The sequence below is a fragment of the Sprattus sprattus genome (assembly GCF_963457725.1).
Source record: "Sprattus sprattus genome assembly, chromosome: 18".
NCBI classification, from domain to species: Eukaryota; Metazoa; Chordata; class Actinopteri; order Clupeiformes; family Clupeidae; genus Sprattus; species Sprattus sprattus.
In genome coordinates, this window is record NC_137916.1 from 17,586,395 (window position 1) to 17,638,014 (window position 51,620).

The 51,620-nt window shown below is 43.9% G+C and overlaps 3 protein-coding genes across 3 annotated transcripts; 1 reads left to right on the forward strand and 2 right to left on the reverse strand.

The window, feature by feature from the left end:
* Positions 1-7,438: 7,438 nt before the first annotated feature.
* casc3 (casc3 exon junction complex subunit) lies at positions 7,439-18,521 on the reverse strand (the record flags this gene model as incomplete). The annotated part of the gene is made up of 13 exons (XM_080857139.1): positions 7,439-7,568; positions 7,781-7,903; positions 8,182-8,390; positions 9,117-9,224; positions 9,782-9,890; positions 10,055-10,116; positions 11,176-12,194; positions 12,464-12,640; positions 13,651-13,799; positions 14,381-14,710; positions 16,848-16,903; positions 17,160-17,184; positions 18,336-18,521. The coding sequence occupies 13 exons, from the start codon at positions 18,519-18,521 to the stop codon at positions 7,527-7,529; spliced, it is 2,595 nt and encodes an 864-aa protein (XP_080713265.1). The 3' UTR covers positions 7,439-7,526.
* A 3,345-nt stretch (positions 18,522-21,866) lies between these two features.
* msl1a (MSL complex subunit 1a) lies at positions 21,867-27,980 on the reverse strand. Its single transcript, XM_080856778.1, has 9 exons — positions 27,948-27,980; positions 26,311-27,073; positions 25,803-26,011; positions 25,021-25,337; positions 24,157-24,221; positions 23,312-23,379; positions 23,027-23,151; positions 22,844-22,916; positions 21,867-22,655 (listed from the first exon to the last, which is right to left on the reverse strand). Exons 2-9 carry the CDS (start codon positions 26,965-26,967, stop codon positions 22,550-22,552), a joined length of 1,620 nt encoding a protein of 539 aa, XP_080712904.1. The 5' UTR covers positions 26,968-27,073; positions 27,948-27,980; the 3' UTR covers positions 21,867-22,549.
* Positions 27,981-37,263: 9,283 nt separating this feature from the next.
* nr1d1 (nuclear receptor subfamily 1, group d, member 1) lies at positions 37,264-44,959 on the forward strand. Its single transcript, XM_080857180.1, has 8 exons — positions 37,264-37,635; positions 40,953-41,270; positions 41,456-41,544; positions 41,877-42,021; positions 42,190-42,899; positions 43,110-43,295; positions 43,414-43,624; positions 43,881-44,959. Exons 1-8 carry the CDS (start codon positions 37,581-37,583, stop codon positions 44,075-44,077), a joined length of 1,911 nt encoding a protein of 636 aa, XP_080713306.1. The 5' UTR covers positions 37,264-37,580; the 3' UTR covers positions 44,078-44,959.
* The last annotated feature ends 6,661 nt before the right edge of the window (positions 44,960-51,620 follow it).

Below are 51,620 nucleotides of genomic sequence, written 5' to 3' on the forward strand. Positions count from 1 at the left end.
TGCTTGTGGGTGAGGGGTACGTGTGATGGGGTGTAAGTGTGTAAGGTGGGGGGGGGGGGGGGGGGGGGAGGGATGACATCATTCTTGGCAAGGCGGAGGGCCTTTGTTTGGTGTCCAGTGGTCTGTGACGCGGGCGGCAGGGGTGGCCTTCTCTCGCACTGGCACACTCCCCTGACACAGAACAAAAAGGACACACTTTAAATATGCAGCAGCCGCCAACGCACCTCATCAAAGATGCATCAGAAAGGCCCTGCTACGGCCACCTGGCAACCTGATTGGTCACAGGGCCACAGGGGGGTTGGAGAAGCATTCTGGGGACTCTCCATCATAAACAGGAAGCTGCCAACATGACACACAAGACACACACACTCACACTCCACCATTAAACATGTGGAATTCATTTGGCTATATTACAAAAAAAGTTTGTATGTTTCTAAACAGGAAATGCTCAATACCAGCACAATCACATCCATGACTAAGCTGACCCCAAGTGATCATAATAACCAGTGGTATAGGGAGGCAAGGCTGCAATATACATCTTGGAGGAGTTAATTGCAAACCAAGTAAAGCAAGCAGATGGACATTATTATACAAAATATTGCATTTAAGTAATGATGAATATGCTTATTAAAAGAGTTTGCTCTAAACTTCACACCTATAGGGTACTGGAGCATATATTTTTTTCACAACATGATTCCTTGGAGGCATCCAGGGCTCTCTTGTGTGTCCCAGAGATTGGTGGGGCCCATGGCCTGGCAGGGCTGGTACAGTGGCACAAAGACCGCCTTACTTTATTTGCAGCATAACCCCTGAGCCGCACACAAAGGACAGCGGGGGGGGGGGGGGGGGGGGGGGGGTCCATACATTAATGATGGGGGGAAGAGTGGAGGAGAGAAAAGGAATGGGGGGAGAGAAAAGAGGTGGGGTGGGGGGACAAAGGGTGACTAAGGGTGTTCACTAGGACCCCCAACAAAAGAGAGGGAGGGGCTAGAGGGTCTGGGAGGGGGGAAGGAACCATGAGAAAGAGATGAAAAAAGAGAAAGGATAGCAGACGCTGGAGAGAAAAAGGGGACAAGAAGGCAAGGATACAGGCACAGGGCTTGATGCCATGGAAACGGAGAGTGGTGTGGGCCAAGAACATGGCACTGGCACCTTTTTTCCTTCTTCCTTTTTCCCTCTGACTATAAACGAGGTGTGAAAACAGCACATGGCTGTCAAAGTGCCAAGAACATAAGTGTGTGTTATTTTCTTTCTTTAAGTAGGACTGATTACATAACGTGCGGCCCACAAGCCCGGCCCCCTTATTAAGTGTGTGTGGACGAGCCCACCTGTCAGTCACGAGACACACGTGTTCACCTTGTGATGTGATGAGAGAGCAGCTGCACTTGTGAAGAATAACACAGAGCATAGATCAGTCTCCAAAGCCCCTGCAACGGAGCAGGCACACAACACCAGAACATCTCTCAGGCAGCTGTAGGCCAGACCATCTATGAATATCCATGAGAGAGGCGGGGCTCCCCAAGGAGCTAGTTTGTTTAAAGACTAGCCCTGATTGGGGGAGCAGAACATTCCATGAGAGGGGACAGACAGAATCAATGGGAGAGTGGAGTTTTATGCGGAAGATTCCGGAACATGTGTCCTGTCAGTCAAGACGAATGTCTCCAACCTGCTGCCTGCTGAGGAGAGATTATGAATAACAACTGGGAGGCCCTGCAGTGGAAGCTGAAAAGACTGTTTTTGAGTATACAAAGACAGGATAAATATAGCCTCAGAGCAGCACTGAACACTTGTAGACTTAAAGTGTAGATCAGTGGTGGGTGGAAGAGTTAGAGTGAGTTTCACCATAGACAGCTTTCATACATGTTTTGAATTGTTGTGTTGACCATGGAAGACTCCCATACCCATTTTTTCATGTCTGTCTGAGAGATTGAACAAAAAGCTGACTAGAAATTAGCAAGTTTAAAAGTCAGAACTATTAATTAATAAACTATTAAAAATACTAACTAGCCTATATCAATAAACAATGGTCAATATCTTCAACGTTACCCAGTATGAGCTCTCCCTCAGCATGTGTAACCTAAGGCTGAACTGTTTGCCTCCATCCTGTTCATTGACCTCCACGCCTGTGCTATCAACGCTGGCTCTCTTCCCTAAAGGCCTGGGAGCCTGAAGCAGGAGCCTCCTGTTAGAGCTAACATTAGCTTTAGCATTAGCCAGCTCTGCCCGACGTGGCTCCTGGCTGCAGTGATCCTCAGAGGATGACACCACAGCAGCGCTGGCTGTCCCGCTTGGCAAGATGGGCCACAGCAGAAGGCAAATCTCTCCTGCTGGCAATGTCAGTGCTGGCATGTGACACGAGAGAGAACAGAGAGAGAGAAAGAGAGAGAGAGGAGGACAGATACAGAGAGAGATAGGACAGATACAGAGAGAAAGAGAGTGAGAATAAAAAAAGAGAAGAGAGTGATAAATGAGGGGTGGGGAAGGGCACATAGAAAGAGAAGACAGAAAGGGGTTGGAGATGGAAGAAGTGGGGGCAGCTGGGTACAACTTTGGTGCATTTTTAAAGTCAGATTTCCATGCCACTTTAACAATGACCTGCACACCGTCAGACCTGGTAGATCATCAGAAACTGGGCTTATGAATGGGCATCCCATGTAGGAGGCTCCATTTTGTGGGCTGTGGTCACCCTGCATGTTTTGAGGCCAACTCACCATAGAGCCACAGTGCTGGAATGACCCGCTTTAGCAGTCAAAAATACCCCAGTAGCATAAATATCCCAGTGACTGTGGCCCGTCTGCGCAGGAAGGAGAGAAAGAATAACCGAGAGAGTGTAAACACAATTTTTCAAATGTCAGAACGTAGCTTCAAACCCCTCTGCAAGTAAAAAAGCGGTTACAAAACAGATACAAGGGAGGATTGTTTGGGTGATATAGCACTTTTTCATACTAGAATCATTCTCATCTCATATTCACTTTGTTATACGAGTACCTGTTAATGAAGGGGTTGCTAAACACATGTCCGTGTATATATGTATATATTTATATGTGTCACTTTGGGTGATGGCTCATTCTGACATGATCATGACTGCTAGGGGAGTCTTTTATTCAGTCATCAAAAAAGAACTAAAACCCAAGACTGCATAAAAGACTGAACTTCTGCTGGTCTTTCCCACTTACAGAATTACCATGCGTTGATTAGAACCGATCTTATAGAAATAAATACATTGTCACTGGCCCTTCTAACCTGGCAATCTGTAGATGTGATTTCAGTTAGGCCAGCTTTCCGAACCGCAAAAAGAATCATATCTAGGGTTTATTTGCTCACTAATCCATATCCTGCTGAATATATTCCTTCCACGGATAACTTTATTGTGCCATCACCTTATTGTAAAAATGTAATATTAAAGCATTGTAAAATATACAGTCTACAGTTGCAATCAAAATTATTCAACCCCCATTGTCCTTTTAGGTTTATTGGCAAAATATACAATTTCTCAGCTGTTGCAATGAAAAAAATTGCACAAGAATTGTTTAGGTAGTTTAATGAAACTAATATTAAAAGGGTTTTATCCAAATTCAAAACGAAATGCTACTTTTAATGACTTTAATGAATTTACTGCAGTGTCAAAATTATTCAACCCCTTGATGACAAGCCTCTTCAGTACTTAGTAGAGCACCCTTTTGCTGTTATGACCTGGTGCAAACGTGATGCATAGCCAGACACCAACTTCTGACAGCGTTCCTGAGGAATCTTAGCCCATTCCTCATGGGCAATGGCCTCCAGTTCAGTAATATTCTTTGGTGTGCGTATTGCAACCGCCTCTTTCAAATCCCACCATAGATTTTCGATGGGGTTCAGGTCAGGCGACTGTGACGGCCACTCTAGAATCTTCCATTACTTCTTCTGAAACCAGGCCTTGGTGGACTTTAAGGTATGGTTGGGATTATTGTCCTGTTGGAAGGTCCAATGACGCCCAAGCTTCATCACAGACAGCATGATGTTTTTTCCTTAGATTTCCTGATACTTGACTGAATCCATCCTTCCCTCCACACGTTGCAGGTTTCCAGTGCCAGAGGCAGCAAAGCAGTCCCAGAGCATCACTGAGCCACCGCCATGCTTCACTGTAGGCAGGGTGTTCTTTTCTGCATATGTGTCATTGTTCTTCCTCCAGTCATACCACTGATCCATAGGCCCGAAAAGTTCCAGTTTTGTCTCATCGCTCCACAGAACAGAATTCCCAAACTTTGGTGGCTTATTTATATGGTTTTCAGCAAATTGGAGCCGCCTTTTCTTGTTCTTTTGGGTCAGTAGTGGTGTGTGTCTTGGAGTCCGGGCATGGAACCCTTCAGTGTTTATTATGCGCCTTTCTGTGCAATCTGAAACCTCAGTGCCTGCTGCCACCAAGTCTTGCTGCAGGTGTTTTGCAGTCACCCGAGGGTTTTTGACCACTTGCCTCCTCAGGAATCTGGTGGTAGCCACTGAGAGCTTCCTCTTTCTGCCATGTCCAGGTAGTGTAGCCACTGTTCCTTCAACTTTGAACTTGTGAAAAGGACAATGATCCCAAGCATTCCTTAAAGTCCACCCAGGTTTGGTTTCAGGAGAAGTAATGGAAGATTCTAGAGTGGCCATCACAGTCACCTGAACTGAACCCCATTTAAAATATCTGGTGGGATTTGAAAGAGGCGGTTGCAATACGCACACAAAAGAATATTACTGATGGAGACCATTGCCCATGAGGAATGGGCTAAGAATCCTCAGGAACGTTGTCAGAAGATGGTGTCTGGCTATCCATCACATTTGCAGCAGGTCATAACAGCAAAAGGGTGCTCTACTAAGTGCTGGAGATGCTTGTCATGAAGGGGTTGAATAATTTTGACACTGCATTAAATTCATTAAAAGTAGCATTTTGTGTTGAATTAGGATAAAACCCCTTTAATATTAGTTTCATTAAACTACTTTAACAATAATTGTGTAATTTGTTTATTGCAAACAGCTGAGAAATTGTATATTTTGCCAATAAACCTAAAAGGGCAATGGGGGTTGAATAATTTTGAGTGCAACTGTATACAGAGCGGATCTGACTACAGGTGATCCATTCAACTGACCAACTTAACACAAACTTGATGACGTGTGGGTGACAGGACAACTTATCGGGAGACACATCAGGTCCCCCCAGGACAGGAGGACACATCGGACAAGAGACAAACATGACAACCAAACAGTTTCAGACTCCAATTCTTTTTTTAATAGTCCTCCTGACAAATTTCTCCACAAAACGAAACGGAAAACAAAATAAAATAAAAATTGTATATTCGATCACTGACAAAACAAGCACACGGCCTCACAGTGTTGGCAGGTCTATTCGAAACAAAACCGAAGATATGTTTAACCGATTCCATCATTAAGGCATAAAACGCAATACATTTTAAATTACTCTTAAAAATTAATCATCAGTCATATCTAATCAACACTGAGAACGAACAATGCGACTATTTTTGTTTATATACTGTTAGGCTCTCTGTGGAACATAAAATGGAGGAAAGTCATTTAATTTAATTCATTTTGTTTACTTAAGAAAGAAAATAACATCAGCATCCTGTGCTCCCCTGTAGGGGGTAGAATATAACAGCTTTCAGCCCCTGACACCCCTCTACAATTGCTTTCACAATGAAATATATTTTTATCCTCATGCATGTCTGTACAGCATTACTGAAAGGCAAAGTTACAATTCAAAAGCAACCCCCACCCCCCTGGGAAACAAGTGGCTTATAGATGAGCCTCTGTTCCTATCTTTAACCGTAATAGTAGCGGGACTGCCATCGTTGTCTCTGGCCACTACAGGGTCATTAGTTGTTTTCCTTAAATCCTTTCATTTTTTCCACATCTTTACAAATATAGGACCAACGAAAAATGAACAGGCCGGGGCTTCCCTGCCGATTTAGCTCAAGCTGACAGTACTCCTCGGGTAACTAGAAACAAATAAAAAAATGACTCATCAAAAGTATTACAGCTCAATAAACCACAGGCTTCAATATACACTTGTCTATACACACACTTACATTAAAAACGTTATCACCAAGCAGTTGCACTGTCAAGTACTTCAGTTTCAGCTAAAGGTTAATGGGTTTTACTCTGATAATACAGTATTTTCAACTCCACACAGCACAAGGCGGAAGTTAGCAAAAGGGAAAAGGAAAAAGGAGAGAACACAGAGAAAAGCGCCTCCTCACTAGTGAAAAAAAAAAAAAAAAAAAAACGGATTGCCCTCTGCTACATGCTCCTGCTAGCACCAGCGCCTTACATAAAACCATACTGTGGGTGGATTGGTCAAGTACTTCAGAAGAGCATTTCACTCTAAAGTCCATTCAAAGTAGGGATGACTGAAAGGGATGTGTACATAAAGCACCAGTAACCGCAGGGGAAACGGCTAAATTATCGCAAGAGAAAATTGGTTGAACTCAGTTCTAAACGTGATCCTTTCATTCTCTGAAACACCATGTCGGCAAGTGACTACACTACTTTCTCCTTCAATACACTTTAAGTCCTCCATCTGAATTCAGTTCGATTCAAATAGACTCGACCTAACCACAAACGGGGACTAACCACCTCTCTAAAACCCTTAACAGTCAAACACTGACGGTGTGAAGTGTGGCAAAAGGCGTTTGTAGTTATGCTCTAGTGTTACACAGGACTCAACTGTCCACTGAATCCTTGTCTACTCAAAACATGCACCCCTCTTAGGCCCAGATGGCATGGTAAGAGGACTGACCAGCCAATGAGACAGCTGCCTCAAGCCATTTGTCAAACAGGTATACAGTAAACATTTGCCTCGTTGTTCCGATCTTCCGCCCTCATCCTGTTGCTGAGATATTGTGACCTGGAAGAGAATTCCAGAACAAATACCACTGAGCCTACTAACAACCAAGAGAGACTGGGAAGTGTTCTTTAAACGGCTACAGACAGCAAACAACCCGGTTCACAAACGGAGTCTAACGGATAAGATCCATGCGATGGTTAAGGGGGAGGGGGGGCTGTGGCAGCTGTGGCAGTCTAATTTACAGTATGTCTCCATTAGGCCACTTTCAACTCCCTCCAACCCCAGCCCTGCTCCCCTTGAGTTGATGGCAGTCCTCCTAATCCTGAAACACTTTTAATGCCAGCGAGTCTCCTCCTCCAACAGGCAGAGAGAGAGAGCGAAAGAGAGAGAGAACAAGATCAGATCAGATGAGAGAGCGCCAGGAAAGAGAGGATTTTAGACCATGAGCACAGTAGGGTGGTGGGGAATTGAACTGATGGGGTGAGCGAACACTCAATGTACAACACAAAAATGTTAGAAAAGAAAAACATAAAAAGAGAAGGAACGAAATTAGCAACATATTACTAACAATGAAAATTAAACAAAAACAAAAAAGGAGAATGAATCTGTGTCCATCCACAAGTGGTGCTGGTCCTCGAAAGACAACCTTGTGCCCAGCCTGGCCCAACATCGCCGCACTGGGGGCTAAGAGCGCACCTCCTCACTCTGTTTACCACCCCGGTCCTGCAGAGGGCGACAGCGCGCACATAAACTAAGACGGGTTAGGTCATTGAACAATAAACAGAGGTATATAAATCCTAAAATAGGAACACACCATCACACACAGGTTAGCTTGATACAGGTTAACTAACAGACATCAAAATAAATTCTGAACCCACGACAATGTTTAGTTTGGTTGTTCAGACCAGTGTGTGTGTGAGTGTGTCAGCATGACTCAATCCGGCCGGGTTCAGCAAACCTTACCTCTGGCGGGGGCGGCTTGACTGTGACGGGCTGGGAGGAGCGTCTGGGGGGTGAGGGTTTGGGCTGGGCGTGCTGCTGCATCGTGTCGTAATAAGTGACTCCCCCGTAGACCTGTGACTGGGCCTGCAAATGCCAAACAGGGTTAACAGCGCATCAGGCTAACATTAGAAACAGAGATAAACTGAGGTCTCTGTTCACACTGAAGATCGGAAGAAAGTGCTCACATTGTTCATTAGAGGTGATTTGTTTTAGCCATTGTAAATGTTTTAACTAAATGTTTTCAATTGCTTAATCAATCAGTGACTATGCAGTGTGAAAAGAGTTGAAGGGAGAGTGAAAATAACTTATTTTCAAAATGGTATGTAGAAACAGGAGAGGAGAGTGAGAGGCTGAGGGGGCACCTGTGGGTTGTGGGGGTACATAGGGGGCAGCGCAGCACCCGTGGAGTAGGGAAAGTTGGTGTTGCTGAAGGTCATGACCCCAGGGGGCGGGTAGAAGGGTGCAGCCAGGAGCTGCTGGGGGGGTGGTTGCCCCGGCGACATGGAAACAGGCGGAGCGGCGTAGAGGGCGGGGTTCGGCATGGGTCCACCTGACTGGTGAGGATGGAGACCTGCAGAAGACAAACAGAACAAAGGAGGTGTGAGAGAAAGTAAAGAGTAATGGTGGGAGAAAGATGGGGGGGGGGGGGGGGACGATGCTGAACGACGCTGCACTAAAATGGTTCCACTCATTCCCTCTCATATTTGACATGGAACGAGTGTGATAAAGGGTGAGAGACAGTGAAAATGAAGCATCTGCTAATTCCCTGCAGTGCCCAGATACCCTCCCAGCAGCTGGTGGCAAACAAGAGCGGAGCAGAGCAAAGCTAAGGGACACATGTAAATGCCATCAGGACAAAACAGAGATACAAGGATGAGAAAACACACTGATTGGGTGAAAAGTAGGGCATTATTTTTTTTACTGCACAAAAGCAATTATTTCTCATTTCAAAGGCTCATCACTATTTGAGTCACGTCCAAACACACATCAAACCCAATCGGGACGCATCAAAACACTGTAGCAGTAAGTGGTAGTGAGAGCCACCAAAAGAGCATATATAAAAAAAAAAAAAAAACTTCCATACCACTAAATGTCTCACAAAAATTACAAATACTCCCACAACCACTCGGAGAACAAGAGGGTCAGGAAACATACACTGAACCGATAACGGAGTGAAGGATTAGGGATCTAAATACATAAATAACTAAATAAAAAACAGAAGAGCATTCTCGTCACGTTATGTCTCTGTGAACAGTGTCCCTGCTGTGACGTGATGGGACATGGCACCGGCACTGACCTGGATGGCCCGGGTGTGGGAGGTGCATCTCCGGCTGGACCAGCATGCCCTGGGGCGGGAGAGGAGCGGGGCTGTCGCCGTGGGCATAGATTGGTCCCTGGTAAGACACTGGAGGGGGCAGAGAGGGGACAGAACAGAGGAGCAGAGAGGCGGGGGGGTTACAGGTGGAGTCTCTCACAGACGCATTCTATAACCCCAGAAGAGTGGTTCAGCTCGTGCCTACAGGAGAATCCACTGAGGTGCCTTCAAGCATTATTCACCTAGATGAACCTTTTTATAGGTAAAGGTTAGACATGTGCCTTCCAAACTGTACAGAAGGATATTTCTATTTGCTACCTGCTGGCATTTATCAAACCAGTCTGCTCATTCAGTACGCCAAGAAGCCAAAGTGGTCCAAACATAGTTTGCTTATTGTTTATTTTGGCGGAAATTCAGCACAGACAGCCAATAAGGCAAGAAAAGTGCTTACGCTGCACTGCAACTGCCAGTGCAACACTTTAAAGTTTAAACTTCCTGTTGACTGTTTCTGAGGCAAGTGTAAAGCACTGCTTGCTGTGTGCACCATCTCACACCCGCACGCACGCGCACGCACACACACCACACACACACACACACACAGTATGTGGTGTGTGCCCCCTGCTGGTGGCTGAGGGAAGTGCACTCACTAGGTTCGAAGTAGTGGCCCTCCATCACTCCTATGTGCAATGGGGCAGGCTCAGGCACAGGCCGCTGCCGCTGGGATGAGTAGCGCTTCGCCCGACCACCGCCAACACCCTGAGAGAGAGAGGGAAAGAGAGAGAGAAAGAAAGAAGAAAATGGTGGGGGGTTATTAGGAAGTGTAGAAAACAGAAATTGAGATGTGGAAAAACAAGGGATGGGGGGACACTGAAAAAGGGATGGGGGGACACTGAAAAAGCAGGTCCTATAATAAAGCTCACCATCTCCTCCATGTTGGCATACGGAGGTGGAGCTCCACCCATGTGCATAGAATTGGGAATACCTGGAGAGGGAGAGGGGGAGAAAATTCAGAGATGAGTGGATGCTCGCAGACGCCCAGTTATTTTAGAAGATTAGTCAAACATTGCCTAAAGACTCAACTCAAAATGTAACACTACATAATACTAAAACATCATTGGCTGGATGAGTCCAAGTGACAGCTGCAGGAGAGATGGAGACGGTGTGGAAAACCAAGTTCGGGAGAGTAAAGAGACACACATCAAAGAAAAATAAAGTGTGTGAAGTATTTGGGGGAGGTTGTAGGCGAACATGACATCATTGCCAGGGATAATTATCAAGGAAGTTCACACCTTATAAAAGTATAATAATATAATATAAAAAGTAGCCCAGTAAAATATTCCTAACATTGTCGCAACAGCGGATTAAAAGATGGTAATAAGCTATATATCCGCCTCAATTTTTGCACTGTGGTGTTGGGAGGGGAAGGGGATTTTTCCCCCTTATTGTCAAAGGGGGGGCCTGCCATGAGAGGTCTGGCAACCACTGAACTAATGTATAAGGCTTGAATCACTTGTGAGTTGACCAGCGCATCACTGACACACACAAACCATCCAAGTCATGTTTCTAAGCGATGGATGTTCCATCATTTCTGCATGCCTGTCACTTCAGTGCAGTATCCTGTTCACTCAGCTTCTAGACATGGGCCGGATGTCATTTAAAGACAAATGACAAATTTGGGTTGCAACAGGGCTGACACACAGACAAGCAGATTTTCTATATGCCAAGTATTGGGTATGTTTTTAACCAACAGTCAAGTGCCAGTAGCCAGTCATGAAGTTTTAATTTACATGCAGAGTGGAAGGCCATCTCCCATTCTTCCTCAAGATATCAGTACAGGACTGAAGTGTTTAAAAGTCTCAAATGAGTCAACTTTTTTTTTTTTTTCATTTAAATATTATATAAAGCACTTTGCATTGAGAACGGTGGAAGAGAATAAGAGGATTTTAGATAAACAAGAACACATTTCATGCTAAATAATTTAGAGTTAGACAGCCACAAGCCAAGCCAAACCAACAGACACAAACACAGGTTCTGCTCTCACCCCTCAGGTCTGCGCGCAGGTATGATGGTGGGCTCTGAGCCCAGTTCTGTCCAGCAAGGCTGAGCCTGGCGAGGTCCTGGTCCAGGCCCGTGAGGGTGGCCGGGGCTCCGCTCTCCCCCTGACTGCCCTGCCACTGCTCCCCCTTTATCCCGCCGCTATCAACACCAATGCCGCCGCTGCCTCCCCCACCTCCTCCAGTAGGGGGCGTAGTTGTCTGCAGGGGCGAGGGCTCCTCCAGAGACGCCTGTTTGCCAATGTCTGAGGGCCGGGGTCGAGTCCTGCGGGCGGCCGAGTAAGACTTCCTCTCCACCGGCCGCTCCGGGGGCGGCGAGGCTTCCCGGCCCACCGAGGATGCCGGGAAATCACCTCTGCCACTGCTGCTATTCTGCTGCTGAAGAGAGGGAGGAGAAGGATCCTGCTGTCGCCGCGAAAACTGTAACGATGGGGCGGTCGCCGCGGCGGTGGCCGCCACAGCGATGTCCCTCTCCGTCTTGCTGTACTGGCTGTAGCTGGAGCTGGTGAAAGTGGTCGTCTTGGTGATGGCGGGGCCCTCGTCGTACAGGTCGTCGTCCAGCTCGCCAGACTCACCCAGGTGCTGCACGTCCTCCACCACCACAGAGGGGCTCCGCTCTGACTGGAACCCAGGCCCAGGGCCTCTGACCCCCCTGAGCCGCGGGCCACGCTCCCCTTCCACGTGCTGTGGTCGCTGAGACCGGGGGGCAGGGACGTCGGTGCCAGACCTGGGACCCCTCTCCCCTCTCCCCTCACCCCTGTGCATGTTAGGCTGCGGGCGGCTGCCCTGGAAGCCCCGGTTGGGCGGGGCCTGGTAGGAGGAGACTCTGGGGGCAGAGGGGCGTGGAGCGAAGGGAGCAGGGTTGCTGGAGGTGTGCGGAGGGCCGGTTGATTGGGGACCCGACAAAGGGGGGACGCTGCGGGCACCTTGCCAGGAGGAGCGAGGGGCAGGTTTCTCGTTTGTTAGGTCACGGTAACGCTTGTCACGGGACGGGGGCGAGCTGTGCCTGAAAAATAATATCACACGTCTATATCACGACCCGGACAAACGGCAACACAGACCATTAACAGATTCAGCGCAAGTATCCCACATGCACACTCCTCAGATACATCAGACACATAGACCAACACAAATAAGGCCACTTCCTAATCCTCATTTCACAAACATAAATGGAGAGATGAGGACTGTTTTCACCAGGATCTGACTACACGTTTGTTTTACTGACAAGTGAGCTAAGGATGTTTTGTTTGTGTGCATGGGTGCGTGCCTGTCTACCTGGGCTTGCGCGGGCGGTACTGTCGTCCCTCGCTGGGTCCCGTGCCGTTGCGGATATCGTAACCGTATAAGTCGATCAGCTCCTCGCGGGACTTGGGCGCCTGCTCCTCCTCTCGAAACCTATCGTGCACCCAGCGACCCTCGTCCTTCCACAACTTCCTGTTACGGCCCTTTGGCCTGGGGCGAGATTAGACGAATAATCTTTACTGAAGGTGGACAATATCCATCAATACACACCTCGCATTTTGGGGGTAAAAAATAACTATTGCACTGCTAATTCACACATTAGCATAAATCTACTAAAACTGACCATCAGCTTCAACTCTTTTCAGTAACAAACCAGAAAGCAACACAAAGTCATATCGAGAGAGACTGTGTGTCTTCATTAAAGGATTCCCCCATTTCAGTGGTTCTCAACTGGTCTGGCCTTGGGACCCACAATTTCCAATAGGCATTTAGTTCAGTTCAAACCATAAAATAAACAAAAAGATAAACGCAATCTTAGGCTAATGTCCTATGAATGCAAGGATAAAACTAGTCCATAGTTTTTTCTTTACCATACTGTAGTCATTTTGGGACTATTTGATTAAAACGGCACATTACATACTTCATTAAATGTATTTGTTATACATGTTGTTTTCTTTCTCATAGCTAATCTCAGTCACATGCTAATTGCAAAATAAAAGAAATGTAATGATATGCAAATACAGTAATTAAGGAAACATTTTACTTTTCTACACAAAGACAATACAAAGATTCAACTAGCCCACCAGTGGCATCCCTGTAGAAAGCTATCAAGTTGAAGCTCTTCCTGCTCACATTACCAGCTGACACTTCAGAGTCTCATAAAATGGGCTATGCATGCAAACTGCAAAGACTCAGCTTTTCCATTTCAAATGAAAACTACTGTTTGTTTATATATTTTTTTCTACACAAGTCTTTATGGTTCTGAAGGAACAAACAGTTTGCAACCCATTCAGAAGGATCCTGTGACCCACTTTTAGGTGGTGACCCACCAGCTAAGAAACACTGTCACATTTCCCCATCTCCCTTTTCAATTCTCACTCACTACCTCTTTCCCCTCTACCACGCTTTCTCCCTTTCTCTCCATCACTACTGCCACCACCAACCAAACTCTTCCTTCCTTCCTTCCATCGATTGATCCACCATCCCTCCTCTTTCCATACCTTTCTTCCTCCTGTGTCTGGCCTCTCACGTCGTGCTCAAAGAACAGGCCCTTGCGGGGGATGTAAGCGGGGTTCTTGCGATCCTCATCGTCGTCCAACTTCTCGCCAGTTTTGACACCACCCTTGTTCTCAGGGTCATCTGTGCTCTCCTGTAGAGGCCCACAAACACACACACCTTCAGCCAAGGTTTACCTCAAAACATACACACCCCAAAAGCAACAAGTCAGATTCTCACTGCAACATCCATATTATGCACAATACAGGTCTCCCCCTCAGTCTCTCAGAGAGAGAGAGAGAGATAGATAGAGAGAGAGAACTTTGTGTTCCAGTCAGTCCTTTTCTGAGTCATGTGAAGTTATTTTTATTTCAACCTATCCCTGCCATCTGATCTTGTGTTTGTGCTCTCCTACAAAATAACTGTTAGGTTATTATCGGGTTCAAGTCCACAGAGAACATCTTGAGAAATTGCATGCTTGAATTTCATTTGCATATTTTTCAATGTACATTACTATTCTTATACTAATATATGCTTAATAAACAGCCCTTAAGTGGTATATTATTAGTTGTGTATTATTAGGGTGATGTTTAGATGACCTGGATGGTTGTATATTATAAGGTCCAGTGAGATGTATTGAAGACCTGGATGGTTGTATATTATTAGGTCCGGTGAGATGTATTGATGACCTGGATGGTTGTATGTGGTAATCTGTATTTTTCTCTCATATCATACCTGTCCATCTCCACTTTGCCTCTCTCCAGCGAGGTTGCTCTTGTCCTCCGTCTTGGCGTCCTTCTCTCCTACCTCGCCTTCTTCCACCTCTTCCTCTTCATCTTCCACCTCCTCCTCTATCACCTCTTCCACCTCTCCCACCTCTCCAGCCTCTTCCACCTCTACCGCCTCTCCCAACTCTCCTGCCTCTCCCACCTCTACCTCCACCTCCACCTCCACCTCCAGCTGCAGCTCCACGGCAGGGACGTTGGGTTCGGTGGGGGGAACATCAGCGGGCCGAGATGCCTCTTCCTCGCTTAACTGCTCCCGCTCATCCTCCTCCTCTCCTCCCTACGACCAGAGGAAGCAATTAGACAGGAGAACCCACCTCTGGGAGCTTCATGTCATAGAAACAACAATATTCTTTGAAATCTGAACATTTTAAAAGGGCCCCTTCTGCATGCATGTGACACAGTATCTTAACTGCTTCCATTACTTAAATTTCCACCAGGCAAGGAGGAAGACACAATGGATATCTGAGAAGCAATCTTGTCATGGGTGATTGGACAAATCACTAGACCATTCAACCATATGGGTTACCATATTGCAAAAAGTTGTAACAAAACAGTGAAAACAATAACCTGGCTAGGGTGTGCATCACTCCGAAAACCATGGACACCATCAACATCATGTCTAAGAACAGACATATACTGTGCAACTTACCAGATAGAGACTGGGATTGATGGTTCAAGCTTTCGTTTTAAATCAGACATCTGGCCAATCACAACAGAACGGCATTCCTTATATATCAGCCAAGCTGCCCTTCCTAACAAAGACTAAATGCCTTGGTCCAGACCAATCAAATCAAACAGGTCTTAAAACACACTAATCACAGTATGCAAAGAAATGCAGCTTGTAAAGCCACCTCCTTAGTTATTGGATCACCCTGTGCAGGAAACTCATGTGTGGGGTTTACTCAGCTTCTGAAGAAAGCCAACTCTTAAAAGTCTCTTTCCAATACAGCACTTACTGTAATTCAGCCTAGTTTAACAAGAAAGCCAGTTCTCCGAATGAGTTCCAACAGATATCTTGCCCTGTCATCTAGCATTACCTCTAATGTAGCCTGAAAACAGACAAGATGCAGTTTGAGGACAAATGCTTGAAACAATCAGGTTCACTCCACAAAAGCCAGTCTTGTCCCTATCATGTTCAATGCCAAAATAGTCCAACTGGCTGTGGGGTTGTGAGGCAGCCAGTTCATCCCAGCTGGTGTGTGTGTTGAGTGTTAGGAAGGTGGGTGGGGGGTGTATGGAATCTGCCTGAGCGGAAGCATGCTGATCTTGATGTGCCGTGAGAACAAAAAAGGCCTGGGCAGCCTCTGAAACAGGCCCAACGCTGCTGGGAAGGAGGCAAGTGGAAATGTACCCGGCGAACTGAATGCAGCCGCCACAGACGGACAAGGACGGGTTGCTAGGACACCATTCGTAAAAAGTCTGCCTCTTGGCAGCAGAGCACGAACACGAGGTGGGGAGAAGGGGGGGTGGGAGGGAAGGGAAATAGGGATGAGACAGATGGGAGACAAGAAGTAAAGATGGAGAGGTAAACAGACAGACAGAGAGAGACAGAAGGACAGAGAGAGAGAGAGAGAGAGAGAGAGAGAGAGAGAGAGAAAGCCATCTGGATGTGCCAGGGTATTACACAAGCTGTGGTCCCGTGTGGGCTGAGGAATTATGTAAGCAATTACCAACCAAAACTCTCCTGAAGCCCTTCTCATCACAGCATTCAAACACCCGAATACCAGCAGACCCTTGACCAGATGCAGCCGACTGGACAGCCGAAGACACTGCCACATCGGTCCCAAAGTCAGCTGCTGTCAAGTCACAGCATTTGAGGACACCAAGCAGCATTGGACTCTACCACACTCTCAAAGTCACAGCGCGGCAGGCAAGCCCCTCGTGCTTTGGCCCATATAGCCTCTAATAGCATCCTGTCCTTGTGTGCCTCTCCTCTCTTGGCAAAAGAACATCTACACTGGACACAACAAGGCCAGCTTACTGGTGATCTAGAAGCAGGCTGATTCCATATATTATGCCTTTGATCACTCTTTTACTGTCCATGCAGTCATTCTACGGAAAACAAAAAGCCTTTTGCTCTTCAGACATGTACAAAAAGCTGTTACCGGCTGTGACCAGTGCCAGCATACCTCCATTTCTACACTTAACAACAAGAACACAAAGAGCAGGACACTCGGTCAAATTTTAAAGCAACTGACTGATGCAAAAGTCCGGTACAGAGACTGCTTGCCCTGTGCCATTTCACTACCTGCTGAGGGTCACAGAAAAGACGGAGAAGTCTCTGTGATGACTAAGAGCAATGCACTACCACAATGTACGAAAGTTTGAGATGATGGGGACGACTGTGCATTAAACAACTATTTAAGATGCTTTAACCCCCAGCTATTGCATCTAAAGTTGCCGTGGCAACTCACCTCTGAATGCGAGCCATTCTCCTCAGGATCTGCACTCTCATAGTCCGACAATACAGCTGCAAGGAAAGAGAGAAAAGTGATCAAAAAGTGAACAGTGCATACCAAGCTCTGCCTTCCATTTTGTATGAAACCTTCAGGCACTTCCCATTATGTCTCTTGCACGGTCTAGTGATGACTGCTTGTAACCGCAATACATTATTTGCTTATGCACAAAAAGCAAATTTGGTTCATGCAACACTTGTGAACAAGGCTTTACAACTACAAAGCAATGACAAAGATTATACAAATAGTAAAAATAAAGTTAAACCTTACCCTCGCCTACCCCATCTTCACTCTCCTATGGGAAAAAAAGAAAGCATTGCAAAAGTTAGCTTAGTTACTGGCCATCATGAAAGAGTTGAGGGCACTAGCATCTAGACCGCTGGTAGACCTTTACAACTTACTGTTGAAAGAGTCCAATAGATATTCGCTATGAAACGCTTAGATACAGACGATTTTACTCTTAAGGGAGCTGGAATAGCGACCACAGGAAATGAACCAACCAACCACCACTGGTACTGTGCCCGCAGAATGGGCCCTCGAGCTGAACGCATTTTGGCGCTCTGGTCCACGCGCATCTGTTTTTGCGCTCATCGTCACAGGGACTAAACCCTGTGGTTTAGCTCCTCAATCACAGTCATACATTCGAAGTGAATCTTTTAAATGTCTTTGTATGCACACAGTAAGCGATATTAAAAAAACCGACAGCACTAACAAATGGTGTTAAATTCGCATCCTTCATGCTAAAAAAGACTAGCCATGACCAGCTGAAAGCGCTGAGCTGCCGCTAACGTGAATGTCAAAACCAATCCTGTGATCTACCACGGATAAAAGATAGTCTGTTTTATAACAGCCATCGGATTTATTTATTCTTTTGCCCAGATCGTGCACATTAAAGACCAACGTTATCCCCATTGAAATGAACCTGACACCTCTTTAATAATAATGGCTAACGTTATTACTGAAAGGGCAAACATGCCTTGTTGAGAAATTACGGAGTTGCCTAGATTAACGTTACTTACAACCACTAACTGTTTCTTCTCTGCTGCACAAGCTACAGCAAGCTACTAAAACAACTCAAGTTACAAGTCAGCTATCTAATAAATAATACCGGTAAGGTCAGTGTGAGACCTGGCTACAGGCTAATCACTAGTTAACTAGCCAGCTCTCACACTGACCAACAGACATTTTTTTTTATCGTTTACCAACTTGGCTAGTTAGCTAGTCAGCTAACATTTAAGTAGTGTCAGTGTCAATATTTTGTGATTGCCACAGAACCGATGAACGACAGAAGTTGTCGGGCCGTTTATACCTGTGTTGATGGAAACATAACTTAAACAACCTGGACAGTTACTACCAAACTTGTACATGAAACCAAAAGTAATTTCTTCACTACGCTAGGTTAGCCAGTTAAGATCGCTCCCACCAAGTCGGAGGGGGGGCACTCACACACTCCGATTCGTCATCCCTCTTCACCACAACTCGAACAGTTGGCAACTCCACGGGCTCGGGGTCCCTTACACGAGCCTTTCCCCCTGGAGAAGATGGCCTCTCGGTGTCCGAACCAGAGGCAGATTCGTCCTCTTCCTCACTGTCCTGAGAAGCGCGCCTCCTTCGTCGTCGCCGGTCCGCCATCTTAGCACTGAAGGAAAGCAAACCGGAACCTTGCAAGGAATTGTGGGCGTTTTGTTCTGCGTCACATCCTCGTAACGAAAAGAACGCTTGCATCCATGCGTCAGGTGTCGTTTATTATGGTCAGGTGGGTAGGCGACGAACTATGGAATCAAAAAGGGTGGACGTTTAGATGCAGATGAACATAATGTCAGTCATTCCAGTGATGGCAATTATCTCATTTTAGTGTAGTTCCTTTCACTGTCAACGATAATTCACGCTTAATATAGCCTTAATGTGAAGCATCTGAATTTGCAATTTACTACTATTATCTTATGTAGGCCATTGCTCTAGCTGTAAACATCTGTTTTTATTTATACACAGGAAAATATATAAAATTCCTTGTTTGTATTGGTTGGGGACTTCCCACGGTGGCCAACGCTCTCACTGTCGAGTAGGCTACTCGTACCCAACATCCTAGCCTAAGTAGGGTGCACTACTACAACCCTCATTCTGATACTTTAAAATACCTCACAACAACAAAGACACTATAATAGCCTCCTACTCCCACAATAGTTATGCCACATCCAAATGCACTATGCTAATGTGGTCTGGTGCAGATTAATTGCTTTCAAAATACTGCTGACTTTAGCATCAATCCAAATTATTATAAGTATTTGGACCCGATACCAGCTCACGATATCAACTGCTCATCGATAGCTTATAATTGTACACAATAAAGCTTTCTATTTCATATCTATGGCAAGAACAGATTTAGACCCGATTGTAGTCTTTGCTATGATACATGAGGAAGGGGATGCATATTCTTGAGAGGCCTGTGTAGTTTTGGGGATGTGAACCCATGGCAATGGAGTTGCCGGACAGGAACAGGATATCTGCTGATAACCAGCACAGTACTGAGCCTATCACTCATAAGAAATTAGACACTGACCAGCATGACCAGAAAACACCTGCTTGTGGAAAAAAAACTTGCAGATTTGCTTAAGACAGGAGGCTGAATCTGGTCCAGAATTTCCTGTCAGCTTGGTTGCCTACAATTCTAGAGCTTAATGAATTATATTCATACATGCATTCAGAATATGCCGTAATTATCTGAGGAAAAGTGTTGCCTCAACACAAGGAAACACAATATTAATGCTATAAAGAGTCTGTGTGCTGCTCCTTAAGTGCCGGCTATTCTTGCATGAGCTATTTACATGTTTACATTGTTATGTTGTCTCCATGCTCTGCCGTTGCTGGGTATAAAGCAAAACTAATGGCGGTGGTTTAATTGGCTGTGGACAACTTCAACCTGTTTCGTGAGCAAACAAGATTTTCTCTTGTTTGTCACCAGGTGGCAGCACTGCCCCATCATACTCTTTGCTAGTGCTTGCAAATATAATGACTCCTAAGTTCTAAAGTTGTCCTTTGGATTTCTCTCTCCCCACCAATTCTATGTTTCTTTTATCTCTTAATTGACTATTTGAATTCAGATAATGCAGAGAAACTGAAAGCATACATTTAGGATTTTTCAACCAAAGGAGGACTGTCCTTTCCTAGCACACACGCACACACACAAATAAAAACTAATTTAAACGTATGCATAGTCACATAAAAGCATAGACAGGGTTGTATGTGTGCACACAGCAGTGTTCTTAAACACGTGTAATGCTCTTGTCTCAGCATCTCATTTGTTTGTAATGAGATATCTACATACGAGCCTGATGAGTGCATCACACCGTCTTTTCCACGTTCTGTTCCCAGTTTCCCTGGCATAACTGCTGGCTATACCAGGCCCCAGTGTATTGAATGGCGTCTACTTCATGCAAAAGGTAGATATGGTGAGGGATTTCATTGAGAGGATACCAAGGTCTTACTTTGCTGTTAAGACAAATACCATGGATATTCTCAGATGTTGGTCAGCCAGGGGAGAAGTCAATCTGTACCTGATCCGAGAAACGGACTACTAAACAAGGATACACAAACACACTGCCACAAAATGGAATATGACCTACCTTCCTATGCACTGGCAAGTGAATACTCAAACCAGGTTTTATTGCTCTTAGCTTGACTGTTCTCTCCCTTGTACGTCGCTTTGGACAAAAGCGTCTGCTAAATGACTAAATGTAAGGGTAAATGTAAATAACCACAGCTATCAATTGTCCCATAAAAAAGGGTTGCAACAGTATGAGATATTCTTAGTTGGATAACTGGTAGGATATCACAGTGTATGGTATTTCACAATTACTTATATTATTTTTTATACTATACTATATCATTAGATTATTTTTACTTGTGCATTAATGTACAAGCAGAATCTTACTGTTGATTGAGGTGGAGCTCTTTTGATCAATTTTGTATCCAACTGCAACTAATGATAATTTTCATCAGGGATTAATCTGCTTATTATTTTTCAATTAATTGATTGATTGTTTGGTTTGTAAAAATCATGAAAAGGAGCGAGAAATGTTGCTCTCAACAGTTATCAAAATAGTTGTCAGTTTACTGGAGGTTCCCTATAGCGAAGCCAGACTGATCCTGCCTGTACCTTTAACTCATACACACACACTCACTTAAGCCAGCCCCCTGAGGTGGTAAAGTTAGTGTGTTTCTTTATGGGGTCAGATCAGGGTCAGTGTGTGTCTGAGGCTACCAAACCGATGTAGCCGGGATGTGGAAAATTACTGCGATAGCGCATCTTATGGTTTAACGTTTAAATGTTTACACGTTTTTTTCCGTCAGGGGTTAAAGTTATAAATGGGACACATACCTCTGCACGGAGGGATGAAGTTCCCAAAGATGGGCTTACATGTTTGGTGCGTCTCCTCCTTCTATAGCCACTTTACTCAGAAGGGACATGCTGAATTTGACAGAGTAATCGATTTCAATCACGGACTTTAACACCTCATTAGTTTGATTCTTTTCTAACAAAATGTAATAGTCTTGATCAGTAAGGCTGATTCTAGAGCACCAAATTCTCCTCTCCATAATACAAGTTATGCGCCTTTCTGCTGACAATGTGGAACTGGGCCTTTAAACCAAACAGTGTTTTCCCCTGTACTCTGGTTCTGAAGATGTGAAGACCTGATCTAAGAACAGCCAACACCTAAGAAGTAAAGTGATCTTAGATAATTGTATTGTGTCTATACGTTACAACGCTTGCTATTTCGCAAATAATCATACATTCTAAAGTTTTAATGTATGCAGTTGATATAAATATGCACCTGTGATGAAACTCGCTGTGGGTCTCGAGCAAATAGTGTGCCACAAAGTACAGCAAAACATCGATTTAAGTTGTTAACAAGTTTAATTTTTTTGGAACATCTTCTCAAGAAAGCTCTCACATATTTTCATAACATAACATTTCTTTTTCTTTTTTTACAACAAATGATTATAAATCTTTTTGTACATTTGAACAGAACCTTCCTCAGAACTAAAGTAAAGAATAATGACATATTTAACACTTAATATATCTTAATATACCACAATTATATAACATTTCTTTTTAACTGTAACCTACCCTGTCCTCTGTTTTCAATTATGTTTTCCCTCCTGACAGGGATGAGGCAAAGGGGAAGGTTTGGCATATAGATGACAAAAAAGCTTGATAAACTGCCAACAAAGAACTGAACAATACATTCTGCGCTGTTTTAAGAAAATCAAAAATATGAACAGAAAAAAAAAATTCCCTATTCAATAACAGTTCAGCAAGTATGGGTAGTTTATCTGTTTTCATGAGTGCTTCCAGTTAAGCTGCATTAAGGGCAGATTTACAGGGCTGAAATGTCATAAATGAGCTGAAGGACATATAGGAAGGGGGCGGAATGCACTGTCCTCCACTACATGTTGCTCTGTTGGCAAGAACCGCATTCCATACAAGCTGGAGAACCCACGTCTTCTCTTCTGAGTGTCCACTGCAAGTCATGCTCTTGTGACACCCCCCCCCCCCCAGCTAAATTTTCTAAGCCTATTATGAGCTCTCTGTATCTGGGATGGGAGAAACCAGCACTCTGATTCTCATCTGATTGGCTCAGAGTGCTGTGGAGGGGGGCTCACTTCCGGCACGTTCTATGGGGCGTTTTCTTCTTCTTCTTGGCGGATACTTCTGGGCGACTGCGGACACGTTCACATTCATCCAGCCAGGGGAGTTCAAAGTTCCTGGGGAGACAGAAAAAAATAGCACTTAAGTTTCACAGGTGCAACACGTTCAGAAGAACTCCTCTAGACATACTACGATGCTGTAGTTATGAAGGAATTCAATCATCCTGTTGGAAGTGCTTCGAATGCATACCGTTTCAGGGCTAGAAAATAGTACAAAAATAAATGTTTACCATGATTTCACTTACTGTTGTTTGATGTTTGGCAGAGGTCTACCAAATGCCACCACTGGCAGGAAAGGTGTGATTGTGATGGATTCAACTGAAAGGCAAGAAAAACAAAGTGAGCAGAAAGAAGAGAAACTAAGAATTTCTTTCTTTTCCCAAAACAAATGCCTCTACTAAGTACAATAGTCGCCTGTAGTGCCCTACCATCCTCAGCTTCGGGGTAAAAGGACTGGAGGTGGGACTCAGGCTCTGGAATGGCCATCTTCTTGTTCATGCGCTGCTGTAGCCGCTGGAAGATGCGCTGCTCACGGATCCGCTGGACGTCCCATCTGTCAGGGGTGAGGGAATAAAGTGGGAAGGGTTTAGGAGGTTGTAGGACCTGACGCTAAAGGACATGAAACTCACAGAGCTGGACAGAGACACCACTGTCCAGTCAAACTGTCCCATGATGAACATGCCCCAAAGCCCAAGCAAAAACTCCTCAATCACCTCTTTCTCCTCTTCTCATCCAGCTCCAACTTCTTGTGCCGCTTCCGGAATACCCTGTCCTCCAGGCTCTTAGGGAGACAGAGGACAGGAATTAAAGACCATGAGGTGTGACAGGGGGACACTGTTCTTAGAAATGGATTTCGGTGACTGTGTGAGAAAATATCCAAAACGTTTCATCCAGGGGGTGATATGAACCTTCACCTACAACTGACAATAAATCATTGTCTATGTGTGGTAGAGCACTGGTGCATTACATTTAGCACATGCTTTTATCCACAGCGACATACAAGGGGAGAACAATCAAGCTACGAGCAATAGAGGCCTAGTGTAACAATAAATACCACTTTACAAATTTTACAAAATTTAAAAAGTGCAGGAATGTAACTACTGTAAATGCGAGTTAAGCACTAGTAAAAGTGCAAGTTAGGAAGGGAGGTGCTCTCTGAAGAGTTGGGTCTTCAAGAGCTTCTTAAAGGTAGAGAGGGACGCCGCTGCTCTGGTAGTGCTAGGCAGCAGTGGTACGCATTAGAACCATGAAAGAGTTGCAACACTGCAATTTACTTAAATGGAACAAGTTGATTTCAATATCTTGATAAATTGCCTTTATTGCACTTCATGAAATACTGAACTGCTCTGAAAGTGAACCTGCAGAGCCCCCTACATTCTTTTGATTTCAAATAATGGCAATTTCTCACTAAGTGCTTTGGATGGGATGACTTGTTTCGAACCAATGGCCGTAAAAAGTGTGAATCATTTTGAACCACATGTTCAGCAAATATGACTTCCATTGGGGCAGCTCTCTTACTGGTGGACCCCCCAGCTCCTGTTGTGGCTCTTTAACGTACCTCTGTGACGTTAGCCGCTTCTTTCTCTCCAAGGGTAGCCACCGTGTTCTCTCTCCAAGAGGGCACTGCAGACACAGGGTAGACAGCAGAAGGCCGGTCAGTCAGATAGAATGATGCAGGGCATTCAAGGTATGACATGCACCGGGTTTTTGATGATTTAGTACGGAAATGTCCAGAGAAACTACCACCTCTATACTGCTCGTGTCAACAAGCAACAGCTATTGGCCTGTTTACCCAGTTGTGCATGGTAGAAAGGGAACACTGAATGGTTTACAGAATGATCCATGTCCATTCAGCCGTTACATAATGATTAAGATTAGGGACCATGTTAGGACTAATTTGATTTGATGCTATTTCTGTTTTCACTTTGTACTACTGAATGTTTGCATTGTCTTACAAGTAACCCACAGACATGTGGGCCAGAGAGTAGGAACTCAGCACTGGGTCATCATTATTTCCTCAGAAAACAAGCTGTTGCAGCTATTAACATGTCATACTTGAGTTTGCCTTCAGGACTCTTCTGACTTGGCTGAATTTGACTGGACTATACCTCTGCCCAGATATACTAGGACATGGTCCTGACTTGTATTTTGATCCAAATCAGGAATGTTAAAACAGTGTAAGGTTAACGGTGAACCTAAATAACCAAAGGCTGCAGGTTAGATTAGGCTTTTTTTTAGGTCTGAACTATGACCATTTCCAGCTAAATACACAAACAAAACAAAATGTCCAGTGATGACTCTCCTGACCAAAACAAGTGTGGTGAGATTCAGGGGAAAGCCTTAGCAGGCTAATGAGGCCTTGTGTAAGTTGTTAATGTGTAGGTGAGCAGTTAGGTTAGCAGGAGGTGTGATTGACACCCACCGTCCACCGTGTCCTCTTGGTTGGGAGAGGGGTCATGCCAGGGCGAGCTGGACACGGGTGGCGGGTGCCAGCAACACAGGTACATGTCAGTGGAGGCCAGGTAAGGGAGCTCTTGCATCTGTTGCGCCAACGCCACATCCCCCACAGAGCTGGGCGAGCACTGCAGGCTGGAGGCCCCCCGCCCCTCTTTCTTTTCCTCGTTGTACTCTTCCCCCCCATCTTCCTCCTCCTTGAAGACAATGACCTTTTGCAAAGGTGAGCGGGGGCCTCCGCCACGCCGAAACCGGCCAACTCGGGGCTCCTGACTGAGGAAGCGTCTACAGGAAGTTGGGGGTGAACAACGAACATCATCCCATAATTGGTTTGCTTTTACTTTTTAATATTAAGACTATACAGTCTGATTTAGGTCTCTGAACTCTCTGAACCTTGAGAGTGTTTCAGATTGGTTTAATCAACACTTAATAAACAAAATAAAACAAAAAAGACAAAAGGAGTACAAAGTGGAGTTTTGTTTTATTGTGCCCCACATATGCCACACATGTGAGTAGAGCAGAATTATATCACCAGCCTAGACACAAATTCATGTAGTGAATATAATCACAGCAAAAATGTATCTGGGGTCAATAAGTGGACGGATCTACTAACAGAATGGTACTAACAGAAGCTATACCGATATCTTAATCCTGTTCTATGGTCATGTTGCACTGTACTGAATAACATAGTATTTGTACAATAACCCTAGAACTTCCAAATTTACATGTGAAGTTGAGGGCAACCTTTACCTTTTGTGGCCCTTGCCCCCCCTGCCGAAATATGGCTGCTTGGGGGTGTGTAGCCGGTTCTGGGACAGCCCTGGCCCCTCGGGTGTCTCTGACGGGGGTTCCGGCTCTTTCCGGCGTGTGAATGTAGTCGGGGCCTGGGGGTTGCGTGGCTTGTCCTTCTTCACTGTATGCTGCAGCCTCTGCTCCATTCGCTCGATACGTGCCATCAACTGCAGCATATTAGAGCATGGATGATGCATTGAATTATAACAAAGAACAATATGAATATGTAGCATATGTCTAAGAATTATATAACATTCAGGGATTCTTGGAATTATATATTATGGGGTTATACTCATGTAGCACTAAAAGGTAAACATGGGCAAAATTGCTTCATTATATTCCAGGATATAGGCCTATCATGAAATAACATGTATGTGTACTGTTTGATTTAAGCTTGAATAACTGACTAAGATGCGGATCTGTACTGCATCTCACGGTTTGCAGCAACCCCACTGAGCAAACACACCGTCTCCTTCTCTGCCTTGAGCCCGTTGATCTCGTGGTTCTTGGACTGCAGCTGCTGTTGCTGCTGTTCAATGAGCTCCAGTTGCAGCAGCAAGATCTGCCGGATGCAGTTGGTCTGCGCGGTGTTGTGATTCGGCCCCTTGCGGATGTTCCTCCGCTTGCCCTCGGGACAGGGCTCGGGGGAGGGTAGCGGCAACCCTCCCAGGAGCGCCCCCAAACCTGCACCGCCGCTGACATCTTCAGCGTCCCGCGGCTGCTTGTTGGCATTCGCCACCACAGGGTCCATCTTACCCATACTCTTGTTGGCGTGTCCAAATAGTGACTTGCTTTGCACTAGGATTCCTTCGCCCCCCATCTGCTTGAAGGGGGTCGTCAGTGCCCCGAAGCTCCCCAAAAGCCCTAGGTGCCCCTCCCCAAAAACAAGGGATTGCCCTGGCCTGCACCCAAACGTCCGGGTGGGGCCCCTGGCCTTGTTGCGGAGAACAGGCCCGCTGGTGTGCTGAAAGGTGCCAATCAGGTTGGGGAGTGTGTGGATAAAGTGGCGGGTGTCTTCCTCCTGCCCTGCAAGGAAATCATGGACAGCTGCTTCAGTTAGACCAAGGTCAAGCGCTCCTGCATCTAGATGAAGCCCTCCACTTGTTAACAGAGTGGATCTCATAGTCAACACGATACACCTGCTCACCACCAGCACCCTAGCTGAACTTGAGAGGCGGACAGAAATTCACTGGAAGCACACTCACCCCCTCCGGGGTCCCTTTCCATACCTGTAGAGAAGTTCAAATGTAGTTTTATTTTCAATTATCAGTATTTCACTGCAACAACAAAAAACACTACAACAATATGTTTTTGGTCAGTCTATGGTTTTGACCCAGGAGTCTGGCCCAGTCGAAACGCGTCGCTTTGATGACACTTGTATTTCGGAGGAAACGTCATGACGCTTTAGATAGGGGCGGGTTGGCAGAAATCATAAATCAAACGCACTTCACGTTGGTATTGATGAAGTGATCTCTTACCACTGTTGTTGACGACATACTACGTTACGTTAGCTACCACCAAATTCAGGAAGTCCGATTAGAAAGCTGGACGACTGAATTGTAGACATACAGTCATACAATGATAAAAGTCATACAGTACTAGCCTTACAAATCTTGCTGAGACAAAGCTTCCTTCATGATCTATCTAACGTTTACTTAATTTTTAAGATGCACACGACGCTTTTAATTCAACCACTGCAGCATTACAGATTGACCTCTTCTGGCCGGTTGCTTCTCGTGCAAATGTAATGGCATACAACGCTATTGCAGCAAAGTGACTATAACGTTGATTGGAGATGCAGTTAAACAGCATAGCTTGCATGCCAAAAACGACAATTCTGCTAGCTCTACTAAGACACCTCCAGTTGCACCCTGCTTGCTAGCTAGCCCTATGTCCTCCATTTTATATCTACAGCAAAACAATGACAGTCTCTTGTACTAGCAGTGCTTCTTTTGCACTCATAAGGACTCATAGTGGCGCCATTTTAGAATCTGCAATATACTTTGTCAAGGCAAGTAAAGGTAATTACTCAGTTCTATAAAATATCAAACTATTAAGTTTGAACTTCCTATTTAAATCCCCCCTGTCCCCGCCCGAACTCACCTTTCTCTATCATGCCCTAGTTTTGGATTTTCTTTAAAACACACTGTACTGCGCATGCGTTGACTGACTTCCATTTGAAGACGTTTATCGGATGATCTCAGACCTTCAATGCCATAACAGACTCGACACAATTGTCGGTTGCTCCTGCTTCATCACATATTATGTAAAGTGGCTAAACTCATTTGTATTATAGCACCTATTTAAATGACTTACTCTGTTGTGCAATATCTTTGTATAATGCACTGTTTGCGCTGTCACTATTAACCTGCCTCATCCAAGTGCCTTTTCTATAGAGAGTCTATAGAGGACGCTACCTCATCATATTGATTTTTTTTTATTTTGTTTTCTATTGCAGCTGGTCTCTGAGATTTACAAAACAAGGTCTCATTATATGCCTACAATGGCCAATAAAGTGCCTTAGGTCTCTTACGCAAATGGTTGTAACATAGCACATTGAAATTGTTTGGTCAAAAAAGTAACGTTTTAGTGTCAAACGTTTAATACGACATGTTGTTGGCCAATAGATGAGCTGTCCGAGACGCAATCAGGCACATCGCGAGTGGGCGAGAGTCGCCACTTGCGCGTCACGCGATCTGGCACGCGAGACTCGCCACTTTGTGAATGAAGCGCGCTTCACTTAGGACGCGATATGGCACTCCGCGCCGCATTGCATAGAAGACACTCGCGATGTGCCTGATTGCGTCTTTGGCCTTACCCGAATAGATAGGTCAATGATACAAAAGTCAGAGCACAGCCCTTGTCCATCCCTCTACTTTAAAGCAGTTGGCCACTAAGGAGTTTAAGCTAACTAGGCCTAAACTTAAAAGGCATACAAAATCAATTGCACAAAAAGGTTGTTAACATGTGTCTAGTGACTGTAACGATTTAGCATGCTTTCCTTTTATTTTCGCACTGTGTTCTGCCCCCAACAATGCAATCCTGGATGGCTAGTGGGAACGACACGTGTGTTTATCTGTCCTTCACATGACCATATCACAATAAAATTAATTTGAAGAAAATACCCAAACTAGTTGCCTATAAAACATACCTCAGAAAGTGATACATTCTTGCAGTGTTGTTGAAAAGGGTGTCCCAACCAGTCCAAAAGGCAATACTTGCCTTCATAAGGCGACAGACAATATAGGCTACAGCCAAATGTGTTACATGTGACAACAATCGTCTGTTGAATAATCAATTAATTGCAGCGTTGTAGCTAGGCCAGAGGAAACAATGTAAGGCTGGAACGGCAAAGAAACATCAATTTTAAGCATCTGCGAAAAATCTGTGAGATGCAGTATCATAAAGTTGACACTAGGGTGCGGGCTTGGTTTAAAATAGGTCTCCCATTATGCGCACTTTGGAAGCATATCCCTTGAAAGCCCATTCTCATTGTAAACTGGCTTGGGCGTATGTCCTTTTTAAGGGCATTTTATTCTTTTCCCATTTCTTTTTTTGTGGCCAGACAAATTTAACAGGCAATTGTACTACATGAGTTAGACAAGGCTATAAAAGTCCACACATATAGTACATTAATAATTAAGTTCTGAGTTTACAATAATACATTATATTGTAGGCCTTACATGAGTGTAGGCTAAGCTATTCCTTCTGGATCATATACTGTAGCAAAGCTACTGGTGGCCATGTAGTAAGTAGTTTGATGCTTACCTAATTAAAGGTATTTATAGGTTATTTAGGGCAGGCTCAAACTAATGTAATAGCCTGAGTATATTATTATTATTATTAGAAGTAGTAGAATAGTAGTGGAAGTAGACTATTATATAATCAAGTATTATTATAATCATTATATTGCCTAATAGTAGGCTAATGCTATTGAGTGGCCTTTGTATGGATGTTGAGATTAGGCAGAATGTTTAGAAGGCAGATTAGTTCAATATCTTACATCTGTATTTAAGAACAGGCCAGCGTTTGTTTGACAGTTATTTCAAATTGTGTATCATCACTAGAAATGTTCCTTGTTGGCTCACTCGTTTTGCCATGGCTGGATCATCAGTAAAAAAAAACAACGCCGAGGATTAGTACATTGCGCCGGGCTCACATGTCACAGCCGCTCCTTGAGGTGTTTATACTGGCAAATGACCCCAGTTACCCGCTGACTTGCTTTTTTCCACGAAATAGAGCGCAAGCTTTACGCCCACTCAACTGTTCCATATCCATAGTGCTGCCGTCGTAAGAGCGCCCCCTCACGTGGACCGGCCGGGTGACAGCACAGACTCGCTGCAGTGCTTGGTGACGACACTCCCCTCTCACGCTCCTAGGCGCGTAGTGCGCTGTCCTCAGTACCGGCAAGCTCACATGGAACACGTGGACCTTGTGACAGCTGCCGTCAAATATGAAAGAAAGGGGCGTCACCATAAATATTAAGTACAGAGAAGTTCGTGCAGTCTGTTTTGTTTATAGTTTGATTGCGGCAAATAGGCTAGCCTAAATTAGCCTAATGCAACCTAGCCTATTGCTAGACTGTTTTCCTGTTTTCGCAAGACAAACAGTGGTTGCAGGAAACATAGTCATTGTTGCGTTTTTAATTTAATTGTATGTAAAAGATCATATTCAGCTTTGTTGGTTTTCATAATCAGAATAAAGTAGGCTATGCCTTAAGGCTATGTGTCGACATTTCTATTATCGATATTCTATTAGGCTATGCCATTCTTGCCTATATCATTACGAAAATTCAGATAATTGAGAAACAGACCCTGACCTATCTTAGACAAGGACTGTCAAGCCCCTGAAAAACCCAGTGAAATCGTTATGTGCCCCAATGGCTGTATCGCTTCTGCAGGCAGAGGAGCGCTCCATCCTTTTTTGCCGGTGAGTCACGCGGACAGTAGGTTAGGAGGCGGCTCAGCTATGCGACGTGACCTACATTCTCGGAGCTCTGCACCCCACCCTTTTCTGTTACACTGCTACTTTCGAATGAATGAGACTGAAAAGTGTGTGTGATGCCAAGTTATGTGGATCACTTTAGTCAGTGAGATTTGAATTATTTGCTTCCAGCAACACACATGGTGTGTGCAGCGTTTATGAAAAAAGCCAAGAGTTTAGAAGAGTTGCTCACTGCCGAGAGACCAGTATACAAAGTGGCGTCAACATGTTCGGCAAAAGTGAGCGCACCGCAACCTTAAAATTAATGAACGAGCATTTGTACCAAGTGAAAACCCGCTTCTCTGTGGTTATTTAAGTATAGGCCTACTAAAGGAGCCACTTTAGAGAGTCACTGCGAAGCTACAATAACCAGCTCCGACAGTAGCTTACTGAGGCACGCCGCACGCGGCGGTAATGCGCGATCACGACGCTTTGGTTTACTCACGAGGACAGACACGCGAACCGGTGTCTCGTCTGATAGCGCTCAGGAGTAGCACGGGGAACGATCTGGCATATCTCCGGTCATGATGCCCCCGGCACGAGATCTGTGCGTGTGTTTATGTTTTCCATTTAGTTTGAGCCACATCACATTTAACTCATTTCTCTGTGACTTATTCTTTAATGCACATGATTGTCAGAAGCATTGTCTGGATTTTATTGCTGCGTTATTAGCTCACTGCTTTTTTAACACCTGTTTCCGTTCATATTATTATCCCTCACTGATGAAAGTAAGCCTGATGATTGTCATATCACAGCTCCTTATGCAAAAGATACACTGAAAAATAAGCAATGGGCAACCAAAATATATATCCTATTCGTGTTGTCGTTTACGCTATTTAGTAATATTCAGCCTTATGTGATCTAATTGTCCACAGTTTGCAACAAACCACAACGGTCCATTGCATATGTTTACTTGGCTGTTGCAAACGTGACTTTAACAGGGTTACTGTTTATGATATGGTAGGCTATGTGCTTTAAATAGCCACACGTGCAACATGTTGATTTTACAGTTATTGTTTTGCCACGCTCTGCTGACAGAATGCTATGAAAGTAACATATCAGATGCAAGGAAATTGCTTTCGTTGTTTCCGGGCTGCGGGGAACACCCATGGGGATGATTATCTTGAAGTATACCGAACGCAACACGCGCCACGCCGCCGGGGCGTGCCGTTTAAACGTGAGGGAAAACGCTACTCACTTATCCCATTATCATTATCCCATGGCCTTGATCCAACAGTCAACAATTCGTGCAGGGTAAGGCATCCGTATCTCAAACGTGCCAGACTTGCCAAACGTGCCAAACATGCCAACATTATGTTGAGAATCATGGTTATAAAACAGACATGAGGTTTGCAGTAACAGGTGTATGGCCCGTGTCCATAAGTGGGTGTCTTGTAAGGTCAAGCAGAAAGGCCTGTTCCTAGGGATAAGACTTGTTTTCGAGAAACAGGCCTACAGGTGTGGCCAATGGGGAATGCTAAGCAGTCATGAGGGGGTCTTGGGATAGAAGATGATGACAAGCCAAGGACAGGAAAGGCCTGCAAACAGCTGTAAATGCTTTTTGCAACATTTGCAAGGACACCAAATATGTTCTTATGAGGGACCATTCCCCTAAAATGTTTTCCTGCAACAAGTGAACAAGAATATTTTGATTGGCTAAGCGTTGATAAAATGTGTGGAGATTTGAGAGAATATTCTGATTGGCTCAGTTTAGATAAGTTTTAGGCTTCTGATTAGCATAAGTGACGAATTATGTCTTTAAAAGGTTAATGCACTGGGTTTTTTAGTCAGAGCTGCTCCATGGACCACCACTCTCAATTTGAATGAAATGTCTGCATGATTAAATAAAACTTCAGTTTATCGCACTCAGGCTTCTGACTCTGATTGAATATTAACTCTAAGATTTGAAGAGGTTGTTTTTCCCTATGAGGGGCTGTTTGGGGCATGGACGAATAACATGGCAGCGCCCGAAACATCACCAACTCTGTAAAATATTTCACCGTAATTTTACAGTAAATTACTGGTTCCTAATTGCATTCATTTCACGGTAATTTTACAGTAATTTATTGTAAATATTTCACAGTAATGTACTGTACATGTTTTACAGTAATGAACTGTAAAAATTTCACAGTAAAATGCAATGCAACTACAGCAGTATATTGTAATTTCACAGTTTAATGCCATTGGATTACTGTGATTTGGCAGTATGTAGCTGTGGAATTACATCGTCTTGCTGTATATAATTTACAGTATTTTTACTGTAAAAGTTATGCAACTAGTACATTATACTGTACATTTACAATTTAAGTACTGCACATTTGACTTGTTAACTGTGATTTTACCACACAAATGTGCTTTGGATTTGCTAAATTAAAAGTCAAAGCAAGAACAAAGACAATACTAATTTTAACTTTTTAAATTCATTACTCAATACCCAAATACATACAAATTCATGAAGGTTTAAAACACGTCATATTTATTATTCAATACCTAAATACATGACAATAAAAAGGGTTTTTAAAACACGCCAAAATCAATACCCAATTACATAACAATTACTGAAGGTTTGAAACATGTCAAATTCATTACTCAATACCCTAACCCTAGAACTCAAAACCCAAATACAAATAGCAAAAGTTAAAAACACGTCAAATTCATTAATCAATATCCTAATACACAATGAAAAAAGTTTAAAACACGTCAAATTACACACAACACTCCAGAACGTAGACTCTCCTAAATAACTCTGTCTGTCTTCAGACCCTATAAAATATAGACAAAACTTCGGAACATATACAATATAAACAAAAATTAAATGCAATTACAAAAAAAAATGCAAAAACAATTACAAATTTACAATGACCACTCGAAGTCGACAAGCTTTCTCTGGAGTTTGCTGACATTTGCATTTATCCCTCCACGCCTCTTCTTCGAGCCTTGCTCTGGGTTGATGCCCAAGAAGCACCTGTAAACAATAAGCAAAGACAACTTTCAGTTTTACAGATTTAATATGGCGTTATTTATCCAAGGCACATGCACATGCACCAAATAAGTTAGTATTGAAAGCCAAGCAAGATTGATATAAGCAACGCAAATCAGGAGGCTAAAATTAGCTCCTTTGAAATGACATAGCCTAGTTGCTGCATCTGGAGGCTAACGTTTACTTTAACTTTCACGCTAATTTGTGTATTCTCAGTCGAATAACACAATCTATACCTGGACACGTGGAGAATATTAATTGAGAACACATAATTTGAGCTTTCCAAAACAACTATACATTACTTGTCTGTGAGGAAAATCTTGGCGGGGAAAATGGCTTTAAAATGACTTAGCTGGAGGCTAACGTTAGCTTACTATAACTGTCAAGCTTATTTGTGTATTCTCAGTCAAATTACACACTCTATACCTGGACATGTGGACAACATTAAATGAGAACACATCATTTGAGCTTTCCAAAACAACTACACATCCAAAACAACTATACATTACTTGTCTGTGAGGAAAATCTTCGCGGGGAAAAATGGTTTAAAATGACTTAGCTGGTTGCTGCAGCTGGAGGCTAACGTTAGCTTCCTTTAACTTTCACGCTAATTCGAGTATTCTCCGTCAAAAAAACTAACACACTATGACTAAAATTGACATGTGGAGACCATTAACGTTAAATGGAAACTCACAATTAGAATTTTACAAAGATAAGTTTCTTCTCTGTGAGGCAAAGCTTCACGGAGAAAACAGCTTTTGGAATTTCTTAAGAAGTGGTTCATTAAGTGACCTGACCTTGATCCAAAAGATCGTTCATTTACTAACCCAGACAACGAACATTATTAAAACGTTATTATTATAGAGTTGTGACAAGCTCTCTGTCAACCTTACCTTTATCTTCTAGCTCATGTGCTGTATCCACCTTCGCGCTCTTCTATCATACGCTGCCTGTGTCTGTAGTCACCGTGGATCCAACTGTCTCTTCTTGAACCCACAATACAGCGTAGTTCAAGTGCAATTCAAATTTACAGTAATGTATTGGGTTATCTCAAAGGATGATTTGAATAGAGTATTTTACTGTGAAATAACCCTATACAATGCTGTGAAATCCCGGTATCGTTTTTTTCACAGTAACTTACTGTGTCTACATTGATTTCACAGTAAAGTCTACATTACAACATGACATTGTGATTATTACAGGTAAAGCCTGTAAAGTAACATTACGATGATTTATTGTGAAATATATCAGTAAAATATTGTAAAACTCTGGTAACATTTTACACTACACAATTTTGTACTTTGCGCTGTGAGAAATGGTTGTAATCTTTCGCATACAATCATGTGCACAAGCTTTTTGATACAACAGTAACCATGCATCGTAAATGCACAATAAAAAAGGAAGCACAAGCCAGTTCTGTTTGATTATTTATCTGTGCCTTCCATGATTCTCATGTGCACGCTTGACTGGTGTGTGTTCTGATCTACAAAACCATGGGCTCTATTTCGAACACTTGAGGGCGTAGACTAGAGCCATAACATATGTACAATAGCTCCCCGTATTTAATCAAAGACTCAATAACGCTTTATTTATGTGCTTGTGCAGCCCATCCTCCACCACGCCCATTCTGTATCTAGGACACCTGCAAACCAAGAGGCTATTTTGGAAACAAAATGAGAAAGGTGATTCTATGTAGCATGCGGAAAAAAGTGAGTTAGCAGAACATTCTTAACACAAACGTTTTTTAGTGGCAAAGAAAAACTTCTGTGGCATTCATATCTCTCAACCATGTTTTGGTGTGGTGCAACAGAAGATGTTTAGTGTCTGCCCTATATCACATTTCACTGCTGTATGATTTTCATGCATGTCCTATCAATCTGCCCGTATGATGCCCGCTGTTCTGAAAACCATGGAAGAACACACAAAAACGAACACATCATAACACAAACCATCAGATAACAGGACTTTGTCAGGTGATAAACACTAAATTGTTTCGTCTGAAATTACTTCCCTATCACATGGCATGACACAATAAAAGGCTATGCAACATGTGGACAGAAACATGTGTTTGGACAGAAAGCGTATCAAAATGGATGTCCTCCAGAGGCATTGCAATATGCCAATGTCCAATTATGTTTTTTTTTTTTTACAATGGATTAATTGGGTCTGCTAGAAGTGACTGAACTGATCTCATCGCTAATGTCTCCAATATGTACAACGCTACAGACTATGAGAGTTCTATCTATCATATTCACCTTCTATCATTACATCAGATCATTAGGCTACATCCCTACTATTGCATAAAATAGGAAGCCAATTTTTAAACACAATTTTAGACATCTCTTTTTTTTTAGTGGTAGTGTTCTCCAGACATCTCTAGACATTCTGTTATGTCTTTTCCTTAACATCTATTTATTTATTTTATTTAACTCATAATTGACAATTTAGGTTATCAACAACAGACTAGTAGGCCTATTTAATACTATACTCCAACCAACAGCCTCTTATTCACACACAAGCCAGAAACAGATAAACAGATCACCAGACTTTTGTCCTGGATATTTATGGTGAAACCACTGTCGGTGAGTTAATAAGGTTTGAGTGAGAGAAAAATCAGAACATCTTGGCCTTCTGAAATGCAGTGGAATAGTCTACTCCCCCACCCATTCTCATATGCCTAATAATAACTCGCAAAGTAACTTTTTTCTGATACTGCATGTTCTGCTTTGACAGCAGGCCACTGGGGCATGTGTAGGCTATTAATTGATGTCAAGGTTAAGCGAAAATGGACACGTTCCCTTGGAAAGATGCCAAATAAATAAAATAATAAGGGCGTGAATTTAGTTTAATCCAATCTAAGAAAACTTTACAGATTTCGATCTGGAAATGGTTAGGCACTTGTGTAGCCTAGGTGATGATTAGCCTCTTCGCAATTTAGATGTAGGCTACTGCGGCCATGGAACCGTATAACGGACAGTGGAGGAACAAGTAGGCTACAGCCTTGGCGTCATACCTTATGTACATCAACATAACACAACCCTGCATATACCAGCAAACCCAAATAACAGATCTCTTTAACCACCTAAATTCTTAAATGTAGATTGGTTCGTCCATTGTACTGTAGGCTACAATTAGCCTACATATCAAGTTCGAAGTAATCGATTTAGCCGCCAATGACAGTGCGAAAACACTACAAATCCCACAGTCTCCGCAGTACACGTGCGCGGTTTTTTTAAAAGAACATTTAAATGTCTTCACAAGGAAAGTGTGTCACTGGGGCACGAGGCACTCCCCGAGGGTCACATGGTCCCGTTTTGAGCAACGTGCAGCAAGCGGCTGCGGCTGCGCATGCGCTGAAGTCCTCCCGTTCCTGGTGATGGAGCTAGCGGAGCAAAACCAGGCCGACTTCACACTGCAGATCAGAAGGACACAGAGAGATAGAGTGACAGCCGAGGCGTATCGCAGTCTACGGTTTTCTTACCCTTCACTTTGCTTCTGGTCACCTATGGAATGAATCACGTTTCGAGACTTTATCAACAGATGTTCGTTGCGTTCTCTAGCGAATTTTCAATATTTCGTGCAATTGTTTAATTTGAGGGACGTTATTACTCTTGAATAGAATAACACCCACCCACTTTAGAATGTCACGGTTATAGAAGAAAGCAGACATCGGTGTAATAGAGCATAGTTGTAAAGAGAGCATTCGGAAGCAAGAGCACTGCCTCTTTCCTTGTTCTTTCCAGTGACGGCTACTTCGTTCTTTCATTATCTGTATGACTCTCTTGGAACTAACGATGACCACGGCAATGGACACGAACAACAATACAGGTAAATTATGCAGTATGGTTAATACTGTGTGAATTTCAGCCTATGTTTGTAATATACTGTCTAGATACTTTCATGTGCACACCTGGTGTCTTCTGGTGTCTCCATCATGTTGTCCCGGAGGATCATTAATGTAGACTGTGACTGTTGTGGAGTAGGCTAGGCTATGAGATGGGGGTTCAGGTCGTGCAACATTGTTCAGTAGGACTTAGCACACTTAAAAGTGCGTCAACACACCGCAGTCATCGCGGAAAATGAAATAAGGTTTGTAGTGGTCCATGGGTCCCACTCACCTCATTAGCCCCGGCGCAAGTTATTGCGTTTCATATGTAGGCCTAGTACATCTCTGGATGTGTTTTTTTTTCCTGGTATCTGACTGTAATCACTCACATTGAATTGTGTGTGTGTTTTTTTTTCCATTTTGTTAAATGGTCCATTATATACTTTTGTCACATTTACTCCAAATGCTACACAAAACTAAATCCAGTCGAAAATGTGTTGTGTATGACCAAGAAAGTGCTAATGTCCATAAATGATGAGAAATAGGCCTACATGTTATAGCCTATTTGATGTGATGTGTTGTCAAAGGCAGCACATGTAAGTACAAAAAGTAGCTACAAAAAGTATGGGGAAACTGGGTCAGGACAGGAAAGTCAGGTGTACGGACACCCCCTGTGATGCGAGCGGAGGCACACATCCTTGCTTGGTTCACACATGGCCCGCAGAGCCTAGCCATGTGCGTTTTGTTTTTATTCGAGGTCTCAGTCTAGCCATTGGTAAATGCGCGCCGTGATTACATAATCAACCTTTCCCGTTCGTGTCCGTGACGCCGCCTCAAGAGCCATGTGCGCGAGGCGATTGGATGGCTTGTGGCTGAGTAGCCTTGCCACGGGCACAGACATGTTGAAACCTGCGCTCGGCTCTAAAGTGAGACATGAAATTGATCCACGGGAACGTAGCCTAACTGTTTTCCCCCTCAATAGTTTTAAGCTTCCTCTTTGGCTGTGAAGTAAATGTAACCAGTCTAATTGAACGCTTACCAGTCGTTTTGTAATAATAACCTTGTGATTGATACTGATATATCATTAATAATTATGGCCTATTTAAAACTTAACCATATTCACATATGAGATGAGAAATAGGCTTCATCAGGAACAATATAACACACCATAAATGTATTAATTAGGCAGCTTACAGAAAATGAATGAGTAGCGAATATTGGGTATCAAATTGCGACTACAAAAAAACTGTAGTGTAAAACGTATTTTTCCAAAGGGGATATTGCTAACTGTATTCGAGGTGTGGCGGATGTGGAACGTGCATCTGGGCTAGGAGGAGAATGGGCGTCCTGTGGGCGGGTCTTATGCATCCAGTCTCGTTGACGAGCCTTATGTCCATAGCGCACGTGGAGTGGGGGCGTGATTCGATGTAAAGCACAGAAGTTGGAAAACACGGTCTCTCACCAAACCGACACGGGTTTCCGACTTTGTTTTTCTCAGAACAATCAGTCAGTGGGAACGACAGGAGCAATGGCCTGGTTATCTATTTTAATAGGCGAGTGTTAGTATGGGAAAAAGTACAAATGTGCTGCTGCCTGCAGCACAAACAAGTCAATCTGAGAATATTTCTGTCATTTAAAAAAATTAAAGATTATTGTAAAGAAATTGCCTAATGGATATAAATAAAATATAATGGAATTTACAAACCCCTTTTGGGCATTGAAGTGTTCCTCACTGTAGTAGAAAGGGTTGTATATTGTGGATCATGCAAAAAGGATAATACATCTTTAATAAAAATGTCATTAGTGAGAGTACGTGTCCTTGTTTGCTAGCAAGAGAACATGCAGGGTGAAGGGGATGGACAGAGGGAGGAGTATTTCCATACAGCAGGCAGAGGAGGTGATTTCACGTGTTGCTGTTGAGGTTACACCTGACACAGTGACCCTATGACCTTTTGTGCCATGTAGTTATGTAATCCCTCCAGGGCTGCCTGGTTCTAGAATTTGGAATAGAACAGACAAAACATGCCCTATGCACTGGAAGTGATTGCGGGATGCTTGCCAGCATTTCATGAAGATAAGTACTTAAATGTCAGCAAGCTTGCACAGACTAGCTCCTAATATGATCTTAACAAACTCTACCGACCCCTTCATGAATTCAATTACTTCATTGTAAAAATATAAATTGTCCCTTCATATATATAAATGGTGTCGTGTCAAAACAGAGCTGGTAGAAACACTTTAAGCATTTGGAGCCAATGGTCAATACTAGCAGTACTTGAGTAGCAAAACAGTGTCAAAACAGTGTTTTTTTAAGTCTTTAGTGTTAGACTGTGAGCCTACTCCCCCCCCCACCACCACCACCACCACCAAGGGCAGGGCGTCCTGGTGTGCAGCAGACACGGGCTGGTGCAGGTGTCCTGCTGCCGTGGTAACGTGATCTGAGAGCGAGAGAGAGAGAGAGAGAGAGAGAGAGCAGATGTGGAGAATGCATGCCATACCAAGAGCCAGCATCAGTCAGGGGGATTAGGGCACAGGGAGAGGGAGGGACAAAAGGAGGGAGAGAAGAAGGAAGAGTTAAGAAGTATAAACAACTGATTAGAAAAAGAGGGGGGAGACCGGGCGTGGAAAGACCGCAATGAAACGGACGGGGGTGGGAGGCTGGAGGCCATCCAGTGGCAGGGAGCGAGGAGAGGACCTTTGTTGTCACCAAGGGGGACAAAGGCAGGTGACGCGGCCATGTGTGTGATGAGTGTGCACTGATGTACGAACACACGTGTTCAAGCCCACACAGCACACAGACACCGCTAAGCTTTCTGCCAGGGTAGGCAGGGGCCACCCAGGTTTACTACAGAGCAAATGGCATTCCTCTGTGCCTTTCTGTGTTGGTAACCATGGGAGACAGAACCCCATAACCAGCTTCAGAGGGAGCCGCTCGGTAACCGAGTGAGGTTTACGGGCGTTGCCGTGGCGACTTTGTTTTTAAAAGTCTCTCCAGTACATCCTGCTCCAAACTGTTCCTAGAAAGCACTAGTTTTCCAACTGCTCCCTGTTCCTGGATATCCTCCAGGAAACACTACCGCCCCTCCCCTCTCTGCTCTCTACGCTATTCGTTGCCATGTCTCCATCTGTGCTGCTTTGGCTCTGTGGGTAATTGTGGGAACATTTAGAGCCTTGGCAAAGCCATCCCTTTGCCTTTTTTCCACTCTCTTCCCCCCTGGTAACTCTAAAAGCAAATACCCAAGGGACAGCATGGATGATCATTTGCAGTGGGCTAATGTGTTTGTGTCTCTCTCTCTCTCTTCTTCTTTTCCAACACCAGGGGGCGTCATTTCATACATCGGTTCCTGCGGCGGCTCTCCGAACCGCACCAGCCCGGTGTCCATGTACAGTGAGAACTCAAACAGCAGCCTGCAGTCGCTGTCCCAGCCCTGCTTTGGTTTCCCCCCTTCCCCCAACGGCTCCCACGACTCCTCCCGCATGTACACCAGTGGCAGCTCCAGCAGCAGCAGCAGCAGCAGCTCCAGCTCAGGGTCAGGAGAGGAGGGGAGCTCATCCAGCTCATCAGGGTCCCCTAGGCGCCGCGAGGACCTCACCAGGGTCCGCTCCTCGCCCAGCAAGTCTGTGGCCAGCCTCACCAGTAAGTATGGAGGGGCCACTGAGACATACAGTTCTGTGTTGTGTGAGTGAATGTGTGTGTGTTTCTCTCACCTACACAGAACTGTGTCTGCCAACATCATGTGTTATGAAAGAAAATCCTACCTGCAATTTGCAATTCACTTCCATTCATGGGTATTAATGAGTGTTCCTGTGTGTTCTTTTCAGAGCTCAATGGCATGGTGCTCCTGTGTAAAGTGTGTGGGGACGTTGCCTCAGGGTTCCACTATGGTGTCCATGCCTGTGAAGGATGCAAGGTGTGTGCACACACACACACAAACACACACACACACACACGCACACACGCACACACGCACACACGCACACACACACACCATTGCATCTGGTCACTTGTAATACTAATGCAAGGTGAAAAGTAATGTTATTATGCTGCATTCTGCAATTAATAAAATGCAAGGAATTGTAAAGTCTACTTGGGGATAGGATGTATCATCAGGCCATCACACACAATATACTGCATTATATTGCAATATACTTTCACACACCCAGACCGTTCCAATACGCACACATATACCACATTACTAGTCTTCACAGCAGTTGTCTGACTCTTGTTGTTTTTCTTCTGCAGGGTTTCTTCAGACGCAGCATCCAGCAGAACATCCAGTACAAAAAGTGCCTTAAGAACGAGACCTGCATCATCATGCGTATCAACCGCAACCGCTGCCAGCAGTGCCGCTTCAAGAAGTGTATCTCTGTTGGAATGTCTCGCGATGGTGAGTGCTGCAAACCACGCTACATAACCATTCACCGCAATTAAGAACCTGACTAAACTAATTTTAAAACGAGTTTAAAACTAATTAGGGTGACTGTTAAATATGGAATGTTAAAAGTGGCATGATGTGGGTTATTAAGCTTAACTGAGTGTCTTTAATCTGTTTCAGCTGTCCGTTTTGGCCGCATTCCCAAGCGCGAGAAGCAGCGCATGCTTGCAGAGATGCAAAGTGCCATGAACAACATGGTAAACAACCAGCTGCAGAGTGAGTTCCAGCTGGCCAGCATTACCTCCACTACCTCGACCCCCTCCTCTTCCTCGTCATCACCGTCCTCTTCCTGCTCTCCCTGCCGAGGCCTGACGGTGGCCGCCAAGCAGCAGCCCCCTGCCGCCACCCTTCCCTCCCCCTCAACTCAGCCTCCATCTCAGAGCCCCCCCATGACCCATGACACTCTCCCACCCAAGTGCCCCAGCCCGGACGGTGTGGACGGTACAATCTCTGCCATCGCTCGGGCACACCGGGAGACCTTTGTCTACGCCCACGACAAGCTTAGCCCTCAGCACGCCTCCGAGCTCGACAACTGGGGCAGCAATCGCTGCAAGGCCAGCTACCACCTCAATGGCCACAACACCATCTATAACCATGACAACAACACTGCCAGGCAGCAGAACGGCTATGAGGCACTGCACGACAATAGTCGTTACCTTCCGACCGCCTCCTCAACCGCGGACCAGCAGCAACACTTGGCGCTTCCTCACCTGAACAACGATCACCGGGTCCACAACAGCAACCTCATGGGGTCGCATCAGGGACCACAGCTCACCAGCGCCCCCCAGGGGCAAAACTGCCCATGGAAGAACCGCAAGAGCAACCTACTGGTGAGTCTGCAAAACAACTTTTTTCGAAATGACATTCTGAAAAAACAAAACACAAAGAGCTGGGAGGAATTGTGTAAAATAAAAGGAGCCATCATACATGAAATGTCCGATGGCCAAGGAATATCTATTCTCCTCCCCTGTTAAATATGGAACGTCATAAGTAATGCTTATTTTCTGACCACTGCCATTTCTCCTTTTTCTGTGCTCCAGGCTTGTCCAATGAACATGCAGCCACAGACACAGGCCAACAAGTCCGCTCAGGAAATCTGGGAAGACTTCTCCCTCAGCTTCACCCCTGCTGTGCGAGAGGTGGTGGAGTTTGCCAAACACATCCCAGGGTTCAGCTCGCTATCTCAGCAAGACCAGGTCACCCTCCTCAAAGCAGGCACCTTTGAGGTGAGCCTCACATCAATTCATGGAGAAGAAAACACAAATGTGCAAATAACATATAAATCATTTTAGACTTCAATTCTATTGTACTAAATCTAAATCCTCTTTATCCCCTGGCCCACAGGTGCTCATGGTGCGATTTGCTTCCTTGTTCAACTTCAAGGAGCAGACGGTCACCTTCATCTCCGGCACCACATACAGCCTGGATGCCCTGCGCTCTATGGGAATGGGAGATCTGCTGGGAGGCATGTTCGAATTCAGTGAGAAGCTCAACGCCCTGGAGCTCTCCCCAGAGGAGCTCGGGCTCTTCACTGCCGTAGTGCTCGTCTCAGCTGGTGAGTGGGCCAATTGTGGAGAACCACGTCACAAACTCAAGTATTAGCAACGGAGAACTAGCTAGTTAGCTCACTCTCTGGTTTGTGTAGAACACCCACCATGACCTGCTGGCCTCTAGTACAATAGCCTCGACTTCCCATTGTAGAAAACTCAAGAGAGATACAAGGGGCCTAGAGAGGCCTTTGAACAGCTTTGCATTCCTGGTTCTTGATAGGACGTTGAGCTAATTTTATTTTCTTCCTTTCTCCACTCTAGATCGTTCCGGAATTGAGAATGTGAACAGCGTGGAGATGCTCCAGGAGAGCCTCATCCGGGCTCTCCGCACTCTGGTCAGCGGCAGCGCTCCAGGGGACGCCTCTCGTTTCACCAAACTGCTGCTGAAGCTGCCCGACCTGCGCACTCTCAACAACATGCACTCCGAGAAGCTCCTGTCCTTCCGTGTAGAAGCATAAGGCCTGCTGAGACAGAGGCTGGAGACAGGCGCCAAGAGGCCCTCCCCCCCAGAGATGGCTGCTGTCACCCAAGGACTCCGCAGCTGCATAGGGGCTACACCACCACAGATGGGAGGTTAGGTGTAGCTTTTGGTGGCAGAAGTGGGTTCAGTTTGGTGTGTGCAGGTGACATCTCACTTCCAAACTGTCTCCCAATGAACACTGAACAATGACTGACACAGCTAATCCTATGTCAAATGAGTGGCCAGCCATCCCTCATGCAGTATAGGAAGGGACAATCAGTCAGACACTAAGTGACTGCAGGTGACTTGGCTATCCTCAATGAGAAAAGACTTATGCATCCTCAAATGAACTTCCAAAATGACAGCCAATTCCAAGGCAGCAAAGATTTCAGCGGTCCATCCCACAATTGATGTATCTCTCCCAGTTTGTCCAATAATAGGACATTCTCCTGATGTAGGACAAGGCGAGTTGGAGGAATGTACTTGTTTTGTAAGGGGACGAAACTCCAAACCAGTGCAGGGTGCTGGAGACTTGACACAATCACACAATCAGATATCTGAGGCCAGTGGGACCCCTGCCTAAAGGGGCTTAACACTAAAACCAGCTCTGAAATCTATGCTTTACCAGAACAATATGTTAATGATCATCACTTTATTCAGTTTTATCAATGAAGTATATACACATTCAGATTGGTGAATGTATATACACACACATAGTACACTACAGCTCTGTGACACTGTAAAAATGTACAAAGTAAAATAAGTATATATATATATCTGTTTGTGTGTATATATATACATATATGAATTTAAATGTATACCAATAAATACTTGAAGATACTTAAGATCTGTAATATATATATATATATATTTTGTTTTGTTAAGATGAACAGAATTTTTTTGTGTGGGCACAAATGTATACGGTTCAAAATGGAGTGCTTATTACTGAACAATATTCAGACATGTATTTTTAAGATGTTGTATGTCATAAAGAAATTTAAAAGAAAATCAAATTTTTTTGCTATCTCTGTGTATTATTTTGCCTTTTTAGTCTGATCAGTAGTTTAATTGTATTAGTTCACTTGTGTCTGGGACGGGTTGTGCTGATGGGAACACCATATGAAGGAACAAGGGTCAGCTGCAATTAATGGGCTGTGGATCTGGCCCAGATGTGTTTCCGAGTCGGCTGCTTTTTGAGGAAGCACAGTGGTTCTTCCCATCACTTCCACAAAACTGTGACCCCAGTCATGACCTTTTCCAGTACATGAGTTCTTGACCATACTTTCTCAGTGTCACAACCCATCATACAAGATTTCTTAATATATCTCCTGACCTTTCTCTTAAATTGCTCTAATCTGCAATCCCATGTAACGGGAACTTGTCAAGGTATGAAATGCAGTCATTTTAACCTCAAGTCAGTCACTGTGCTGGTGCAAGGGGAAAAGGAGAGATAAGCTAAAAAGCCAATGGTGAATCCAGAGGATGAGACTGTTGAATGTTACGTCATCGAAAACCTTCTGTGGGCGTCTTTGGCAAGATCGGAAGAAACGCGAGCAATCATCTATAAGCTTTTGTGTATGGCACTCAAAGACAAGGATGTGTTCAACTGTACTCCAAAATATCTATTTTCATAGAGCTCTCCTGCCCTGTGTGCATTTTATCCATTTGTACAACCATAAATAAGCTATGTAAGAAAATAATAAAACATGCTGATGTGACTACTAACATGGTGTGGTGCTTTGGTCTATATTGGGCTCCAGCAAGATAAAAACAAACGACAATAGGAAATTGTTAGTTTGAGATCATTTCTAGTGTAGTATTTTAGTGTAGTGAGATGACACGGTGTAGTGAAATGTATTCGAAATTCATTCAAATCAGAACTATGATATTCAGAATGGCGTAATGAGATTGAGAGGCTTGTGAAAAATGTTCTTTGATGAGAAATTATTACAAGTAACAAGCAACAGTAACTACAACCATTTAACCAAAACAAACCAAAGTCCTTTTTAAAAACAACTTTTGAATAATACTGAAATAGTCACCACACAACATATTCACATAGTGTTTCATCACACAGAACCTGACTAAGCTTATCAGAGAGCATCTGTGCTACCTCTCAAGCAGCCTTCCACCCACCCACACTCAGACACATGAGCAGTGCAGGACAATGCCCTGCATAATCAGGCCACCTGAAAAGAGGCAGGAGCACGACGAGCACATGGCCATCAGAAATAGGTCAGAGTGCCCACATAACCCACACTTTTCAAGGGCTCTTTTGATTGGCTCGCTAGACAAGAGGCTCCACCAGCCAGACCGACCAATCCGCTGTTAGCTCATGTCAACAAGGAAATGTGAGAGAGATGGAGAGAATGAATGTAGGGTGGGAAGGAGAAAATTAAGAGAGAATAGAAGGAAAGAAACTGGAGAGAAAGAAAAAGGGCAAGGGAGAGGTGCAGGCATCAATTCCTAAGAAACTTTCCATGTGAATGACACCAAGTTAATTTCAAATATTTACTTTTCTTAAATACTTACCCAGATGAGCAGAAAAAAATGCTTATGAAACACAGAGACAAATAGTAAAATAAGTTTCAGGAACTACTTGTGTTACCTAACCCTGTGATGTAAGTGGTTACAAAGTAAGCAAGAATGCAACAGGTTTGTGCCAAGAAACTTAGCTTTGTGCTTAAATAGTGCCTCCTGGTGGACAAATTACATCACTGCACCCAAGTTGCTCTTTAGCTTTGGGCGATCAGGGACTGAACTAAAAATAATGCTGTATTTTTTTTTGCAAGACCTAGATGGAGATTACAGAGCACCAGCATGTCCCGAGTTATTTTCTTTCCATGTCAGGACTATGAAGGTTGATCCTAAATGCATAATTCACAATAATTTCTGTTGTACTGGCACATTTCTAAATACCTCTTTAATAAAAGTTTTAGGGACAAAAAGGTAATATGGCAAATAATATTACCTGGCTAAAGGACACCAATAACATTTGTGGTGTAGTAATTCATTTTTTTGTATGTGTTCTTCCCAATTTAACGTAATAAAAACATCACAACTGAAGCACAAAGAAATTTCCTTGTTTTGTTTTAATGAAAAATCACACCTTTTCTATTCAAATAACCTAAAATTAATTCAGATTGTGTAGACAGTAAATATTGTCAATTAAGTTTAAATGGAATATCTACAAAGTCATAAAAGGTCAATTTTCTGCCACCATCACCCCTGTGTTTCAATAGCATGTTTCCATCATTAAAAAAAACCTTTTGCAATTATATTTGTCCGTTTTAAGACTTTTGTGGTGTTTAAAGAAGCAACCCAACCGTCCTTCTCTGGGCTACTTGAGTATCTGGAGCATCAGCACCTGTGGCTTTGATTATGTTCTGAAAATGGTCAGAAAGAGCGTTCTTCAGAAACGCATCATCAGTCTATTATTTGTCTAAGAAATGAAGGTTATTCCATATAGGAATTTGACAAGAAACTGAAGATATCTAACAAACATGTACCCCACATCATATACAGAACGGTGCAAACCATCTCTAACCAGGACACAAAGAGAACCAGGGGGCACCATGGATAAGAACTGGAGGTGGGAGAGGTGGATGTATCGCAATATTTTTTGGCATGATATTAGATCAATACACCAGCGCCAAATGTCGCAATATTTGCTTATCGAAAATTCTGATTTAATAATTTAAATCATTTAATAATTTAATATTTGTTTTTAACGTAAACACAAAACATTATATTTAATGTGTGGAAATCATACATGGATACATCAGCCTATAATGATAAACATGCACATTGTCTGTAAACCATGCAATTTCTTTGTACTTATAGTTAGACCTAGATAGATAGATCGATATGTCTTTCGCTTGTTACTTGTTGTTGGCGCAATGATAAAATGGAATGTAATCTAATATGCAATACAAGACAAGATTGGCATTATTATTGGACTGATTTTATTAACCAAGTCACAGCAACTATGTTTGCAAGAAAGAACAGAGTAGTGGTGCACCCACAATGAAGAGTAATGGACAGGTTAAATAGTAGTAAATAGTAGATACAGACTAAGATAGTAGACAGAAAAAACAAACTTCACAAATACACAGAGAAGGTGCAGGTCAGCGGTATTATGAAAGGAGAGCAATGCATCTGTCAATCACCACAAGTGTTAAAGAGACAAATGCTCCTTGCAGTGTCCATGGGCCAACATGGTTCTATGCCAATTTGAAATTATCAGAAATTGTAAAAGTCAATGAACCAGAGGACTGTGGGTAAAAGCCATGTGCTCAGGGGTTCCCCATCGTCAACACCAAGTAGAAACTCTGTAAAGGTGCACATCGTCCGCTCAGAGATTCCCAGCCAAACAGGGTTAATCAGAATCCACCGCAGGATCCAGAATCATGCTCGGGATTGCAAGCCTTTACGATTCATGCTCTTGAATGTGAACGTCTGTGAATAATATTCTGTTTTCACGTGGGGGATTCACGTGTTGGTATGTGACTCATTGCGATTCATAAAGATGAATCTTGACTTGTGACACGTGTTTTGGCTACCATTAGATTATTTCCAATGACTCACACAAGGCAGTTTTTTGCGGTTGACTGTGTTTGTTTGGAAGGCTGAGCTCACACATCTGGACAGGAGGAGAGGTACTCAAGCCACTCCGTCAGGCTAGGGTCACACATCTGGACAGCAGGAGAGGTACTCCAGCCACTCCGTCAGGCTAGGGTTCTGTGAAGGCGGCTGGGCGAGAGAGAATGAGAGAGAGAGAGAGACATGGATATGAAGGTATGTACACACACACACACACACACACACACACACACACACACACACACACACACACACCACACACACACACACACACACACACACACACAATCACACATTGGTGCGCATAGGCATAATTGCAGGAGTGGGTGTGTACCTTAAGAATTTTGGAACTACTAATAATAGAAACCATAATTGTCTGGGAGATTTGCTGGGACAGAACAGGGTGCTTGAATGAGGCTGTACGCATCTCCTTTCAACAAATTCTTCAGGAAAGTATATGCAAATTATGATTCATTTCACAGACAAGATTCCTCCCTTAAGCTGGCACAAAGATGAAAAAGGGTGAGGCAACCAACACCTTAATTACACTTTGGGCATGTCAGCACAGACATACACTGACAATGTCTATGCAGATTGAGCATTTGTGTGGGTGAGTTTCAACAAAACCATCCCCAAAACAAATAAAGACACGTATGCCTCCAAGCACACTCAGATGCCAACACACCACCACACCCAAACACACTGCAGCGCTCACCTGCAGGGATGCAATGTCGTTATCACTGCCCTCCTTTCGTACTGCCAGCAGGGTGGCACTGCCACCAGAAGGGTAGCCTTCGCCCACCGCCAGGTGGCACACCACCGACGCCGTCTTCAGGAAAACAAGCAGCCGCTGGGCCGGACGCCAGTCTATGGCAAACCTGCGAAGGGGGGCGGACAAGTCACCTGTGATCAATTCTGTGCACAGAACAAATTACAATCAATAATAATAATAGTAAATTTATATATATATTTATAGCGCACTCTACATTCAGCTGAATCTCAGAGTGCCACAGTATATAGTAAGAACATAGTTAAAACAACCTTTAATAAAATACATTTTATACACAAGGACCTCTCTGACAAAGATTCATCTTCACCAGATCCAACCAGCACCACAAGATCCACCTAGGGGTAAAGTCACTGAACAGTGGTGGTGAACAAGCAACCTCCGTGCCGGGCACCAGTCTGTGGCAAACCTGCTCAAGACAGCTAGGATAGTTAAAAGGCTACACTAGCTAGAAGCCCTTTTGGGGGCCTGTACAGCTTCATAATTAACACAAGTTCATATTCACTACAAATTTAAATGAGTTGATATTACAAATGCTAGCTACTACTAACTGTTAAGACGGTTCCCTAAGCTAGATTTAGCAATTATAGTCATAGCTAGGCTAACTGGCGTGAGACCTTGCATGTTTCACACGCCTCCAGTGGAGGTTCGAATCCCGTAGCATCCAGTTAAATAGGCTACAGTTGGGTGGAAATACACACACCCGTTTCTTTACCATTATGGAAGACTGAGTGTGATTGATACATACACTAATTTCCAGGGGAACAAAATACATTCCCATGTATAGACCGCACCAGAGTATTTACCGAGGGGCTGCATAAATTGAAACTAAAATCAATGTATAAACCGCGGTTAATAGTTGGGCAATCATGGTTCTAATGACCCTCTGAAGGGCTCTCCTGTCCACTGCTGAGAACCTGAGAATTTTGCGTCAAGCATAACAGCACCTTTACATCGCTCCTGAAGCACAGTGTTGAACATCTCAAAACTTTTACATTACTTTTTTTTTTTTCAACCGCCCAAGAAATGAGTGTTATGCCAGCAGTCATCTTCACCCTCAATACATTAATAGCATTCATTCTTCTTCTTTCTCATTCCTCTTAATAGACAGCAGGGAGCATGTCAGTAGCTCCATCTATCTCCAGCGCCTCACTACAAAGGACGTGGAGCCCATGGGACTACTCAATACTGTAGCAGCCATTTTGGCCAGTGTGGTCCACTGACAAGGAGACACTGAATTTGACAAAGCTGCAATTAAATTACTTTTAAGAACCGACAAGTTCACAAAATGGAAAACTTTACTCCACAGGTTGGCCCCTAATAATTGACTGAAAATTAAACAACAACCTTTTCCATATATTGTCTATTAAGCTGGTAAGATTGTGTCAATTGTATCACGCTGCAGAAATTCTCACAACCAAACATTATCCATTGAAGAGTACAATAACATAATTCATTTATTTATACCTACATATGTCCAAATTACAGTTCATGACTTTTCCAAATCTTTCAATGAATTTACCTGGAGTGTAGTGCCTGTATCTCAGACAGCATGGCGCCCTGGCTGACATAATGCTGCATGATTTCCAGCATGGCGGCGTTCAGCTGCTCAACAGGACCCTTCACCGTCTCCTCCAGTAGACCTGCAGTACCCTGAGACACCTGCGTGAGTGAGTGAGAGAGAGAGACCGAGAGTAAGAGAGAGTGAGTGAGAGACAGTGAGTAAGAGAGAGAGAAATAAAGAAATAGATAGCAGAGAGAGAGAGATAGTAGACAGACAGACAGAGAGAGATGGATAGCAGACAGAGAGAGCGAAGAATGAAGACAAGCCTTTCTATATCAGGGAAACAGCAGTGGTCAACTATAGAATAGCTCACAGGCCATATGTATGCTTCTGAGTGCAACGTCAAGTACTTGAGAATAAATATATTACTGGAACACAAACCTGCACTCAAACAAGCAGTGCCCATGTCAAGTGTGTTTACACATCTTATGTACAAAAACATGGAAATTGCTCATATGATACCCTTCTATACCTGTTGCAGCCCAAATGTGCACAACTCCAAAATTACCTGCAATCTAAAGAAGCGCCCAGGAATGCATTTCCCAAAGAGCTGGTTGGTTAAAAAGTGGTATACATAATTTAATTGAC

What these genes read in the sequence shown, in the direction of transcription:
- nr1d1 (XM_080857180.1), top strand. Translation starts at nt 37,581, where the DNA reads ATGACTCTCTTGGAACTAACGATGACCACGGCAATGGACACGAACAAC. An exon ending in ACCGCAAGAGCAACCTACTG is followed by an intron (nt 42,900 to 43,109) that starts GTGAGTCTGCAA and finishes TCTGTGCTCCAG; the next exon opens with GCTTGTCCAATGAACATGCA. An exon ending in TCAAAGCAGGCACCTTTGAG is followed by an intron (nt 43,296 to 43,413) that starts GTGAGCCTCACA and finishes CCTGGCCCACAG; the next exon opens with GTGCTCATGGTGCGATTTGC.
- msl1a (XM_080856778.1), bottom strand. Translation starts at nt 26,967, where the DNA reads ATGAGATCCACTCTGTTAACAAGTGGAGGGCTTCATCTAGATGCAGGA. An exon ending in TTACCCCGAAGCTGAGGATG is followed by an intron (nt 22,917 to 23,026) that starts GTAGGGCACTAC and finishes CTTGCCTTTCAG; the next exon opens with TTGAATCCATCACAATCACA. An exon ending in CTGCCAAACATCAAACAACA is followed by an intron (nt 22,656 to 22,843) that starts GTAAGTGAAATC and finishes CTGTCTCCCCAG; the next exon opens with GAACTTTGAACTCCCCTGGC.